Source organism: Phoenix dactylifera, chromosome 15 (assembly GCF_009389715.1).
Source record: "Phoenix dactylifera cultivar Barhee BC4 chromosome 15, palm_55x_up_171113_PBpolish2nd_filt_p, whole genome shotgun sequence".
Lineage (NCBI taxonomy): Eukaryota > Viridiplantae > Streptophyta > Magnoliopsida > Arecales > Arecaceae > Phoenix > Phoenix dactylifera.
In genome coordinates, this window is record NC_052406.1 from 8294554 (window position 1) to 8348156 (window position 53603).

General features: G+C 42.1%; 2 protein-coding genes and 1 non-coding gene across 3 annotated transcripts; 2 read left to right on the forward strand and 1 right to left on the reverse strand.

Moving 5' to 3' along the window:
- Positions 1-22869: 22869 nt before the first annotated feature.
- Positions 22870-35441, reverse strand: LOC120113281 (1-phosphatidylinositol-3-phosphate 5-kinase FAB1B-like). Its single transcript, XM_039134334.1, has 11 exons — positions 34808-35441; positions 32927-33658; positions 32469-32622; positions 32042-32386; positions 29710-30657; positions 29289-29620; positions 29073-29196; positions 28799-28957; positions 27184-28704; positions 24654-24920; positions 22870-23740 (listed from the first exon to the last, which is right to left on the reverse strand). The coding sequence occupies exons 1-11, from the start codon at positions 35410-35412 to the stop codon at positions 23414-23416; spliced, it is 5514 nt and encodes a 1837-aa protein (XP_038990262.1). The 5' UTR covers positions 35413-35441; the 3' UTR covers positions 22870-23413.
- A 4017-nt stretch (positions 35442-39458) lies between these two features.
- LOC120113282 (translation initiation factor eIF-2B subunit alpha-like) lies at positions 39459-48865 on the forward strand. The gene is made up of 5 exons (XM_039134335.1): positions 39459-39959; positions 42363-42515; positions 42600-42741; positions 42826-43067; positions 48460-48865. Exons 1-5 carry the CDS (start codon positions 39459-39461, stop codon positions 48664-48666), a joined length of 1245 nt encoding a protein of 414 aa, XP_038990263.1. The 3' UTR covers positions 48667-48865.
- A 1339-nt stretch (positions 48866-50204) lies between these two features.
- Positions 50205-50276, forward strand: TRNAP-AGG. Its single transcript has one exon. It is a non-coding gene; the product is annotated as a tRNA-Pro (tRNA).
- Positions 50277-53603: the final 3327 nt, after the last annotated feature.

Below are 53603 nucleotides of genomic sequence, written 5' to 3' on the forward strand. Positions count from 1 at the left end.
GCACTCTTTTCCCCGCACTTTGAAATGGTTGCATCTTTGTACACAGTTGACTAGAGGCATTGTCACACTTTAAGATGCTTAAATTGTGCTTCAACTTTAATTAATCCTTCCTTAAAGCTTATGTTAATTGGAGATTGCGGGAAGAAAAAAGAATCATCAAGGCAAATCATGCAAAAACTACTGCAGATTGACCTCTATCACCAGGAATCACATCACAACTTCCTATGTGAATAACTAAACAAAAAAAAGAGAAGAAAACAATTCAATTGATCGCATGTTTTAATCCTCCTTATCATTCCCTATAGTAGAAGCAGAATCTGGTTCGAAAGGATAATAGCGACGGAAAGAAAGGCTCCAACAGGCCTGTTATTCACTAAGGCCCTGTTTGGGGGACTGTTGGCAGTAGAGCTGTTGGAAGTAGAGCTGTTGGAAGTAGAGCTGTTATAAAAAGCTGTTTGCTGTTTGGTAACTACATTCGTAAAGTGCTGTGGTACTTTGTTTTGTGTTTAATAAACAAACTGGAAAAGTACTTTTGTATGACAAAATTACCATAAAGGACATTGCATAGTATTATACAACAGAATATAATAAAACATAACTGTTACGGGGGAACTAAGCCGCCATGCCCCACGTGACCGGCACGCGCGCCCAGGAAGACTACGGCTGCCCTTTGATCCAGCAATCCGACCCCGAGTCGGACATCCTCGGCTCCGCAGCCCGACCCCGAGTCGGCTGCCCTTTGATCCAGCGCTCCGACCCCGAGTCGGACGTCCTCGGCTCCGCAGCCCGACCCCGAGTCGGCTGCCCTTTGATCCAGCAATCCGACCCCGAGTCGGATATCCTCGGCTCCGCAGCCCGACCCCGAGTCGGCTGCCCTTTGATCCAGCAATCCGACCCCGAGTCGGATATCCTCGGCTCCGCAGCCCGACCCCGAGTCGGCTGCCCCTTGATCCAGCGCTCCGACCCCGAGTCGGAGATCTCTTGATAACGACAGGCTATTCCCCAGAGGCACGCCGCGGCCTCCTGCTCCACTACTCCCTGCAACGGCTGTATCCGATGCTGCTCCACGATCTCCTGCATCAGCCGTACAAAGCGGAGCCCCACTATGCCCTGACGTGGCCGTACCCGGTGCTGCTCCACGACGCCCTGTAACGGCCATGTCAGTGGCCACACCATCGTGTCCCACGATAACGAACCCCCCCTGAGAGACCCCCCAGCCAGGTATATATGCGGCTGGGGGGAGAAAGGGGGGGTGAGCAATATCTCCCAGAGCACTCTCTTACTTGCGATTATCACCTCTCCTCCTCCTCCAATCTCCTCTGACTTGACCGTCGGAGGGCCATCACCACCCTGGTGGTGGTGCAAGGCTTGTTTGCAGGTTTCTTGGCGGAAGGTGGAGCGCAACCAACACCAACCAAGACAACTCAGACGGAACCCCGTTCACACCGCAGTGCCAATCGTTCTCGGTTTGGACCACCAGCAACAGTTGGCGCTAGAGGAAGGGCCGAATCTTAGAACGATCGTAATGGCACGGCGAGGTGGTCGTGGAGCTTCCAATGCTTCCGGTCGCGGAGCCTCTCGCGCCTCCGGCCGGGAGGCTGCTGCGTCCCCAACGCACTCTCAGCAGCACTCCACCGCCCCTTCTCCCATTCAGACGGTCGAAGCTGCTCAGTTCGACCAGCTAGCCCAGCAGGTTCGCACCCTCGCGGAGGCAGTGCAGAATCTGCAGGGTGTGATCTCTCGGGTGCCGCAACGGGCTCAGGAGCCGCTGCCCCCCGAGCACTCGCCTCTTCCTCACAACCCGCGCTCCTTCCTCTCCCATGGAGAGGAGCGCCGGCGCGAGGAGGATTCTCGAGTGCGGTCCATTCTGCCAGGACCTTCTCATCGGAGCTGTGCGGGGTACGAGAGGCGGACCCGGGCGCGTTCTCAGACACCCCAGTCCTCGAGGGGCCCGCACTCCAGTCGGTCCCCCTCGCGCCGCTCCTTGTCCCCCACCCACCGGTCGCGCTCCCTGGACCGGCGGGTGGACGATCTCCACAGACAGCTCCAGGTCCTGAAGGGCCACTCCAAAGATCCCTTCGCTGACTTGGAGATCTCCTCCCAGCCGGCGCTTGCCACGAGGATCCTGCGGACCCCGAACCCGCCGGGGTTCAAAATGCCGACGATCGAACCCTACGACGGGGCGGCGGACCCGCGGGACCACGTGGAGAGTTTCAGGACTCTTATGCTCCTCCATGGAGCATCGGATCCGCTCCTCTGCAAGGCCTTCCCGGCGACCCTCCGTGGCCCGGCAAGGGCATGGTTCGCCGGCCTGGAGGCTAACTCCATCCAGTCCTTCGACCAGTTCACCCGCTTCTTCATCAGCCATTTCGCCGTCAGTAGCAGGCGGCGACTGGTCTCCGACTCCCTCTTTGATGTCCGGCAAAACGAGGGAGAAAGCCTGCGGGATTATCTCACCCGCTTCAACAAGGCTACACTGGAGGTCCAGAACCTGAGCCAGGAAGTGGCTCTCTCAGCCCTGAAGCGTGGCTTCCGGAAGGGCAGACTCACCTTCTCCCTGGACAAACGCCTGCCGCGGAGCTTCCCGGAGCTGTTATCTCGGGCAAACCAGTATGCAGACGCCGAGGAGGCAGCCTCCCACCGGAACAAGGAGGCCGCCGAGGCCCCTCTAAAGCCCGGGAAGAAAAGGCGAAAAGAGGCACCCCAGAGGAGGAGCCCGACGCCTCAACGCCGGCGCAGAAGCCCGTCACCAGCAAGGAACCACGGCGCCACACGCCCTCGTTCTCCGCACCGACGCTTCAACCGGTACACCCCACTCCTGGCCCCCCGGGCCCAGATCCTCATGGAGGTCAAGGGGCGGGAGGACCTCCCGGTCCCGAGGCAGATGAAGAAGATCCCTGGGAGGAGGCCTTCTCGGGCATACTGTGAGTACCACCGAGACCACGGCCACGATACCGAAGACTGCTTCCAGCTTCGGGACGAGATCGAGGCCAACCCGGACAAAATCAAGGCCATCCAAGATATGTCCCCTCCGACCAAAGTGAAGGAGGTTCAGGAGCTCGCTGGGAGGGTCGCCGCGCTCGGACGATTTGTGGCAAAATCGGCCGAACGCTGCCAACCGTTCTTCAAGGTGTTGAAGCGCCCGAAAGACTTCCTCTGGACGGCTGAATGTCAAGTGGCGTTCGACCAGCTCAAGGAGTACATGGCGTCTCCTCCCCTGCTGTCCAAGCCGCAAGAGGGGGAGATGCTCTACCTTTACCTGGCGGTCTCCCCAACCGCAGTCAGCGCAGTACTGGTTCGGGAAGAGGTAAAACTTCAGAAGCCCGTGTACTACACCAGCCGAGTCCTCCGGGATGCCGAGACGCGGTACACGAAGGCTGAAAAGATCGCCTTCGCGCTGCTGACTGCGACCAGGAGGCTTCGCCCCTATTTCCAGGCTCATTCTGTCACCCTTTTGACCGATCAACCACTGCGGCAGATCCTCAGCAATCCTGAGAATGCGGGACGGCTGGTGAAGTGGGCAGTAGAACTTGGTGAGTTCGACATCCGCTACCAGCCCCGGCCCGCCATCAAGGCCCAGGTGCTCGCGGACTTTCTCGCTGAGTGCACTGTGCAGGAGGCGGAACCTAGGCCGCCGGAAACACCCAGCCTCGATCTCCCGATCTGGACGCTCCACATTGACGGGTCGTCGAACCCTGAAGGTGGAGGGGCTGGGCTGGTCCTTACCAATCCCGATGGAGTGATAGCCGAGTATGCCTTGAGGTTCGGATTTCCAGTGACCAACAATGAGGCGGAGTACGAGGCCCTAGTCACGGGACTCAAACTCGCCAAGGAGCTCGGCATCCGGCGTCTGAAGGTCTTCACCGACTCCCAGCTGGTGGTCGGGCAGGTTCGAGGGGAGTTCGAGGCACGGAGCCCGACCATGCAGAGCTACGTCCGGAAGGTGCAAGCACTCATTCCCGACCTCGGCAGTATTGACATTCAGCAGGTCCCAAGGAGCGAAAATGCTAGGGCCGACAGGTTGTCCCGCTTGGTGGGCGCTGAGGCACACAACTTGTCAAGGGCGATATACCTGGAGACCCTAGATGCCCCGAGCATCGGCGAGGCTGAAGCGGTAATGGCAATTGATCCGGAACCATCTTGGATGGACCCGCTTGTAGCTTACCTCGCCGAAGGGATCCTCCCCGAAGATGAAGATCAAGCTCGGCGACTTGTTATGAAGTCCGCCCACTACGTACTCTACGAAGGGAGGCTGTATCGGACCTCGTTCACCGCCCCCCTCTTAAGGTGCCTCCGCCCTTCGGAAGCGGCTTACGCCCTCAGCGAAGTCCACGAAGGCATCAGCGGATCGCACCTGGGGGCTAGGTCCCTGGCACATAAGATCATGAGGCAAGGCTACTATTGGCCGACCTTATTGGAAGACTCAAAGGATCACGTACGGAAATGCGACGCCTGCCAGCGCCACGCCAACATCCAGAGAGTCCCCTCTGTTCCCTTGGCGCCAATCACCGCCCCCTGGCCCTTTGCACAGTGGGGAATGGATATCCTCGGACCATTCCCCATCGCTTCGGCCCAGTGGAAATTTTTGATTGTCGCCATCGACTACTTCACCAAGTGGGTGGAGGCAGAGCCACTGGCCACCATCACGGAGGCGCAAGTCCGGAAGTTCGTAAAGAAGAACATCATTGTCCGATTTGGGGTACCTCGGGTCCTCATCTCGGATAACGGTCGACAGTTTGATAACAAGCATTTCCGAGACTTCTGCGAGGAGTTCGGGATCGAACATCGGTTCACGTCCGTGTCGCATCCCCAAACCAACGGCGAGGCCGAGGTCACAAATCGGACAATCCTCCAAGGTATCAAAGCGCGGATCGGACGGACGGGGCAAGCTTGGGTCGAGGAACTCGAGAATGTTCTTTGGGCGTATCGGACCACGCATCGGACTCCTACCGGGGAGACGCCTTTCAGCCTAACCTATGGCACGGAAGCCGTTGTCCCCGTAGAGCTCGGACTTCCCTCACCTCGGGTAGCCGCACACCGACCCGAGGCCAACTCGGAGCAACTCCGAGGGAACCTGGATCTCTTGGAGGAAGCAAGGAAAATGGCGCAGGTTCGGATGGCAATGTATCAGCGGAGGGTGGCCCGATATTACAACTCCAAAGTCCGACCGAAGCTTTTCAGAATTGAAGATCTGGTGCTGAGGCGAGCTAAGGCATCTCAACCTACGGAAGGTGGGAAGCTAGCGCCGAATTGGGAAGGCCCGTATAAAGTTCGTTGGGTAAACCGACCTGGCTCCTACCAGTTGGAAGCCCTAGATGGCCGAGAAATTCCAAGGGGCTGGAATTCCGCTAACCTGCGGATGTATTACCAGTAGAACAACAAGGCCAGAAAGACAATTTGAAAAGGTGCAACACTTTTCATTTCAATAATTTCTGGTTACAATGGCGTGCTCGTGTGATTACAAGGAATTCCCAGAGGGGAATTAGGGAGTAAAGAAAGCAAAGAAGAGGTGGAGAATCCGTGGAGCTGAGGACCGAGGATCCCAAACCCTCAACCCAAAGCAGCTGCAATCCCACCGGAAGTGGGTGCTTCTAACCGGAGGCGCCATCCAGCACCTCACCAAAAAGACGAGGAACCGCCGCAGAAGAAGCTCCCGCTGCCCCCAGGGGAACGCCGCCTCCAAAGGATATTCCCATCCTCCCCAGTGGTAGGAAAGAGAAGGAATTCGAGGGGGAAGAGCATATGGAGGCGCGGTCCCGGACTGAGCGTCTGGTGCAGAGCTCAATCGGGAGGCTGAACTTCAAGGAGGGGAGATGTGATCCCGGATGAAACGCCTAGAGCAGAGTTCCGCCGGGAAGACCCTCCTTGTTGATCCCAGATGAAACGGCTAGTTGGCTGAAGTCGCAAGGGGAGCGCCTCCCCTTTCCTTCAACAGGAGTCTCTCAGTCATATGCCAAGGAGGAGGTCCGCGATCCATGGCAACCTGAACAGCTCCGGCTTGGCAAACTCCATCGTACCTGCACCTGTATTTATAGCCAAACTGCGGCCCCCTGGTCGTTCCGATGCGGGTGGCTCCAATAAATGCAGGCGCATTGAAACCGGAGCCGTTCTGGCTCCCGAGGCGTATCTCCCCGCGATTTTCTAAGCGTCATTCTCCTTAAACCGCATTCTTTGTGCAGGACAATCCGGGTGTCATGTACCCCTAGGTCCGCATATCTCCGCTCGCGCCCAGGCCGTATCCTCCTCGAAGAACCCGCGTATCGCGGCCGCTCAACTAACACTTCTCGCAAGCAGCAGCTGGCGATCCGATTTCCCAGGTAACGCATTAATTAGCGTTTAATGCCCTTCTCGTGTTCCCCCAGGCAACGCTCAGAGAAAAGGAGAAACATGATCGCGGCTGGCCACGGAGAAACCCCGTCGGGCAGCGAGCGACAAGCGCACGACCAGCGAGCGGAATTTCCCGAGGCTCGGCCCTCGGATGCCTGGCTAGCCCGATGATCATCCCGGGAGCAGACTAGCCGGAAGCCCCGACCGGTCGCCTCGGCTTGCGCCAGCCTTGGCCGACCAACGAGTGGAATGTCCCGAGGCTCGGCCCTCGGATGCCAGGCTAACCCGATGATCATCCCGGGAGCAGACTAGCCTGAAGCCCCGACCGGTCGCCTCGGCTTGCGCCAGCCTTGGCCGACCAACGAGCGGAAGGTCCCGAGGCTCGGCCCTCGGATGCCAGGCTAACCCGATGATCATCCCGGGAGCAGACTAGCCTGAAGCCCCGACCGGTCGCCTCGGCTTGCGCCAGCCTTGGCCGACCAACGAGTGGAATGTCCCGAGGCTCGGCCCTCGGATGCCAGGCTAACCCGATGATCTTCCCGGGAGCAGACTAGCCTGAAGCCCCGACCGGTCGCCTCGGCTTGCGCCAGCCTTGGCCGACCAACGAGCGGAATGTCCCGAGGCTCGGCCCTCGGATGCCAGGCTAACCCGACGATCATCCCGGGAGCAGACTAGCCTGAAGCCCCGACCGGTCGCCTCGGCTCGCGCCAGCCTTGGCCGACCAACGAGTGGAATTTCCTGAGGCTTGACAACCCTCGGATGCCAGGCTAACCCGACGATCATCCCGGGAGCAGACTAGCCTGAAGCCCCGACCGGTCGCCTCGGCTTGCGCCAGCCTTGGCCGACCAACGAGCGGAATTTCCTGAGGCTTGACGGCCCTCGGATGCCTGGCTAGCCCGATGATCATCCCGGGAGCAGACTAGCCAGAAGCCCCGACCGGTCGCCTCGGCTTGCGCCAGCCTTGGCCGACCAACGAGTGGAAGGTCCCGAGGCTCGGCCCTCGGATGCCAGGCTAACCCGATGACCATCCCGGGAGCAGACTAGCCTGAAGCCCCGACCAGTTGCCTCGGCATGCGCCAGCCTTGGTCGACCAACGAGTGGAATTTCCTGAGGCCTAACCCTCGGATGCCTGGCTTAGCGCCGGAAGAGTTTCCTGAGGCCTAACCCTCGGATGCCTGGCTTAGCGCCGGAAGAATTTCCTGAGGCCTAACCCTCGGATGCCTGGCTTAGCGCCGGAAGAATTTCCTGAGGCCTAACCCTCGGATGCCTGGCTTAGCGCCGGAAGAATTTCCTGGGGCCTAACCCTCGGATGCCTGGCTTAGCGCCGGAAGAATTTCCTGGGGCCTAACCCTCGGATGCCTGGCTTAGCGCCGGAAGAGTTTCCTGAGGCCTAACCCTCGGATGCCTGGCTTAGCGCCGGAAGAGTTTCCTGAGGCCTAACCCTCGGATGCCTGGCTTAGCGCCGGAAGAATTTCCTGAGGCCTAACCCTCGGATGCCTGGCTTAGCGCCGGAAGAATTTCCCGAGGCCTAACCCTCGGATGCCTGGCTTAGCGCCGGAAGAATTTCCTGAGGCCCAACCCTCGGATGCCTGGCTTAGCGCCGGAAGAGTTTCCTGAGGCCTAACCCTCGGATGCCTGGCCTAGCGCCGGAAGAATTTCGGGAGCCAGGAGTCAGCAAGACGCTACCGAGAGTTAAAAGAAAAAGAAGGACGAAGGCGAGATGAAGAAACATTCAACTTGCATTAATTTTCATTGTTTCAGGGCCGAGGCCCATACAATTTGGCAAAACCCCGGTATACAAAAAAAAAAAGAAGAAGACGGACGGGGAAAGGCCCCCGATTAAATAGGCGGAAAGGCAAGTGACGCCTCGATGACGCCAGAGGACGCCTGGCTGCCGAAGGGTCGCTCGCGCCCCAAAGGCGAATCGACACCATTAAGGAAGGATGTCCGCCGAAATCCTCAGACTGCCAGGTCAGCAATAACCGCCATACGCCATAAAAAGGGCGGGGAGCTCGAAGCGCGCGCGCCTCTCCGAGGAACGGCGGCAATCCCGAAACATCACTCCCTTCACCTGTTCCCCTTTTGGTTCCAGGCTCGGAAGTGGGGGGCTACTGTTACGGGGGAACTAAGCCGCCATGCCCCACGTGACCGGCACGCGCTCCCAGGAAGACTACGGCTGCCCTTTGATCCAGCAATCCGACCCCGAGTCGGACATCCTCGGCTCCGCAGCCCGACCCCGAGTCGGCTGCCCTTTGATCCAGCGCTCCGACCCCGAGTCGGACGTCCTCGGCTCCGCAGCCCGACCCCGAGTCGGCTGCCCTTTGATCCAGCAATCCGACCCCGAGTCGGATATCCTCGGCTCCGCAGCCCGACCCCGAGTCGGCTGCCCTTTGATCCAGCAATCCGACCCCGAGTCGGATATCCTCGGCTCCGCAGCCCGACCCCGAGTCGGCTGCCCCTTGATCCAGCGCTCCGACCCCGAGTCGGAGATCTCTTGATAACGACAGGCTATTCCCCAGAGGCACGCCGCGGCCTCCTGCTCCACTACTCCCTGCAACGGCTGTATCCGATGCTGCTCCACGATCTCCTGCATCAGCCGTACAAAGCGGAGCCCCACTATGCCCTAACGTGGCCGTACCCGGTGCTGCTCCACGACGCCCTGTAACGGCCATGTCAGTGGCCACACCATCGTGCCCCACGATAACGAACCCCCCCTGAGAGACCCCCCAGGCAGGTATATATGCGGCTGGGGGGAGAAAGGGGGGGTGAGCAATATCTCCCAGAGCACTCTCTTACTTGCGATTATCACCTCTCCTCCTCCTCCAATCTCCTCTGACTTGACCGTCGGAGGGCCATCACCACCCTGGTGGTGGTGCAAGGCTTGTTTGCAGGTTTCTTGGCGGAAGGTGGAGCGCAACCAACACCAACCAAGACAACTCAGACGGAACCCCGTTCACACCGCAGTGCCAATCGTTCTCGGTTTGGACCACCAGCAACAATAACATATATTAATACATAAATATACGATATAGTATAATATTTTGTAATATAAAATAATATTATTATAATATATTATAATAGTAATATAATTATTAGAGTAAATTAATATTTGGTAATATAACATAATATTAAATTATTTAACATAACATATTAATGTATTATGATATAATGTAATATATATTATATTTATAGTATAATACAATAATAAAGGTATAAAATATTATAATTATTAGTATAAATTAATTTCTCATAATATAACATAATATTAAATTATTTAAAATAACATATTAATGTATTATAATGTAATGTAATATAATATAATATTTATAGTATAATACAATAATAAAGGTATAAAATATTATAATTATTAGTGTAAATAATTAATAATGTTGAAATATATTTATTTATTATCTTATTTATTTATTCATTCATTCATTTATATAAATATTTATTTATTTATCTTTTCTTTTTTTATTTTTTAATTTTTTTTCTTCTCTTTTTTTCTTTTTTTTTCTTCTTCTTTTTTCTTTTCTTTTTCTTTTCTTTTTTTTCTTCTCTTCTTCTCCTTCCTTCCTCTCCCCCGTTCTCCTTTCTTCTCCTCCCGCGCAGCCGGCATCGTCGGAAGGGGGCCAGGCCGCCGCGGCCGCGGGAGGGGGCCGGGCCGGGGCTGGCGGCGGCCGCGGGAGGGGGCCGGGTCGCGGCCGGCGGCGGCCACGGCTGGCCCCCTGGGAAGTGCTCTCCCGCGAGGCCGACAGCGCCGGGCCGGGCCGTGGCGGACGCGGGAGGGGGGCGGGTCGTGACCGCCGGCGGCCGCAGGAAGGGGGAGAGGGAGGGGGTGCGACGGCGGGGCCTCGCAGATGCTGGAGGGGGGCCGTGGGACCTCCTTCTTCTTCGGCACCGTCCCTTTCCGTGACGAGGACATTGTCGCCGGCGGCGGCCGCGGGAAGGGGAAGACCACCTGTCTTCCTCTTCTTCGGCACCTCCCCACCATGGGGGCGGGGGAGAGGGAGGGGGTGCGACGGCGGGGCAGAGGGAGAGGGAGCGGCGGCGGGGGAGAGGGAATGGGGTTGGGTGGGAGAGGAAGAGACCGTGAGAGAGAGGTTTTTGGGAGGAATTTTTTTTTTTAAATGGGGATATTTTGGTCAAAAATACAGCTTTCCGAAAAAGCTGAAAACAGCATTTTCGGAAAGCTCCAAATTGGAGCTTCCCCCCAAAAGCTGTTTTCAGCTTCCCGCAAAAGCTGAAACAGCTTTTCAGAAAATTTACCAAATACCATTTTTTAGCTAAAAGTACTTTTGGAGAGCCAGAAAGTGCTTTTTGGCCCTCCAAAAGCTCCCCAAACAGGGCCTAACTCACATATTTAGTTAATAATTTATTTATAGTAGAATTCCATGGGGATCTTATGAGTAGTAACATTTAAATTATTATATTAATGGAGAATGTGAGATTTTTTCTTCCTTACTATTCCATTGGTTTTCAAACTCAAACAGAAACAAAACGGTATAGATAGTCTTAAATAACAATTTAATTGCTCCTCTCATTTCTTTTTCGAACAATGCAACCAAATTCTCTTGGACTTATCAATGAAGGATCATTACAATCAAAGTTCATTGGCTGGGAGTTATTAAGATATGGAGCACAGTCGGTCTATTTTCTTTTTACATGTATCAGTCAATTAACTTCAAAAGCAATTGGAAAAGATTGCCGTTGCATTCTTAAGTCTTCTCCACTTATGCCATTGCTGCTGGATTTCTGCATCTATAAACCATATAAGCATATTTTGCAAAATCCACTAAATTTGTACAACTCAACTGAAACATAGGGGAGAACATAAGTTATGCTTTGTTTTTATCCATTTCTTATTGGAAAATAATTTAGCCTACTTGATGTCATTCACATAGGCATCCTCATGCAATTCGACTAGGATGCAGAATAGAATATTATTTAATCATCCGAAATGATCTTAGTTCCAAGACATCTCTTGCTTTCTACATACATAGGCGCATATTGGCAACTATATTTATAACTTCACAACTAAAGGTAAAAGTATTATTTTTAAAACAACAAACAAGAAAAGGTTGCATGTAAAAAAAAATCAAAAGACAAGAAAACAAGCCAAGGGAGAGAGGGAGGAAGATGGAAACAGAAAAAGAAAGAGAAAAGAAAAGGAGAGGCTGCACCATTGTCTGATGCACAAACACACGCACAGAGAGGCACGTATCGAAAGGGTGGGGAGTATGGGAGAATTGTGGCTGACCTTTGTAAAGCAAAAGCCAGCAACATGATACAAAACAAATACAATGCCCTCTTACTGTCTCTGTGTTCTCCTCGTTGGGAGAATCTCTCAGCTCTCTTTCTCTCTCTCGTGGGGGTTGTCGCATCGTAGCTTTCGCTTTAGCACAAGTCAAAATGGTTCATGGGGCAGGACAGGAGAGGGTGATAAAACCCAGGAGGAAGGGAAGAGGAAGGGGAGTGGGGACATGGGGAGAATAGAAAAATGACGATAAAAAATATTGTTGGTGGGGGGAAAAAAAAAAGCCGTTAATTCCGATGTCTTTTTTGTGGGTGTCGTTGAAACGTTGTCTCAAACACAAACCATCCCTTCCCTCGCAGAGATCTCGATGCCACATCCTCTCTGTCAGCTCCTGCCGAGCGCTTTAGTGAATTTTCAACACCTCTATCATGCTGGACTTGGGATAAATCTCCTCCAATCAGCCTCGGAGGGCTACCTGGAGACTGACGCTGGGCCCCATTTTTTTTTTTTGTATAGTTTATAAGATTTGTACATGACAAAGTGTTCTATAGCATCATTATACCATCCATCCAATTACTCGTTTGGAGTGAAAATTGAGTTTGCATTGTCTGCATACCATGCATAACATATTTCAAGATCCAGTGATTCCATCCGTATTTAGTTCCACTGATTTGATTATTTATGTAAAGTTAAAAAATTTAAGTAATACTTTTTAACCGATCATTTTGGAAGAAGTTTTGAATTGTTACAACTGATATCAGGACGAACTCAATCCATAGTTTATGTATACTAAAAAAATACTACAGCACAGATTAATAGAGGCTGATCACGGATTTATTGTAGTGCATGTGATTAGATTTAAATAGATTTGAATCCTTAGCCTGACGAAAATGTCAGGATTTAAACAGAAGAGTATGTGAAAATCCGTGCTGACGTGTGTTTAGTCCCACATCGATTATTCGCTAAGAAGATTTGGATACTTATACTGAAAAACCTAAATAATACTTTTTAGCTAGCTATTTTGGATGAAGCCCTAAATTGTTATAATAATATATTTAGATTGCATGTAATATGAATTATTTAATCCTCATGAATTATACTAATCTTTTAATGAATTGCACCAATCACCTCCTGCCATGTTGGACAGAAAGATGGTAATGCTCAATAACATTTATCCTTTATATGTTATTTTGTTTAGCCGATGAGTCCGACTGGCAATTTTAGGCTACAAAAGTGATTAAAGCTTTTTCCAAGTGCTTGCATAGCTTGTGGGCCGCCACAATAGGGTGGGCGCATGGTGATTGGTTCAATTGTTAGGAATCAAACCGTGGATACATTGAGGACCATGCATTTTTATGGATTGCCTCCATCATATGTGGTCCATCGCCACCATCGATCACAAGGGCCGATCACCGAGAGGTCATCTAGTGGAGACCATAGAAGATTCAAGCTCCTTCCTCGACACTCAAAAACTCTCCAAATCTAACTAAGATGAGATTTTCTCGAGTTTCTAATACAACCACCATGAATCATTTCCACTAAGTTGGCCAGCGCCTTCTTTCGACATCGATTTGCAAGCATGTTTTATTATTTTTTTCCCCTAAACTACATACCTTATCATCCCTCAACAACGCTATCCTCTGCATGTTTGCATGGTAATTCATACGATGAGTCTACGTTTGTTGCTAATGCTTCTTCCTAACTCATCTTATTGCCTGTCTTTTGTAGATACTTATCCTTGAGCAAGGACGAGCAGGATTTCAATGTAGGAAGCACTAGTACACTTAATGCATTACTTTTGAATCTAAATGTAGGTTTCTCCATATCTTCTTATTGGTTGTTCGCTCTGTTTATCTTTATATTATCTAGTTTAAAATCTATATTTGTGATTTCGACTAATTTTTTATCTTCTGTTAAAGGAGGAAAGGGGGTAAGTAATTAAGGACTCCATTACAAAGATTCGGTAAACGAATTAATATAGGGGTTTGTGTTTCCAATAGTTTTATGACTATGTTATATTACTAAGATTATATTTATGAATAATAAAATGCTAACCATGAGACGGTAACATCAAAGTTTGAAATTTCCTTTTAACAAGATAGCCTGAAAACATTAGCAAAACGCATGCAAAGAACACACATAGTCAAAACATCCTAAATTATGACCAAAGTTTCTTCCAAACAATAGTTCATAAAAGTATAAACTATTATTTGTTAATCTTTCCCCATATTGTAATATACCTCCCCTTCATCTTTCAGTATTTTCAACATAGTCCAAACATACTCTTACTTTTTTCAAATTATTAACTCTATTTTGTTGGCTTAGATTCAGTCTTCAATCCATAAAAAAATATAAGCATTTTTAGGAAAAATGAGCTGTAACAAAGAACCATTGCATTCATACCAGAATAAAGAACCATGTAATGTTATAATTCAAGTTATTATTCATTTGGCTTTTCTTTGTGTATGATGCACAATAATGGTCATCAATTATTGAAATAACGAGCTAAAAGTTTGAGGCAGCTGAGAAATTATTTGTGAACAATGACATTATTGAAACCATGACCCTCTGCGAAAAGTCAAGAAACAAGTTGAGTTTAGCAAAGGAGAGAGAGGTCCATACTTGATTTGTTTGCTCTACCTTGCACCCATAACCATACAGTGAGGAAGGCTGCAAACAGAGTCCAACAATGGATGAATTTACCTTAAAAAAGAATGGATTCAGTCCCTAAACAAGTAGAAGCCAAACTAGGATCAATAAGAGCATAATATATCCAATTTCCATTTTATATTTTTTAAAAATATTTAAATAGCTAGGCTATATTAATTCCACTTACAATGATAAAATCTTTATGCAGGATCACTAATGATTTATGCAGGATTAATAAGAGCATAACATGTCTGAATTATATTTATATTTTTCAAAAAAATCTTAAATAGCTAGGATAATTGTTTTCCACACAATTAGAATAATGTGGAATCAACAGCCTTTCTTCTATGATACATGTCCTAAAATTCCAGTAGATAGATGGTCATGGACTCAAGGTCCACAAAGAAAGCAGCACTAGTTTATCATGGATAGCATACAATATAGTTAGCAATATGTTCATGAGATAAGTTGAAATTAATATTGTATTAATAAATATATAAGAAAAATCTCCAAACCTCAACTTTGTGTAATGGGGCTAGAAGCTTGTGGTATCACAATTAACATTAAGTTTTTTTCAGAAAAAGAATTGAATGCAACTAATAATTATTTTTATAGTATACAAATAGGATATACATTTCCAAGGACCATATCTTGCACTTCATTCATCAATCAATCAATCAGGGTGGAGGTATAGCAAGATATCTTTCTTTTTAAATCAAAGGTCAATAGCAACATCATTAAGATCACTCTGATATACCTAAAAAAACAGAAAAAAAAAGAGAAAATCAAATCACTCTGGTAGACTTGAAAAGGGAGGTTGCTTGTAACACAAGCATGTATGACTCGACATAACCGCAGCTTCCTAGTCACTTTCCCAACATGCAAATAAAGACACAGGCGAAAGTGACCAAAGAGAGCCCAAGTTCAGATGCCCTAAAGCCTACTTAGCGAGAGCAGGGTTCAGCTTTATGCTGCAAAACGGGAGCACATGAACCCTTTTCCAATCTAATTCCATAGGGGTTTAGGAAGACCCCACAGTCTCGGTCGAGTATATTTTCTCGGGCCCAACGTAGCTCCTTGCGAGCAAGCAATTAGCTTTTCTTTTCCCTTCTCTGGGTTGGCGAGAGTGTGAAGCTCGCAGGCAATTTTGGGCTATGGAATAGGGTAGCCCTTCCTACATCCTTTACAAAGAATATATATATATATATATATATATATATATAGAGAGAGAGAGAGAGAGAGAGAGAGGTATCTTAATAAGAATATTATTTTCAATCAAATTTTGAGTTTATTGTGATTATTTTTTTTGGCTTGAATTGATGTGTGATGATGAAAAGGGTCATATCGAACTCACAACCACAAAATGATTTCCATGGAGAGCGGTTCTTGCGCTCATAGGGGTGTTATTCGTTCCCACTCTTATGACATGGACCCATTTTGGTAGCAGGTAGATCTCGACAGATGTGGACAGGAGAGTCAAACACCGGGACCAAGCACCCGAGTGTAAACTAACGCTGGTGGAGGCACGAAGGATTGGTGCTCGTTTCAACGGTAGCATCATATTTCTAAACCCGAATATGGCAGTACTCAATCTTAGCGCACATTTGTTTAGTCTCATATTAATTATTTATAAAAATATTTTAGATATTTATATAAAATTAAAAAATTTAAATAATATTTTTTGATTAATTTTTTTGGATGAAATTCTAAATTATTATTGTTGCTGGAAATTGGACCCGGGGGCCGCCGCGAAGCCGGGGAAGGAGGAGCTCCGCTGCTACAGGGGGCGGACGGCGGTGCGCCGGCCGGCGACGTCCTCCTGAGGGGTGGGTGTGCAGGTCCTGCAAGGAAAGCCGGTGGCCGGGCTCCCCGGCGCCGGCCCTCCGATGCCTAAGTCAGAGGGGGCAAGTATGTGGAGAGAGCAGGGAAGAGAGTATATGGAGAAGACAGCAAGAACATTCGGATAAGATAAAGAAGACGAAGAGGATGATGTCCTCAATTGTGTCTGTGCTTTCCCGGCGGGTTCAGTCCCGGGGATCTGTTTCCGTTTTTTGTTCTCCTCTTTCCCTTTTCCCCCCAGGTTTCCTTTTATAGGAGGATTTTGGTTACCTGGGAGGTGACAGGAGGTTTGTCCTGTTTTGTAATAATTGGGCACGATTTAGCCCATTAATGGCGTAATGGAGAACGGGACCGGATCAGACCGGAATCAGGGAGTTGTCACGGTCGATCGGACGTGTTGGAGTGATTGAACCGCCGGCCGTAGCGGGCCTGGGGTCTGTAGATGATAGGTGCATTTATTACCGAATGAACCGGCGGTCAGGGAGAGCCATACGTTCTGATGGTTCAGTGATCCGGAGATCGTCTTGGGCCGTGTTCATTAAATGACTGAGTGCATCGGAGACTTGAGAGAGTCTCGTGCATTAATGGCAGGTCGTGCCGAATACCTGCGAAGATCTTATGCCTTGATGGCTTGGAGATAGTGGCAGGTTATAGTGGAGTTGTCAGGTCCCTTAGAGGGTTAGGTGGAAATTGGATATTTGGCTAAGGCATGGGCTCGGCCTGCTGTGCTCGGCCTTCTGGTCTCGGCCTTCTGGTCTCGGCTCTCTGGTCTCGGCCTTCTGGTCTCGGCCTTCTGGTCTCGGCTCTCTGGTCTCGGCTCTCTGGTCTATGAGCTCGAGAGCGGAAGAGCCCGATCACTTAGGATGAGCTCGAGAGCGGAAGAGCTCGATCACTTAGGATGAGCTCGAGAGCGGAAAAGCTCCATCACTTAGGATGAGCTCGAGCTTGCTGATGGATTTGGGTGCTATAATTACATTTGTGGGGTGGTCCATTTTTCCACCAACACTTATAAATATTATCAGAGCGAATTCGATCCATAACCTATGTGAAATAAGAGACACTGCAACACGGATTTATTAAGGCTGACCATGGGCTGATTGTGGTGCTTGTGATTTGATTTGAATTCTTAACATGATAAGAACATCAGAGCTTAAATGAAAGAGTACGTGAGAATTCGTGCGGGCGTTTGTTTAGTTTCAATCGATTATGCGTTAGAAAAATCTTGAGTATTTATATAGAATTAAAAAATTCAAATAATATATTTTGGCTAGCTACGCAAACAACAAGAGATCATTGGCAAGCTAAATTGCTTCTAGTAATCAGCTTGAGGTTGGAGCCATTTGTGTTAGAAAAGTGGTTTCCTTTTACCCACACGGAATCGGCCTCAGTGAAGGCCAACTAATGAAGTCCCTTGGTTTCTTAGGCAAGTCCTTAGTCTAACTTGGACTTGGACTAAGGGAAGAAAGCAAAACAATGAGTTAACGTGGGTGTGAACTAATGAAGTCCTTTGGTTTCTTAGGCAAGTCCTTGGTCTGACTTGGACTTGGACCAAGGGAAGAAAGCAGAACAATGAATTAACGTGGGCGTCTGGCTGTGAGCACATAAAGAGAGAAAAAAAATAAAAAGAAAGACACTGAAGAAGAGAAATAGAACATAGCAAGGATAAGTAGAAGAGAGAGAGAAGGATTTTTTTTCCCCATGATTTATCACCAGTATAAACATCTCGGTGGTCGCTCGATGGTATACTTTTTTCATGAAATGTTTCTGGACATGGCCTTCACTTGTACTAGTCTTTCTTGTATTAATCTCTGGACTATTATCTCTCCATGAATACTTGTAAGAAGCACTGCACTTTGAATATTATAATAGATCTCTTGCTCACCTGATGAGTGTAGTCAGGTTTGGGTGAAACAATGTTAAATTTTTATATTTTATGCCTGCTTGTTATTTATTATTTTTTGTTATCTTATTTAGTGGGTCTTGGGATTGTACCAACTTGTACTCATAGATCAATGTGATTAGGTTGACCGGCTAATCTAATCTTATAAGGCTATTGGTACCATTTTAGAAAGTGGCCCACCCAAAGGAGGGTTGATCGGGTCACTAGTTCCCAATCAAGTGGTTGGCTAGTAGCTACTATTAATATATGTGACCATTCCTACCAGCTAGTGCAAATTACACTCAACCTTGTCTCAACTAACTAATAGAAAAAGAATTGTTCAACACTGCTTATCATATATATATATATATATATATATATATATATATATATATATTAGAGAGAGAGGTCAAGTCTAGGGCGAGCAGCATAAACTACATTTTTCTCAAGATATTTCACATCCCAACATAATATTTCAAATAATAAGGCTTTGCTAATAGTCCTTGCAAAAAAAAAAAAAAGAAAAAAAAAGAAGAGAAGTGGTAGATGGAAAAAAAAAGTATAAGTAAAGAAGCAATTTTTTTTTGCACTCCATAGGATGGCCAGGTGTCCAATCACTATTTAGTTAGAAAATTACTACTCGCTACTTCTCATTGAACTTTATTTCCTCTTTTTCTATTATCTTTGGAAGTTTTTGTTAAGATCCTATCATTGGATATATTTAACTCCCAATATGTACTAAAGAATTATCCTAAGAATATTAAATATCATGCCCTCGAGAAAACTTTATGCAAATCACAACAAAGAAACAAATATATTTACATTGCACAAACTTAGCAAGTAAATTTGGATGTTCATGGGGTAAAACAACAGGGGGAAAGATAAAACGTCTTAAACACTTAACCTAAGCATATATAAAACGCCCTTGGCTCCAATTAATCATCCAAAGGAAGAAAAAGATAAAGTGCAATGAGGTAACTCGTACACGGTGTATTACACGTGAGAGGAGCAGGAGATGGCTCCTCCTTGGCTTTCACAAAGGTGCACTCTTTTTATCTTGGGGAAGGAGAAAGGTTCTCTTAGCCTAACATGTATCAAGGGACACAATCACGTCCAAAGGCGAGCATTAACAATAATAATGATCATTGCACAGGCTTAATTCCCTACGTGCTGATGAGGGGGGGAAGAGCTAAAGAGGTAACATTCTTCCACTTTTTAGACCTTTTTTTGGCCCCCTAAGGCTTGGGGGTCAGCTTTGCACGCGCACAGCACACCCTCCTTTGGCAATCCAAATCTTTGGACCTCTAATAATTTAGGCTTAGTTACCATAGGATTTTCTCTTTGAGGGATGTTATTTTAATTTGTGGTCCTCCATGTTGGTTTGCTTGTGGTCCTATATATTAGGTGGCACATTGATGATGCCCTGAAATTGTCAAAAATGTCATTATTTAGAACCATGTTCTAAACTTCATGATGAAGGTTAGAAAAACTAGGGGCAAGAAAAATTACGACGCCAAGCTGCAAATTTGGACGTTCGAACAATCTAAATGAGATCGGTGCAACCACCGTGGTTTGGGTGCGTATAATCAAATCTCTATGCCCCATTGCATGTATAAAATTCTAGGTATGGATCTTGATAAGATGTTGTCGAATTTTTGAATTATTGTGCGTATGATCATGGTTGAAGTGTTGGTTATCTGTCACACTAGTTATGTAACGCCTTGAACAAAAGGTATTTGAGGCCTATTTTTTTTTTCTGCTCTCTCTCTCTCTCTAAGTTGCATGTCTGGTCTTGGAACCTCCATTATTTATTTCCACTGTAGCAACATCACCTGAGGCAAACATTTTGTTTTTCAATATCTACAAGAAGATAATTGTGAAGCTCACATTATAGTAGATACTCAAAGGCTAGCACCATTTTTCAACTAAAGCAGTTCCACTACAAGCACTGGCTTTCCACTAAAGTAATTCCTTTTTTTTTAATTAAAAAACATCCGATAATTAAGTCGACATGTCAGTTTTTGGTCCATCCAAAATAGCTTGAAAATTGTGGTACTTTTGTTTTACCTCAATTATAATCAAATTAGGCCCATCCTTGACCATTGGTATCCCTACATTCAGCATAGCTTAACTCTTGAAAGAAGATTGGGTGTAATCATACCGGCACTAATGCACCAGATCCCATCACAACTCTTGAAAAAAGATTGATGATAAAAGCCATGCCCCCCTCTCTTGAATGGCAATGGAAATTTGAACGATGTATAAGCCGTATGACAAATTGAATGAATGGTAAAGATGATCAACTTGCAATGAGTGAATTCAGCAAGGATATGGAAGGAGCAAATGAAGGGCAGGGCACAAGGTCATTCTAGGAATGTTCACTTATCAACACATGAGCATTGCTATCTGTTGATGTAGTTTGTGCTCTTAATAATAAAATTCACGAATACGTACAACAAAATCAAACATCCAAGGCTCCAGACTTGAATTCTAGTTAATAGGAGAAGACAGGGCAATCTTGAATTCTTTATGAAGTATGTGAATTGTAATGGCCCAAAATTGTACTTGGGCTAATGGGCCGGCCCGAGAGGCCAAGGCCCAGATCAAAGCGAGCCATGTTGCACGCAATAGGGAGGAGGAAGAAGACTCCGGTCAGGACTTCCTCTATTTAACTTCCCTTCTCCTCCTTTGATTTCCACCACCAGAATCGTCAAGAATTGCTACCGATTTTGAGTTATCCCAACACCGGCTAGAACTCGAGGACTTCCTTTATTTAACTCCCCTTATCCTCCTTTGATTTCCACAACCAGAATCGCCGAGTTATCCTCCTTTGATTGTGAGTTTTGTTTTTGAGTTTCTCCCTTGATTCCGCGCCGGAAACATCGCCGGACTGAGGTAGGACCGAAGCCATTCCGACTCTCTTCTTCTTCTTCCGGTCTTCTAGCAGTGATTTTCCTTTGATTTGGCCAGGCAAATCGCCGTATTACCTTCCGAAACAGGGGTGCCATATTTTGGCTTCTTCTAGGTTTCGTTGTCGCCGGCAGCCTTGCCGCAGGGCGCCGTCGCACAGCATGGGCCGCGGCCACCATGCCGGCAACCCCACCTCTTCCGCCGGCCTCCCTCTTCATCTTCCCATCTTCTTCTAGTGGACCCACACCTGAGACGAGTTTCTTTCTTTGGCCACCGTCACAGTGGCCGCATCTGCCGGCAATGACCACGACCAAGGACCTCCTGGGATGCTGCCACTAGAGCAGGCCACCTTGGTGGCCGCGCCGCCCCTTGATCCGAGAAGAAAAGGAGAGGGATGGGCTCTCCCCTGTTTTGAGAAAGAAGAAGAGAGTCTTCTCTCTCTTTCCCCTCCTCTCTCTCTCTCTCTCACACACACAGACATTTCTTTCTCTACCTAGATTGTCACTTCCTAGCATTATTGGGCTTGGTAAGGACCATCTCGGTGACTTTTGGTTGGCTTTGACGAAGGGTCATGATTCATAGTCATCTGGCGGCGTGCTTGCCTTCTCCTACCATGGCATTTACAAGGCACATTTGAATTTTATCATCATCATCATCAATTTTTATTGAGCTATCTATACTATGATCTGGCTTTTATTTTTGAGTTGACTTGTTAGACTACCCAGATTTGATCAATCTGAGCATTTGGATGTTACTACCTGATAGGTCAGAGTGGACCGACTCGAATCATCGAACGCTGCTATCTAATCAACCTCATCTGATTTTTGCTTGCAAATAATAGAAAAAAAAGAATACTTTTTCGAGTAAGACAGTGGTATGTCCATGCAAGCACATCTTTATACTCTTCTGCTGGTTCAAGAATTTATCCTTTCAAACCTGCGCCTATCGCAATAATCAGTGGTGCTTCCTCGTTGCCGAGAATAGTCCTGTCCGTCTTCGTGACTTCCTTTTTACAGGCTCATTGCCTGGCTCTTTGGTGCGAGCTTTTAATTGCTCACTATGGATTCGAAAACATTGGTCACTTACTATTAAACTGTTCATTCTCAGACTCAATTTGGAGGCTGGTCCATTCGGTTCTAGGATCTCGTTGGCAATCAAAAATGACCATAGACTGCTTTGGACTGATTGGAGACTAAAGCCTCATCTAAAGAACTGATGCAAGCCTGGGACCGCTTGGTAATTGCTATATTTGGTGCATCTCGACAGAGAAGAAAAGCATGATATTTTTGGCATAGAAGCCATCAATTGATGCTGATGCCCTTAATTGACAATGGGTATTAAACTTTCACTGTTCGTTCACCATATCTTGCCACTTCTATGATACTCCATTTTAATATTAAGTAGCGATATCTCTGATGGGCGCCGATGCCGTCGCCCTCAATTGATGCCAATACTAACACTTCTCCCTGAATATGCCCCTCTATCTCTCCCTCCCTCCTTCTTCCTCTTTCTCCCTTTCATCTTCTCTCTCTCCCTCATGATTCTCCTCCTTTTAGGATTAGGGTTTCTCTCCCCCCCCCCCCCCTAAATCTTCTCTCAATTTTTCATCTCTAGCACATCTTGGCTCAGTATGATACATACCAATACCATGCTGAGCCGATTGTCAGTCATTACAAGCACCGGTACTGATTAGCAAACCTTGCGTATAAGTAATATTTCATCAACATGATTCATGGACTAGAAACCGCCATTTGGCCTTGACCTTGGTGTGGACTGAAACTGGGGGCAGTGTGTGATCCAGGTCCGTCCTGATCTAGCACTGTTCTTGTCACAAAATTTGCTTGTGATACAAGAATCACACAACAAGACAGGTAGGAGATGAGGTAAATTTATTGTTGGAAATCACTTAGTGTAGTGCAAGGAGGACGTAGAGAAGGACAAAATTGCATCTTTTTACGTAAGAGGGTGCAACACTGAATTCCAAGACCCAAACAAGAGCAGATACAAAAATACTTGTAGAAAGTGCTTTTCTAAAGAGCAGGGAAGCCATGAGTAAAAGGGCTTGGTTGTGCTGAAGAAGAGGGTGAGGAAGTTTAAAGAGACCACTACTTGGACAGAGGGCTTATTGCCTTTGATAGGAGAGCAAATGAAGAAGCCATTCCCTGGATGAGAGCAGCCAGAGAAGAAGCCTTCCTAGCATCCAAGTCAGTATTACTAGATAACCTTGTGGCTTTGTTGTGGTAGCTAAATCAGTGAGAGGGGACAGAAAAAAAAAGTAAAGTGCATACAACAGCAACATAAAGCTCATAGATGAAGCGTAAATGAGTTCCTATATGTGTGAGTTATATAATAGTATGCTGCTATTCCCTGGCCTGTAACTAGCACTGTGCTGCATCTTCAAAAAATAATTCACAAACACTCAAAAGAATACAAATGAGGCTACTAACTGTAGGGATATAAAAAGAATAGAAGAGGAAAAAGGAGTAACATATGAAGGAAACCCCAGAAAGATTGGTCATTCCCATACTTACACCATGAAATTTACTGAAAGCATCTTATGTTTTGGCTGAACCATCCTGCCGATTATCTTGACAGGCATCGGTCTCCGGCTTGGTGGGAATGATTGTAGGAGGTGACCACTGATCTGGGACCACAAGAAAATATGCAGACATGGCTTTCCTGAAACGCTTTTTGTATTGCTTAGGTGAAATCACAGTGGGAGACACATTCTTTGGCCCACCCAAAATTCCAGAAGCTTTCACCCACGTCTCTAGGTGTTTATCCCATGTATACTGCCTCATGAAATCTATGATTCCAAGTACCAGTTCATGCTTCTCCTCATCTATCCCGACCAATAATGAGTAATCCATTACATCTACAGACTGCAACATCATTAGTGACTTATTAGACATTGATCACATTGAACTTTAACAAGGAAGAAACCAATAATTTGTAGTTGAGCATAGAGCAATAGGTTTTAGTTCAGCAGAAACGCCAGAGAAGGTCAGAAAATGGATATTTCTTGACATAATAAAATGGAGTAAAAATAAGGTGGAGTAATATTGCAACTATAGCAAATTTTGAAACCATAAAATAAACACATGAAAGAATGGCTTTATTGTTCCGAAGATATAACCAAATTGCCTATGCAGTATGCCCCATGCCAAAATGCACTTCAAACCATATAAGCCAATGAGTCATGTTGTTAATCATGTTCCAGATATGTTAAAACAAACGCATGTTGAAATTCAAGTGCTTTGCATAGTTCCTACTCATAGTTCAAAATAGATCTTGTATTTTGTGAAAAACTGATGTTTAGTGATCACTTGATGCATCAGAAACGAGACTCTAAAACATTTAAAGATTTTGTTTACAAGAATTTTGATTTTCAGAGATCATTTTGCAGGGTGAAACGATAATTCACCAAGAGGGCATAACCAGTTGGTTATGCTCTAGGAACAATGAAGTGATTCCAAACTCAAATAATTAGAGAGAATCCAGAAATTTGAAGAAAAAGACAAAACATAATTCTACTTAGAAGTTCAAATAAGATGTTTAAAATTTGAGGAAAAAAATCTAAGATATGAATCTGGTATGACTAATTTCCAGAGAGAAACAGCAACTTCTTGATCATTACTTGAAGCGAAACTCAGTGTCAAGAGGAAGCAGTCTAGCAATATTGCACTGAACTCAGAAGTATAAATGAAGATCTAGTTAACGAGAAAAGATTTTTTTAATAAAAGCCACATCCACCTTGATAATTTAACAAACATCAGGGGCAATTTCTGAACTCACCGCAAGGAATGAGGTATCGTTCCAAACAGCTCTCTCCAACAGCCGCTTAGCCTTGTTCCCCACAAAAATCGGAGAAGTTGGCATTGACTCGATTAAGTTCTGATCAAGAAGTACTTTATTATTACCACTTGAATCTGGATTGTATCGTGACCTTGAAGACCCCTTTAGGTCATACAACCTTGTCAAATTTCGCCCAAACAAAAGATTCTCCATAACCAGCACATCCATCCTCAGTTCTTTTCCACCCTTCAGGTTCCTGGATGTAACCTGTCATAAAAGGTTTGAGTAAAGCAAGCAATTACATCTCATAGAGAAATGGAGATGAAAATGTAGGTTATAAAAACAGTAAAACTAACTTATAAGAAAAGGAATTCCACCGGGATTTCAAAACCAATGATGAAAACACCTGTACATACTTTCCCAAAAACATAACCTTATTAATACCATTTTTTATTAGATTATGCAAGATTCATAGACCTCCAAGCTTTGTTAAATATTACTAAACATTGCCATGCATAGTGAAACTTTATATTATCAACATCTTTTTTATGGGTAATGCCCTTTGTTTTTATTGCTAATGAATTTATTTGTTTCTAACATAAGATATATGTACCTCCTTCAAACAATTTCTTGTTTCTTAACCATCATTCCCACTCTATCAGCTTCCTTCAACTTGATTAGTTCTTGTAACTTCATCAAACACCCTGTTCTTATTTGGGCTGATCAAGGATTTAAGTATCGCAGGCCAGTCGCATGCTGGCCAGGCAACACCATGGTACATATCATGCTATGCTGAGCAGGCAAATGCTTGGAACACCCTGGCACGGGTGCATGCCAAGTATTGGCATGCACCTAATATTGCATCAGTGCAATGTGCTGGTAAGGCACTGAGAATAGTACGTATCGTGCATGCCATGCAGACCGGCTTTAGATCCATGGTGTTTATATCTCCATTCATCTCCCTATCGCATTTCGTCAAAACATTTCAATTTAATTTCCCTGAGTTGTTCATCAATCCAATTCACCCATGAACTGTAAACCCACAATCATCCACGACAAAGGAACAAAATCTCCACAGAACTTTCTACATAACCATCTCTTCTCAAACTAAACACAGAGTTGTGCCTTCCCAACCTTCAGGAGCTTTAAATGGATGAGTATGAGAAAGCATAGAATCTCTAGAATGATCACAAATTTAGAAATTTCTGCAGTAAATACAACTAATTCGCTCACATTAATAAAATTTGTAATGACTCTTATGCAATATCAAAATTGCTTCTTTAGATCCTCAAGCAACGATACTTAAGTCACTTTATGAGCACCTTGTACTGTCCTACTCCTATCTCCTATCCTATCAAAGATCTATAAGTTTAGTTCAATTGAGTGCCTAGGTATATATCCCCAATCCCCATACTCCATGTAAAAAAAAAGGAGATCAGTCAGGTTCTCTCTTTGTAATTGCAAGATGAATTACTGCAAAAATAACTAACATATTCTATAACATCTAACCACGAATAAGTTATTTAACTCCATATCCACCATATAATTTCTATTGTAGGCTAGACAATGAGTAGACAATTATTCATTTCACGAATTTTTAGATCATTTTGTTGTAGTGGTTCTAAAGCTCATCTATGATTTTGGTTTTGGAAATTTCAGCAGTTTTATTGGTTGCAACTTAAATTTCAGAAGTTTCAATTTAAAAGAAATTTTATAGAGTGTACAATATCATTTTATTGTAACAATATAGAGTTATAGACCATATGACAGTCTAAAAGTTTATAAGAATATAGTTTTCGCACGGCTAAGCTTGTCTTGGAAACTTTGCCTTGTTCTAATTATGTTGGGAATATAATGTTGCAGTACTTTCAGCTTGTCTCAAAAGAGATAAATCCAAGTTTAATCTAGATAAAACTTTTTTATCAGGAAAGCAATAAAAAAAATGACAAAAGATTGACATATATAGGCCAAATTTACAATGAACTTGGTCCTGTAAATTATTTAAGCCAACCCTGAAATCAACCTTAACTTTCAACTGGTTTGGCTGAAAACTACAATACTTTGATTTTGGAGTTTCACGTGGAAGTTAAAGCCATATTCTCTACATTTGAGTCTTCCTAAGGTGTTCCTCACCATATCTCAAATCCTTAAGAATTTATACAAAAAGAAGATGAATATGTGTTTCCACAAGCAGAATGGATTTCTGAACATATAGAAGGAATTGTATAATATGACATACTTGATCTCTAGTATGCAACCAAGATTATCAATCAAACTTATAGGGCTATAACAGGATCCAAGTCAAAAAAAAAAGTCTATATATTTGCTTCATCCCAAACTACTTTGGCTCCAAGCTCGAGGTAATCTAAAATTTGTGACAGGCCGACAGCGTAACAGATTATTCTTAAGCATGAAAAGAAATTAACAAATCAGATATTTACCAAATGAGATAACTAATAAAAAAATAAATTAAAAGGAAAAATTTTAAAAAATAAACCATGAAAGTGAACAAGCTCAAAAGAGCAGACACCTGATAAATACCCAGAATCTTCGCCAAGCATGTGGGACTTCTAGTGCCTGTCGACTCTGAGAGGTACTTAAAATACGCTGGAGCAAACTTGATAAATGATTCTAGTTCTGTTTTTGTAACTTGTTTTATAATGAACCTGTCATCCAATGATTTTGCAAAAAAGACATTGCTCTTACCACCCTGCGCTCCCCATTTTTTACAACGACTGAGAGACCTTATGAAATCAAACTCAGATGGGCAGCAAGTTCTCCTTAAAGCATCAAAGCATTTCGCATAATAACATGTCACAGTATATTTCACTTTTCCAAGTGGGCCCTCATCTGCAAAAGAAACTTTGACATGCATTTCTTTTGTATAGGTAAGTGGATCCAAAACTACAGAGCCCCTGCTCCCAGACAAAGATAAAATGCTATCATCAATTGATCCAAAACTTTTGTAAGGTTCAGAAGTAGTTTCATCAAATGATCTAGATAAATGAAAATCTCCTGACTCATGGGTTGCCAACAAAAGTGAAGTTTCTACACCATCTCTTGTTCTCTCGCGCTCATCTGAAATCTGAATATGATATTCAGGGGAGACAAGTGCATAAGAAATTATAGTGGTTGGTTCATCATCATAAATTGGGATGACCGTGTCGTTAACTCCAACAGGAAGAAGAAATCTTGCCCCACCTTGACACTCTAACTCGCGGAACAAAGGAACATAGACAGGTTTGTACTCATTGAGAGAATTAAATCTGGGGGTGCTTCCCAAATTCCTGTAAAAAGGACGATAAAAGTTCAGGAAAGGCATTCTAATCCAGATTGAGAAGTCCTCAGCACTGTCTCCCAACTTGGTAAGCAATGCAGAGGCAAAGGATTGAGTTACTTCAGCTCCACTTCGTTCTTCTGAATCCTTGGAAACTGATGCTGCAGCTGCAGCTTCAAATGAATTTGATGAATCTAACAAGCTTGCATGAAAAAGGAAAGGACCATTTTCACCAGTCCACTTTGCATCAAACGTGTCTGATAGATTTACCAGAACAGGAAACTGCCCATCGGAGAGGGTTCGACGGCCAATAAGACCAGTTTCTAAAAGAACTGATTGTTTGCTTGCACTTGTGCTGGTAGAACGATGCGTTTTGATTTGTTTCCCTTGAAAAGAATCCAATTCTATACATCTTCTTTGATGACCAGAATAATGAACATGATGATCATTGATATCCTCCTGATGGTTAATTGCATATGTGCTCCCATTAAGGAATTCATTGTCTCTGAAATCTCCAGGAAATGTGTCCAACCTATTAAAGCCTTTTTGTGGCTTCAGTCCTAGATTCGTATCTGTCAGCCTCTCCTTATCTCTTGTCACAAAACTCTGAAGAACTTCATCAGGACAACTATCTGATCCAGCAGCAAATATCAACCGCTGATCCCATAAATATGAATAAAAGATCAACTGCCTCTTTAGCTTATTAACCTCAAGAATATCAATGACTGGTTGCCCCTTCCTTGCCTCCTTTTTCAGTACTCTATGCAGATAGCCCTAAAACAAATCAACAATCTCAATCAATATGAGAACAGAAATCCAATCCATCGAAAATTGAGGGGGTTGGGGCGGTTGGGGAACAGCACATCACCTCAAATTCAGCTTTCTCCTTCTGCAGAATTCCTTCAAGTTCAACAATCTGAGGTCTTATTTCTGGTGCTTTCATGCTACCGTTAATACTCTTTCTCTCTGCAATTTGGTGCAGAGCATTTAGAATTTCATTGAACAGAAGTTCTGCCCCATCAGACACCTGTTATATTGGAGTTATATATTATCTACTCCAAAATAAAATATAATGTGAAATTGTGAACAATAGCAACTACCAAAAAGAGGTGCAAAGTCTCTGCTTGTCATATGCAACAGACCTCATTTGCTTCCTTCTGTATCCACTCCTGAAGCTCATAATTGAAATCAAGCTTCTGAGGAGGAAGATAAACAGAGTGAACATCAATTGATGCATACCGGAAGCATGCAACCATTTTTCCAAACCTGTCCATGTAAGAATAGAGAAGTGAGAATAGAAGGTCATAGTTGATAATTTGACTTATAAAGAAAATAGTGAAGAGTGAAGCATGATGTACCCATAAAATCGGAGGCAGTCTCTGTGAAGAGAATGGCCACAGCTAGCTACCCTACTTGCAGCAGCATGATTTGAAAAGCTAAGCTCCAAAAATTTACCAAAAGATAAACCCCAAGCAGCATCAGACATTACAACTCTACGAGTTGCTGGAGGGAATGCATTATTGCGAGGACACCGTAAGCATCTATGCCACATCCAAATCTTGCCATCCCGTTCTCCTGGCAAAGGAATTTCTGGAAGCTTTCTAACAGATATAGTCAAACTGCCCTGGTGATGCGTGTAACAATGAACATGAGCTTCTGAAGGCATATCACAAGAACGGCACCTACAACTCTGACATCCACAGAAGCCACTGTCAGTAATAGAGACATAAATTATAAGTCAAAAGAAAGATATCATAAAATCGCAAAAGGGAAGATAACCTGGTCAAAAAGATGGTCACGTAAATATCTGCCCAAAGGTTTGTCAAAGTTGCCATAGTACTTGATACGAAAGAGATGTGAACGCTCACAAATGGTTCCTTTCCACACACAGCGGGTTGATAGAGAAACCAAAATACTCTGATGATCAGAAGAAGGTGGGAGTTCTTCCTTTATCGATGTGTTTTCAGGCCTCCAGTCAATATCTTGACGTGAAGTTGCAAAACTAGATGAGCCAGGTTGCTTCTCTACCATATGGCTGCTCTTGATTTGGGCCTCATTAGCCATTATACCACACCTTTCTGAGGTCTCCAAAGTATCAAGACAGCTGCCGGGGACAACAGAATCATGCTCAATTGCAGGGTCATCAGGTCTAAATGTTTCAGCCTCAAGACATTCTCCAAAGCAAACCTTATTTTTCTCCTTCATGGCATGATGTCCAGGTGAAAAATTTGAGACTACGTCTGATATGGATAAAGAAGATATGGATGCCCTACTTGTTGGTTCCACAACTTGCTCAGCCTGGTTGCTCTTCTCCACAGAAAACCTTTTAGTATCAGATAATATGCCAAATGCAGAGGCAGAAACTGCCATTTGAGAGTTGTTTCTTTCAGTGGAATATAGCGATGCTGCCTTCATGATTTTTCCAGAATTCAGTAATGCTAGAGATGGGTCCGATGTATTGGGTCTTTGAGCATCACTACCATGATGCACCTTGCCAGCAGCAGGGGATGTGAAACCAGGTATTGTGGAAATGGATCTGTCAATGCTGGAAGGTGTATCAGGCAGTGCAACAGTTATTGGAGACTTCAAGGGAAGTTCTGGTAGAGAGGCACCTTCATCCGCAAGAAAAGATGTTTCCAAAGCCAAGTGATAGGCTGCAAAAACTCCATATTGGACTACATGTTTCACTTTCTTGAGGTCATCAATATTGGCACCTTTAAGCAAAACCTATGGAGGTCAAACACACCAGCTGCATAAGATTTCTAATATGGTTTAAGCATTGCAGTTAACTATTCATGTACGTAATTTGAATCATAGTATAACTGGTTGTGACATTGCACACAAGATAATGAAATTCTACTCAATTACTCAATGCAGAGATCCTGGAAAACTACACACATAAGTACACGTCTGAGTAATACCAATCATATACATATACACAAATATATGTACTTACATAGATATGTATAGTTCCAACTATAAATTGAATTGAATACATACAAAATATGTAAATCTTTCATCCATGTTGGCCTTCGCATGCTATCAAAAAGATGGTAAACCTGCACATCTCATGCCAGATTTAGGACAAGTATTCACATAATATGATATATTTTATATTATACACGTGATTAAGAAAACAAGAAGCCTGGTCCAAAAGTCAAACCAACATATCCGGGATGTCTCATAAAAACTTTAAAAAGCTTCCCAAGGTTTGCCGTACCAACTTGTACCGTACCATATTGGTAAGGTACCAATACGTTACCAAGGTTTCGTTTGGTATATGAGTCAAACCGTTTCATAGTAGTCCAAATCGAGCAGAACAGCACCGTATTGCCCAGTACCCATCTGAAACTGGGGTGTGTACCATACCAAACTGACCTATACTATTGGGCAATATCATGGTAAAATATGAGAAGAAAGGGGCTAGAAGCTATCTCAATATAATGCCTCCCTGCTCGGAGAAAGATGTCATCCATCCCTTGGTCGTTAAGGTGGGGTGAAAACTGCAACTAATGCTCTTTCTCCGTCGTTGAATACGGGAGAGTGCATATTGTATTGTACCGACCGTACTGTATCAAACCAGTTGAATACCGATAGAGTACCTAGTACCAAGATTGCGGACCCTGAAGCTGCTTCTTTGCTAAAGCATTTCAGTAAAACATTAATGATCGGATTAAAATTTAAACAGTCTTGCTGAATGAAATGGCAGAATATTCCATTTATACCTCATGATGATTATAGCTTTATAAATGTTCTAAAACCATGACCACCTAGAAAGCATCTAAACCAGGAAATACCCAAAACTAAATTGCAGGTCCTGATAATGTTGCCATACAGATTGCAAGTAGATTAAGCGGTGATTTTATTCCCCGAGAAGAATAACTATTTCAACTTTTCTTAATTTATCCACTGATGTTTAGAAAGAGATTTTGTAACAAGTTGATAGGGCAGACAGGCAGGTTTTGTTAAAAAGCACCAGTAGCTAAGCATAACAGACATTGTTTATCTTTAGGTGCTAAAGTCTGCATCATAACCAATCCAAATTTGTCACCTTCCACTGGACCCAAAATAGGTCTGAAGCAAAAATACCTGGAATGTATAAATGACTTACAGTGCAGCCCAAGGGCTTCGGGCACCCTTCGAAAAACATCAAAGTTTTCATCATTCTCTTCCCTCCTTGCCCTGCACCACCAAGTTCTTCGACAAACTTTTCCACATGAAATAAATCGCAATGCCCCAGTTTCTGAGATGACAGATGGTCAATAGAAGGCACTATCTGAGCACCAGTGCAGCGGGCTATACGCTCCAAGAGAGGTCTCTTTATATTCAAAACAAGTGAAATGTTCCTTGCTAGAAGATAATCTTGCGCAAACCGAGATACTGATTTCTCCACCAAAAGGACATTGGGGTGGTGAGCATCTATCTTTGCAACTGCCATTTTCAAGTGATCCATTTCCTGAACAATGTGCATAGCATGAGAATAAGCAGAAAAATATGAGAAAACTCAAATGAAAAGAAATTCACAACAATCAACACACCTGCTTCAGCAAAGTATCAAAACTTGACAGCAGATTGGTCACTCGCTGGTACTCAAGAGCTCCCCCAAGAACTTGGAAATGAGGTTTTTCTATTTTGGACGCCATACGCCGATGTGCCACATTCTTCTTACAGACAACTCCTTTTATGACCATGCTACAAAAATGAGTAAAGAAGTTCAGCAAACTCATACTGCTTGACAAGATCGGATCGCCAATATCAGCAACTGAATTTTAATATATTCACGATTAAAACACCAGTCCATATCACTTAGATGTATAACACGGGCATGTCCTAACAGAAAAGGCAGAAGCCAATTAGTAGTTCACCAATCCAGATTATCCAGAAATGAAGAAGTGCCTTAACAAAAGCCAGTAAAGTTGCTATAGTGCAAAATAAGCAGCAACAGAACATATGAGGTCATATTCCATTAAGGAATTCAATATTATCAGGAACTCACCTTTCACTGCGATGTCCACAAGCTAAGCACTTAACCTTCACATACCCACCAGGATCCATTCCTCCTCCCTTGCTAGTGTCTGGCTTAAGGAGTGTAGCTGCTTCCCATGACAAAGAGGTAATTATTTCCAACCAACTTCCTTTATCATTGTCCTCATTTACGGGAAGATTTTCAACCTGCAGTAGTTGAGCTATCAAAGCCCTGAAATGTCCATCAACCACACTTTTCATTGCCTTCTTATGCTCTTCACTCGACTGATCTCTACTCTGGTACTCATCACTTCCAAAGCAATTTGATGAGCGAAGATATCCCCCCTCTCCAGAAGCATCTTCATCGTCATCATTATATAGAATAGCCTCTCTGTGATCTTCTTCATCTTCTGGGTCAGGAGGAACCCAGAGCAGTCCATTATTCTCAAAATCCACAGGTTCTGCATTTGTATGTTTAATTCCATATATGGAAGCAGCATCACACTCATAGCTATTATCAGGTTCACATTCTTCCTCCATCTTATCAACATCTAAAGAAGCATGAAATTCTGTGTTGTCATGAAATGGAGAGCAGACATCCTTGGCATCAATATTTTCTTCAGCAGGAGGCATTTCATTTGAATGGAAATCCTGGCCAACTTCATCAAACTCGACTTGGCCATAGTAGTCATCAGAATGCTGAAAACTTTGTGCTTCCAAATTAGAGGGGCATAAACCATACACATCATAATCGTCATCACTCCTGTAATGAAAAACAAATGATGCATGAATTATAAGAAAACCTTAAAAACTAAAGGAACTGGCTAAATTCAACCTTAGCAGTCAGTATATGGACAGTTTTGAGATGGTATACTACAGTTTTATGCAAAAGTTAAGGATCATCTATAGCTACTGAGAGATAAAGCATCATTAGCTATCAGCTGGAGAAACTTAAGATGCATAAAGATCAAAAATAGAATAGATATCTTTATTTAATATTAAAATGGAGTTTCATAGAAGTGTTAAGATAAGGTGAACAACCAGTGAAGGACATAAAAGAAACACCACCAAAGTTTAATAGTCAAGAAAAGTACGAGATCAAGCATTTAAGAAAAATATGGCAGGACGAATTCATAGATTCAGCCAAGTTTAAAGAAAGTTGGTGTCAAAGAATGAAGCAGGTATTCCCTTCCTATCAAATCAGCTAACAACATTGAAGAGACACGGAATATTAACAGAAAATGTCTCCTCCACTGAGACACCAGATAAAACTATTTACAATGTGGGCTAAAGCAGCTTCGTAAATCAGATAGCTTGGACTAACAAAAGCAAATTTATGCATTATACATACTTCTAAAATTTTGAAACAATCTTTGTAACCACTTGTGCATAGAGAAGATACTTGAGCAAGACAAGAATGTTTGTATCAATCATAAAAAATTTTAAAAAAAATTGCTATGCTTGACATGTGGGCATATCATATACATAACGTGTGTATAATATCTTAATAAACAGCAAATTACATGAAAGTATCTGTTCAAATGTATCGAGTGAGGATGTCATGAAAACCATGTGTGATCTCAAAATACCAAAGAACCATTTACACAAGCCTATGAAATTGGCTAGCTTATCAACATGCTTGCCATATGGATATCTAGCATGACATGAGTTCTTATTTTAAACCATTCGAGGAAACAAGACATAAAAATGGTGACCTAATGCACAAGGCTCCTGCCTTTACGAGGTCTAGGGAGGACCAAATGTACGCAGCCTTATCCCGCATGCAGAGAGGCTGTTTCCATGGTGTGAACTCATGACACGAGGCTACAAAAGAGCAACCTTACTGTTGCATAAGGCCTTAACCTCTGAAGGAAACAGATATGCAAGCACCAAATTACCAGCCAAATTATACCTGTTGATACGATAACTTAATTGAGTGGGTGGAGAAGGATCTCTGATGTCCATGCCCCTTCCAGATATTAGAGCATCCTGCTTATCTGCAAAGGTTTCAGGTCTCGCAGATTGGCTGGGACTAGGGCCAGAACCATCTCGAACATGCTGATAAGGACCAGTTGAGTAGGAACAGATTGTTGTGGCAATGCTGTTAACTGTCCCACTGGACTGGGTACTGACCAAACTGGTTGTTGAAAGCGAAGGGCTAACAACTGGAGCATGCGCTCTAACCCCATGATTAGCTGTTGCTACTTCCTGCTCCCACTGTTTAAAACAAAAGTTACAAACTCGGATCCGCTCCCCCTCTTCTCCGCCACTCTTTGGGCCATCAGATAAAACAGGGACAGAATTTGCAGTGCATTTTCCACAAAAAATACGCCCACAAAGACGGCAATGGTGTCTGCGGTTGAAGAATGTGAACTGTGAATCACACTCATAACAAACTCTACAGCTGTGATCGGGCATCCAAAAGTCCCTTGATACATTTGTAGGCTCAGACCGTCGAGCCATCAAGGATTTCAGGATGTCAGCCACCTCAGAGAATGCCTTGTCGGAGGTTTCCATTGACGATGGAGCCTTCCAAGGCCAGTCATTCTGAAATATTCATCTGATGCTACAGAACCGAATGGCAAAACCCCCTTTTTCACCCATCCACACACCCGTCGATTACAAACAAAAAACAACAATGACGTCAACGACGATGACAACGATACAACTCAGCTTCCTCTTTGGAAAAGACCAACCAGAAGCAGTATTCTGCCTTCTTAGAACCTTTCACAAAGTATGTAGCCAATTGGATGATCAAATGCTAGCACCGATTAATCTTGCTTCTCGTATGGAATCCTGAGGAATCCAATATTGAAATTCCATGAACCAACTAATATACTGATTCTTATAAATATACAACCGGCAATGCAATCGAAATATTCAAACATAATAACCCTGAAATCTTCCTGCCAAAAGTTATCACACATCAACAAAAACTCAATTCCTACCAATTAAGAGAAGATGACAGCCTTCCTGTACAATACCAGCAAACATAATACCTCGATTCTCCCAAAGATCCTTGATACTTTTACACATTCAATCCCTAGCTCCATATGAATAGAGAACCCTGATTCCAGGAAATTCAACTGCCCTCAAGGCGGCAAATGCTGGGCCCCAGAAAAATTGCCTCTCATTCAACCACCACTACGAAATTACCCCCCAAAAGAAGAAAAACAGAATCAAAACTGGTCACTTACCAATCTCGAGCTCCAGTAACAGACAAATCAAACAAACGCTGACGCATCCAAAGAAACTAATTTTTTCCTCGGACATCATCAAAAGAAACAACGAGGCGATCAGAATCAAATTCCTACTCAAATTACAACCATTCCTCTTCCAAAAACCACCCGAAAACCGAATATAACGGCCAACTCTCCACCGGAACCCGCGAAGGACCCCATGGGCCTCGCAAATGTGGCAGATAAGCCCATGAATGGACTAGTCTTTGAGGCCTAGAATCTATCCTAGGATCCACGGAGGTCCAAAAAGAGCGATTTTTTTGATCAAGAGGAGGAAGAGATCAACCAGCACCTGTAAGCCCCCGCATTTTCCCCCTTCCTCAACGCGTCAAAGCGAATCGGAGCGAAGATTTGAGCCACATTCACGGAAATTCAGAACAATAATCATAGCAGAAATTCATAAAAAACGAACCTTTCATCCGTTTTTCCCTCGCTTTCTCTGTCTCTCTCTCTCTCTCCTTGCTTGTTCTTCCTTTTATTTCTCTCGCTCTCTCTTTCTTACAGAAACGGACAGCCCCAATAAAGAATGCTTATAGCTGGAATTGCAGGTTAGAATGTTCGAATTCCACTTGTAGGTGAGCATGAGAACCGAATTTATTAAACGCGTGCTCCGACCCTTTTGGAAGTGATCAAAGTTCTTCCAAAGACCCGTTTTTTAAAGGTTTTGAAAAAAAAAAGAACTTGACAAATAATTTAATTAATATACCGAATCTCCTGTCTAGATTCGATTGTCAAATTAATGCCAAGGCATTAGACATCATATATTTTGTGCAACAAAGTATAGTTACTACTTACTAGCTTAGCACGCCCGAACTTGTATTTTGTAGTATCCATTTTTTTTCTTAAAACTAATAGCTTTACGGTTTTTTTTCCCCTTAAAACTAATAGCTTTATTTTAATATACTATTTTGTATCGGAGAATTCTAAATAAATCATGCAATTTTATTTTTTTTTTGCTGAAACAGACGTATCATACAACGCGGATACGGATATACTCAGTAGAATCGGCAAACAAAAGATCCCAGAATATACCAGGCATCACATTTTCTCCAATCCATAGGGCGCCTCCTGAGTGGCGCGCTACAAATGCCGCCATCCAGTCCGCTGCCCCATTAGCCTCACGATATACATGCACAGCTTGAAATATGACAGTCGTGGCATGTCTTACAACTTTGATTTATAAAAGTCAAGCATCCCTCTTTGCCCATCGCCATGATTATTCCAACATAATAGCTATTCTTATTTTTAATTTATATGGTTTGATCCAGTCCTCCATCTAAGTGACATATTGAAGAAAGCTTACCTCTCTAAACCCGATATGTATTTTATCATGTCAATTTTAAATTTTTTATTTAATTGGAGTCATCAATTGTTTCTCTTGTGTATATCATACATGGTCAATTGGTCATCTCAAGCACATCAAAATCTTGACCATGCATGATGACAATAAACTGGTGTAAAAGAAAACCTTTTAAATTTACAATGATATATTTAATATCCAAAATTATAATTAACTTTAGTTATATGCCAATCTTGTTGATGAGAGTGTAAAAGACAACCTTTTAAATTTATTTTGATATATTTAATATCCAAAATTATAATTATTTAGTTATATGTTCAATGAAAATGAACATATCATTAATTAATAGCAAGTATATCATGTAAAAGTTTATTGGCCAAATCCCTTCGATCCAGCTACTTATCTCACCAGCAGATCTGAAAGAGCTCTTGAGTTACAAATTTACATATATTCCACTAAATTTTTTAAATATTGCTAATTTAAACAAGATTTATTGATGTTTTGGAGATGTTTAGATTTATTAAAGAATTTCTTATGGTTAGGAAGAAAATAATTATGGATGCAACTAACATTTTCTATTAAAAGATTATGCAACGATACTTTAGTAATTGCTACCCATAAATAAGTTGGTGTGCACCTATGGATATAGAGGACGGGTCAACCGCCTGTGCCCAAAGATAGTCAAAATAAAGTGTTTCTCCAACTTTCCCTTCTAGAGTAAGAAAGACCGAAAAATCCACCTCCATATTTGGCCCTTGTCTAAAACAATTGAGCTACATTGAGTTTTTTTTGCAAATGTAACTTCTTAGGGCTCGTTTGGATATTTCCATAAAAATCACATAGGGTAGCCCATCCATATCCATATCGTATTTTCCAACAGCCTATCCAAATCCTAACCTAAATCTAAAACTTTAGACTACAAGAAGAAGAAGAAAATTTTTTTATAAAAATCTTTTTTTTCCCATTGAATTTGGACTAGAAAGTGTTTGGTTAATAGAGCTATGTTTAAATGGGCAACTCAATCCATAAATCATGCAAAATTTTCAACCCAATCCGAAAAAAAAATCCAAAGAGGCTATTGGTTGAATCCTGGCAGCTTATAGCGGCAGAAGGGTTCTTATGGCCATATATTTTTTCTTTCCTTTGTCTATACGATGCTTCACTGGAACTGGAGTCTCCTTCCATGCTCAGTGCCTGTTTCACCATTGTTCCTCCCTCGTTCACTGCACTCTAGAATCTTGCTGGAGGAACCAAGAAGGGCATGGTACTAGCAAAGTTGATGTACAAAAGGGATGGGATGGGTTCCAAGCTCAAGTTCAAAGGTCGTAGTGCATATTTTAGCTTCCTATGTTGATAGGCGCTGCTGCTTGTTCGGACCGGTGTATTATTTCTCGCTGTGATTGAGTTAGAGCTTCTTTCTTCCACAGACAACGGGGTTTGATGGTATCGAAGAAATAGGCATCACGCTTCATTTGCTGCCTATCATTCTTATAAAAGCTTTTAGGCCCAACATATCTATATTCCTTCTTTTTTATATAGCTTTTTTATTAATAATGTAGCTGGTTGTACGTATGCGAGATCAATGTAAGCAGCCGAAGTACTAAAAAATAAAAAATAAATGGATATCTCAAGAATTGTGAAGGCATCAACGAGGACATTGTCGTTCTCCATCTTATTAATTTATAAAAACTAAAGATTGACGTGGAATTATGGACGCCAAATTGGTCACCGAATTTTTCCTTTTTTTTTTCCTTGCACGTGAAGGGATATTTTCGGTATTGTCTTGCAGGAATATTTTCAGATTTGGGAAATCATATTTTCAATTGTTGATATTATTATTATTATTATTATTTAAACAAGCATTAGACTGGAGAGCAAGGTTATTTAAAGGTCCTATTACATCTGCTGAGCCGGACTCCTTTCGCTCTTTCTAGCTTTTGGCTTTAAACTCTTTTCCATCGATATTCCTCTCTCCAAAAGTAAAGAGGATTCTTGATCTTTAGCATTAGAAGAGAAGCGAGAGGATGTGGCTGAGATCCGCTTCTTTTGTTCTCGACAAACGGCTGCAGCAGCAAGAGCCGTCCTCCTTCTTCCACGATCCGCGCGACTCGGCCCAGCCCCCGCCACCGTCCCCCTCCGTCGATCCCATGGACCAAAACCCTGACCCAAACCCTAACCACGGCATCTCCGCCTACTACCAGACGCGCGCCGAGCACCACGCTGTCGTCAGCAGCGACTGGCTCGCCCAGGCTCAGGCCGCCATCGGCCGGGGCGCCGCGCCGCCCTCGGGGTGTTGGCCCTCCGCCGCCGCCTCATCCGCCGTCGCCGCCAGGACGGGTTCCGTCGGCGGCGGCGGCGGCAAGCCCTTCAGCGTCATCGACGAGTTCAACTACTGGCGGAAGAAGCCCGATCTCGCCGAGGCCGTTGCCGCCATCATGGCCCTCGCCGCTGTCATCCGCTCCAGCGAGGCCACCACCATGATGGAACTCGAAATCGAGCTCAAGAAGGCTTCCGACACTCTCAAGGTCAAGTTTCTTTTCAGTTCTAGTCATCTTCTTGGGCTAGCTAATCGATACAAAAATCAATTTTGGGGGATAATATAACCTAATCTATGCAGAAGTAATTTTTTTTGGAGAATAATATATTTCCTTGTTAATATAAGCAGCAAACCAATCTATATTTTTCCATTCCCAGTCCTCTTCTTTGATTACCCAATGAATAAATAATCAATTGCAGATCTCTTTGTGGTTCATCTAAAAAATCCAATTGCAATTTCAATTTTGGGGGGAGATACTTGTCTTCAGGGTCTTTCTAGGCATATATGATATCTCAAAAGTGCAGAATTTTGTTTATACATGGGCTGAAACCTGTCTATCTCCATCAAATCTCTTGACAATTGGTTTCTTCATCTTGGATTAAGCACCAAATTAAGGTTGTTTTATGACATGGATGTTAAAATGTTGAATAAGTTCTTCTTCGCGAGCCAGAAATATTTATAATGGGCACACAATTTGGAGAGGAGCTTGTTTATTGAACTTTATTATGTTTACTCGATGATTGCTAGCAAATACATACATACGTACGTACATACATATATATATATATGTGTGTGTGTGTGTGTGTGTACAAATCATATTAATCAAAGCAAGATTTGCTGTACCGGTATGCCGTACTGGTACCGAACTGGTATATAGTACGGCATACCCACACTACAATAGGATGGTACCGGTACGAAGTCTGGTGGTGAACCTTGAATCAAGATATTCTTTTCACATGTTTCAATTTGAAGTTTTGAGATTTTTTGATTTGATCCTGTTTATTTTTTTTTCAATATCAGCATATAAAGATTGATAATTATTTGTTAGACTGTTGTAAGCTTGTTAAATAAATAACACTTGGGGGCTGTTTGGCTGTTAGACATATCTAAAATATGCTGGCACTAAACCTGAAATGAAGTATGTCTTATTAAAACACTTGTTCCGTTGTTTTTCATAAAACCTGTTATAGTAACACTAGCATGGCACAAAATCTGAAAATTGGTTTCTAAGAAAATTAGGCTTTTGTGTGGTTTTATGAGAGCCTGCTCTACACAACAGCATGTTTTGTAATTATCTGGTTTAGTAAAATTTAGTAACAGCCAAGTAGCTTTTTGAATCTAGTTTCAATGCTAAAGGCTGCTTAATCAATCGTACCAATATACTCTAATAGTTCATAAGTGGAAATTCTTCATGTGTTGTGAAATTGTCAGTTAAGGTATGATGATTGCCCGTACTAGTTAAACAAGTATTGAAACCATTGCTTACAGCCATAACTATAACCATGGAGCCCCATTTCAGATATTTTCTACTTGATTTGGATTCTTCTTCTTTTTTTTTCCATATTACATAGTAAGAGATTCTTTGACTTCAACCTTATCAAAGTGAATTCAGAAGTTCCATTCATAGAATCTCAGGTTGAGCATTTTTTCCTCAACTGATGTAGCCCATCATGCCTTTTTCTAGTGTTAGCATCTCGTTCTCATAACTTATATTCATTGGCATTTTCATTCTATTTGTATGATTATCATGCATTGTCATCTTCATTCTATTTGTATTATTATCATTTATTAGACACCTATAATCATATGTGTTATAAGTTGTTCTTGCTTGCATCCAATTTAACTACCATCCTCATTTGGAATTAGGATGTCTTTTGTAGTGCTTTCCTTTTAGATTTAGCAACATTTTTTTTATATTATTCTGATAGTATGTAGCCAAGCTTCTAATTTAATAAAATTTGTCAGTTCTTAAATTATAAAAATACAACTACTTATAATTGCATGTATCTCTTTTTTTTCATTACGTGGTTGATTTTTCTTTAAGCAGTATTGCGATCATATTAGCTGCCACTTTGATATGCTTAGTTGCTGGAATCGTGTACATAGGGTACTCACCTTCTTCTGAATCTTGTTTCCACTTTCATGTTTGCTTCCTAGCACTTGCCTTATGTTAAAATTATCCTCTATTACTGTCCTATATTTTAGAGATAAATGCAGTTGTTATTTATTGTTTATTGTTTTTTTACTACATATGATACATTTTTAATTATTTTCTAGGTGATTATTTGTTCATGTTTTTTTTGGAAAGCTGTTCTTCCCTGCTGTTACACCCAAACTGCTTCTGATTTGGCTAACTAGGGCCTAGCTTCCTTATCAATGGAAATGGCTAGTCGGATCCTTTTGTTTAATTAATTTATCATTTTGCATTTGATTAATTGTGCTTAGTTTCATTTTTTTTCACGATGAAAAGGAAGAAGGATAAAAATATAAAGCATCATTTCATTATTCCATGTAGTGTCTGTTCCAGAAATAAGGGATGTCTCATAACTTATTTTGATAGCATATTTGAGCTAGTGATCCATTGACAGTTGATTTCATATTGACATTTCAGTCATGGGACACAACCTCTATATCTTTGTCAGCTGGCTGTGATTTGTTTATGCGATATGTAACCAGAACTTCAGCTTTGGAATACGAAGACTTTGATGCTGCAAAACTCCGTTTGATAGAGCGTGGGGAAAAATTTGGAGAAATCTCTTTGAAGGTAAATAACATACCATGGATCAACTCTTTATTCTTTTATGTTGCTTGCTGAAATTTATTTTGACACGTCAAATCCATATGTCAGGCACGCCGGACCATTGCAATGCTTGGTCAAGACTTTATATTTGATAGTTGTACAATCCTAGTCCATGGTTTTTCAAGAGTTGTGTTCGAAGTTTTGAAGCTAGCAGCATCCAATAGGAAACTCTTTCGGGTTCTTTGCACAGGTCCTCTGTCAATGCACTTTTCATATATAGTTTGCTTTGTAAGCATCAATTTCGTGAATGCCGACATGTTCTTTTTATGTGTAGAGGGAAGACCAGACAGGACAGGTTTACGATTCTCAAATGAGCTTGCTGCACTAGGTGTTCCAGTTAAACTTCTGATTGATTCTGCAGTGGCCTATAGCATGGATGAGGTTGACATGGTCTTTGTTGGGGCTGATGGGGTTGTTGAAAGTGGAGGCATCATCAACATGATGGGAACATATCAAATTGCATTAGTGGCCCATAGCATGAATAAACCTGTCTATGTGGCTGCTGAAAGTTACAAGGTACCACTTTTCACAATCACGTCTATTTGCTTTCAACTCATTTGCAAACCTCAAAAATGAATTCTGCATTGAATCTTGCATGTAGCTGTCAGAATACAGATGTTAGTAATTCTTGTCCCTTTGTTATAGAATTTTCAGTAGAGCTGCATATGGAGTTTTATTTTCATATTAATTAATAAGCAGTGTTCTGTTGGTTATCACGATAACAATAAGATAATTTTGAAATTGTCAGTCAAGAATTGCACAATATATGATAAGATACTTTGTCAAGTAGTTTTTTTGTCTCCTGGATTATTGAGGGATCATGCAATTGGGTTCCTGGTGATTATTGGCTATTCTATGTATCAAACTTTGTCCTATGCCACGTGTTAGCCTTTCTTGAAATTTCATATTGTCAATTGTTTAACATCTAAAGTATCTTATGTTGGATCATTTTCGGTTCTTCGATTCCAAATTCAAGTGTTTGGACTCTCCTGTGGATTCTGATCAGTAATTCCTCATACATTTTACCAATGTTTCTCATCATCTAGTACACTCCCCTTAAATAAAGGCAGTTCTCAGTTCTCATCAGCTCAGTTATATTATTATTATCATTGTGATTTTCACAACTGTAACATTCAAGTAGGCTTTGCTTCATATAGGGTTGGGTTATGCACAAATGTTTACTCTCCATACTAACATGATTTAGGGAAACAGATTACTTTGAACATTGTAAATGTTAATGTAAACAAAAGGAAACTATTGGAAGAAAAGAATATTTGGATAGTTAATCTGCAATTATATTTGGATTGCATTTTGTTTCAGTTCTTTGATAATTTCTGATTCATTATTTTTTTAAGTAAATCTTAGCGTACAAGTTAAATGCAAAATAAAATGCATAGAAGCCACATAGAAAGATAGAAGGAAATTTTATTCGATTTTGGGTTGGATATTTCTACTTAATAGCAAATGAATGATACATAAATATTGCTCTTCAATTTTCACCTTATATGATCTTATATTTTATTTAGAGCTAGAAAGTTCTTTTGACATATCTTGACAGTCTAACATCCATACTCTTCTCTTAAGATAAAACCTCTCTAATCAAGGTTCGCCGTCTCGGTATTGGACCCCGTATCAGTGCCACACTAGCACCGTGTCGGTACGATACGGTACGAAATTTTTTTTGGCGTACCAAGTGTCAGTACGCCATCCGTACCGAGTGTCGGTACCGAACTGGTATAGTATATATGCCTCTGTACCGCCCAGTTCGGGCCGGTACGGCATACCATATCTCTAGTTTTAGTCGGTTACTCAAGTAATGGTCCAACAAATTATATTACTTTGGTGGGGAAGTACTAGGGCTGGAAATGGGCCCTAGGCTAGCTTAAGGCCTCTTAGGCAAGATTCCACAGGGGAAAACTGCATTTGCTTATAGGCTGCCCATTGAATCGAAGCCCCAAAATGAATTCAAGTAGGCTTGGGTTGCCTCAGCGTGAAGCCCATGTGATTACAAATAAAACTCCAGTACCTGCTAACTAGTTGCTTTGCTTTACATTAAGTATAAATGCTTCTTGTTGTAGCTCTATGTTAGACTTAGTGATAATGTATAAAATGGGCATGAGACAGCCACGATGAAGGTGTCACATATTGGTCGGGCTGGATTGGGCTAGGCTGAGTTGGGATCCCTGCTGCCTAGGCCCCGTTTTTGGGTTTCTGTTTGGGCCTAGGCCCAAAAAATGTTTTTAGGCCTTGTCTTGAACCTGACCCAAGCCCAAACTTGAGCTTGGCCTGAAGCCTAGATGAGCTGACTCGACCAAGTGCAATTGAGTTGGAAGACTTGACCCAACTTGAATTAGCCTGGTTGGCTTGATAGGGGATTCTTTGAATCCAAATGTTTCCAAGCCTACTTTGCACATAATCTAATTTTTTAACCCCCATTTCTTATTACAGACAAACACCACCAAAGCCTTCTCTCTCCACTCATTGCCCTCATCCCATCTGTTCATCTCTTCATCAGCATCTTATCCATTACCATCCGATAGTGATAATGAAACCATGACGTCCGCAACGGTCTCCATCCTAAGAGAGTCATGATCCAAGAATCAATGGCACTTCCTCGAATCTGTGTACCACCTTGCTGGATTCTCTACCACCCAGGCCATCTAGATCCTCTGCCACCTCTGCAATCACCCTCACCTTGCCCTCCGCTTCTTCCTTTGGACCTAGCATCACTCACTTTGCTGCCACGACCTAGCTTCCTTCATCGCTATTGCCCACATCCTCCCCTGCGACCACCTTCACTCCGCCGCCCTCTCCCTCCTATCGGTCTTCTGCTCCCATGAGGCGTGTTGTGGGCTTGTATTTGGGCAAAACTCATGTTGGGTTGGTGAAGTGAAATCTATTTCCCCTATTCGAGTCATCTATCCATGATGATTGTGAGTCATTGGATTGGGGTCGATCCATGGGATCCTACAGATTTCCTCTACTTAAGAGGGCTAAAATAGCGTAGGAAGAGTAGAGAGAAACAGAAGGAGAGGGGAAGATTTGGAGATAGAGGGAAGCTTAACTCCTAAGGTTCTCTGGGAGCATTTGTTAGCTTGTTGGTGTCATCCTTGATGGCAAAGAGAGATAGAAAGAGCTTGTACTCAAACTCATTTTCATGTTTGAGGAGATATCGCCCCTTGTATCTTGTAATCTCCTTGAATAGTAAGAATACCACCATGTCATTGTTCTCCCTTGGATGTAGGCCTTGAGATTGGCCAAACCATGGAAATCTTGGGGGTCCCTGTCTTGTAAGTTGTTGTTTTCTTGTGATTTCTCTTATTGCGTATGTGATCTTTCCCATCCATGACAACCTAGATTCTAAGTTTGTGTTGGATGTGATAATTGTCCACCAAGTGCTTGTAGAAAGTCCATAGAGATGCGTGTTGTCATGCTTGCTCTCTTGCTTGTGGAGGTGGGAATACTAAGCTATTTCTCTTTGCATCTAAAAGAGGATCCTCACCACAAGAAAGATCTGGGGCTCTAAAAAAGACACAAATGGAGAGTCTTAGGCTATTAAGGCATGGTTTGGGTGGGTGGGGTGGGTTATTGGGTCTAGGTTGTAAGGAATTAAAGAGCACCTGGGCATAGGTATGGTCGGGTTTAAAGGTCCAGGTCAAGGAATTAAAGGGCTCTTGGGCATAGGCATGGTTGGGTTTAAAGGTCCAGGTAGGCTGGGCTTATAAATTTGGGGTCTAATGCGGGTTTGATTGCAGGCTTGGCCTTCAGATTTGGAGTCAGGCTCGAGCTCAGGTCGACCCAAACATTGACCTGAATCTGGCCCAAAATTCAATCAGACTGTGGTTTCCAAGCCCAAGTCCGACTTGAAAATTCTTATGCCATTCCCAAAGCCTGAGCTGGAGCTGGCCTGGCCCGGGCCAATTTCTAGCCATATGCGTTGATTTCAGTATCATAATAGAGTAAAAATATTAAAGAAAACTTGGATGGAAGCGGTGAGAAATAATTTACATGCTGATTTCTTATTTTGTGCGACTAGCTTTTGATGGAACCAATTGCATGCTAAGTTTCATAAAGATGTTTAGATTATATTGATTTGAGAAAGTGCATTTTTCAGCCGCTTGCATAATCTTGCTTGTCTTTTATACTCGATCCTTTCTTACGATAATAACGTCAGAGATTGCGCTCCTACTGTGCTTGTAAGTGACCTAGATGATTGTAGTTGAGAAGCATCCATTGGCTTGAGATGAAACCTGGACAGGCATGACATCATAACATGAGTGATTGATTGAAGACTTTCAATATCATGCAAACGAAGGAATCGATAGCTCTATTTGATCTCGAGTCATTTAGATGTATGATAGCATTGCTTGCATCTTTGTATATGCACATGTGCAGCTAAGAGAATACATATCTCCTGCTACGTTACCTGGACAATTGCGTTCGGCTCCTGAAATTGATGTCAGATATGTATTTTAATCGTATTCATGTTAGAAACTTGGGTACTTATCAAATTTTTTCAGTTGCAGCTTTTAGAAGTTGGTAGATTTAAGACACCCCAACAATGGGTTTGACCCACTAAAATAATGTTAAAACTGAGCTTTTGTTTTCTTCGGAGATTGGTCCAAATTTAGGTATTAAAATAGCTTTGCTAAATGTCATTTTCTAAAATTCTAAAGCTAATTGGAAAGGTTGGGTGGGAAATATTTGGCCATAGCAAATAATCTTTCAATGTTTTGTCTATAAGATATTTGAGCATATATAATTAGCTAAATTTATTTGTTTTCTATATACCCCCTATTTTTTATTCTATCTCTTGCCGAGTGAGGCACTCGGAGATAAATCTAATTCTCTTGTCTGCGTCGAGGTAATAGTGGTCTCCAGAAGGAGCAAAGAAATATATAGAGTAGAAAATGTCAATAGTGAGGGTGAGCCTTGGCGAAACGGCAAGGTTGCTCCTTTGTGAACTAGAGGTTACGAGTTCGAAACATGGAAACAATCTCTCTGCACGCGGGGGTAAGGTTGTGTACATTTGACCCTCCCGAGACCCGCAATGGTAGGAGCCTCGTACATTGGGCTGCCTTTTTTTAGAAAAATGTTGATTTTTATCCATGTGCTGATTATCGCTGATGGTTTATCAGCCAGCAAGCTTGATGAGAATACCCGAGAACGCAGGACAACCACCAGTTCAGCATGGAAGGAACTTTACCATGAGGGAAACGTTTTCTCCTTAGAATTTAATTGATAGATTTCTGATGACTTTTCTGGTGCCATCTAGCTGCTGGTCATTGATGGAGATGTTTGTCCCTGCAATGAGATTGAAGCTTTGATCCTCAACAAAGGGGGTGTCTTGTTCCCAGTATTATGCAGCTATAGAAACACCAATGAAATTGCATACATCATGTGACCATCTAAGTCTAAGCTGCAGTTGGTTTAGATCAGAATTCTACATATTCTAATTCTTGTGAAGTTTCCCAAAAGATGCATAATGATAGAGCCCACTGTTCAACTTCAAAAATCAATTCTGATATTTTTTTACTAACAAAGTTATATTTTCTAGAAAGCAACTAATTTTTTGATTTTCCTTGATTAGGAAGCTTAATCCCCTACTTTGGTGCCAATTGTCAAAACTACTATGAATGGCAGGATCTATGTTAAAAATTGAGATATTTATGAAATTTGTGCTATTTAAGATGATTCTCAAGGTGAATATTTAAATTATTGAAATGAGAATATTAATCAACTTTTTATGTGGATCGTTTTCTTTTTTTTTTATGGGAATTGCTTTCAGTTACTTGAAGAAATTCTCCTTTTTTTTAAAATTTTTTATTTGGGGGGTTCATTCAGCTCTGATATTTCACTTGAAACATCTTCTATTGGATTCTTAGCATGACTCTCGTGAACTTTGCAGTTTGCACGTCTGTACCCATTGGACCAGAAGGACCTAGCTCCTGCACTTCGCCCCATAGACTTTGGTGTTCCTATTCCCTCAGGTGTTGAGGTCGAAACATCTGCAAGGGACTATACTCCTCCTCAGTATCTCACGCTCCTTTTCACAGATCTTGGTGTTCTTACACCTTCTGTTGTAAGTGATGAGCTCATTCAGCTATACCTATAGCCATTACCTTCTGAACGATTTTCTGCTCTGCCAAATTTGAGCTTAACCATCACACATCAAACAGTGGAGACAGTGGAGCCAGTTAATCTGCGAGCTTTTCTTTGTTATGAGCCATCAATTCGAACTTCAGTGTCAAATTTAATTCTGTAGAATGCTGATCTTTGTGATAATAGAATATTTATCTGATTTTATGCCTCAATCTTATGGGAACGCTCTACTTCCTTTTATGATTCATGGAAACCATCTTGTTGGTTCATCCTTTTTGACATGCATTATTTTGAATTTGGTAATGGAGAATCAAGGCAGAGTATTTTTCAGGGGTGGCAATTTACTTCACCCCATCTAGTATCCGACCCAACCCACAGTGGATCCAAGACATGTGCAAATAATGGTAAGATTTGTGCAAATAATGTATATAACTCTTTACAAATTATAAAATTCATCAGATGGTGACTACACTAATTGTACTCCTAAGATACAAAAATTCAAACTCAAATTCTATATCTAAGTCATGTACCAAATACCCCAAATCAAAGTCTCAAAATTTATCCTGTTCAATGAAGAGTGGCACACATTTAAAGATTTGATATGCTTCCCAATTGAACTAAATCTGGAAAATTTTAAGATTTAAAGAGAACAATTAAAACCACATATTTACCAAAAATAACATTAAAATACTAAGCCCAAGTAAGATTTCAATCAATTTTAAATTCCTTATTTTGTTTTATTATTGTATATTTGATCGCTTCGATAAGTTATTTGATGAGTCAAACGTTTGACGAATCAAACAGTACTTGACATTTTCAAATTAGAACAGCTGATCAATCAGCTCACATGAACCTCTAAAGCCAAAATCTATCTGCATCACTATTATGATTGCGAGAACTCAAAGCCCTTTCTTCCCCTACAATTGTTCGCTATCCAAGGCTTAAAAATTTCAAGAGCTAGATCCTCCATTAAATCCCCTAAAAGTGATTGTGAAGCCCAAAATATAGATTGATTTAAGGGAGAAGGCTTGCTTTGAAGTTTGAAGATGGTTTATTAATTACTTAGATCACTATCTCCTCTCCCTCTTCCTCCTCCTCCTTGTCCAAAAACATAACACTTACATGAGGAAGGGGTAGAGATTAGGAGTGTGATGGAGACAGATAGGGAAGGGAGAGAGATAAAGGAGATTTCTTAAAAAAAGAAGAGAACAAAGATGAAAGAATGAATGAAGAAAAATAGAAGATGCTCCATTCGCTATGCTATAGATAAGGCCGGTGAGGGTATTGGTATTGGGAGAGGGCAGATGCTCCATTGACCTCTAAGATGGGGGGTTAAGGTTTGAGAAAATGTTGCTGGGGATATCTCCACATGCTTTTCATTAAAAAGAACAAATAAATCGGTGCTATTAACATCAGTAAGAACATTGATAAGAAAGTATTTTTGGGGAAACATCATAAAAAAGTAGCCGTTATGTATTATAACATAAAATTACATGGAACGCTTTGAGAATAATACTCTCTCTATGAAACGTTTAACTTTGCAGCATAAATGGGCATTTGGTCTGGTGGTATGATTCTCGCTTAGGGTGCGAGAGGTCCCGAGTTCAATTCTCGGAATGCCCCACCATTTATTTTAATTTTTTTTCTTTTTAGTTTTCGTGGCTTTCTTTTTGAAGTTTTCGTGCTCCCTCACTTGATCTGAGTTGGTATAGCATTAGTTGTTTTCTTTTTGAATTTAATCATCATGATCTGTTTGATGTAATGAGTTGCAGAGCTGACGGGCAGTCGCCTTCCATGGTCGAAAGCCCAGGACCAACTATCAAGGAGCCATACCGTATCATTGTTCAAGACTGGTTCTTGAAATGGGGTAGGCATGATAATTACACTGACGAAGATGATGAACAACGTGCTGTTTTCAATTTGTTGGATACCATCCTTGTCGACAATGTGCTATGATTGAAGAAAAGGTTGTTTTTATATGTCTAGCTGATTGAAAATAGTAACTCCACTTGCTTCATGGAATGGAAGCATGCTTTTTACCTTCAAAGCATATGTTTGGTATTTGCAATTAGGGGCGTAAATGAGTCGAGCAACTCACGAGTTGCTTGAGCTCGATTCGGGTCTACGCTCGACTTGACTCGACTATTATGGAGCTTGAGTTGCTCGAGTAGTTTTTTAAGTCAAGCTCGAATAGCAAAATACTCGATTTGAAGGCTCACAAGCCTAAACAAATATATATATTTTTAATAAATATTATATTTTATTGATAATATATATTATTGATCTAATATTTTAAAATATAATATTGTGCTTTATTTTATTGTAATTATATTTTTAATTATAACTAAGGCACGAATTCGAGCTTGAACTCGAGCTCGAATATAGCTTGGTTGATATTCGAATTGAGAAGAACCGATTTCAAGTATTGCTTCTTTTTTTTTTTTATTGAGTCGAGTTCGAACTTGGATATTAAAGCTAGATCAATTTCAAATCAAGTTTTAAGCTCAAGCATCTTGAAATGAGTCGAGCTTGAGCCTCTAGCTACTCGACTCAGCTCGGATCGATTACACTCCCAGCGCCCACGCTGCAGAATGATGGTTCAATTTCAAACTTTGTGAAATTTGAAATATCCTATGGCTCTTTTGCACCTAAGTACCTTCAAATGTCATGCAAAATGTCTAAACACTAACCTAAGAGGGGGACTTGAAATTTAAGGTATATGCAGCAAAACTTGTATGACCAAGGTAAATGCTATAAGAAACATTAGTTCGTGTCTAAGGGATTAGAGCATAATACGAAGATCTTGACATATTAGGGTTTCAGTTCTATTCATTTCCAACCTTTATTTCATGCCCTCTAGTAAAGAGGCTTATTCTTATCACTTAATTATCATTGTTGCTTACAAATCTGGAGTTGTTAGTAGTTGATTATTGGCGAATCTTCAAGTATGTGAATTTCTTAAGTAATTTGCATTAGGAAAATCTTTCCCCTATTTGTTGAAAAACAAAAGAAAATAATAATAAAGTTCAAAATAAAGCGACTCCACCTAGCAATTCATTTAAAACATCAGGCATACATGGGGTCCCCATGGTAGCACTATGCTTGTCATAATCAATGCCATCATCTCAGCAAATTAAGAATTATCTGTTCTTTTTTTTTATATATTAAAAAAAAAATGCTCCTGTCCCCCAGAGAATTTCAAGTTTATGTTAATCAGTTGACTAATTTTTTGTGATAAGAAGAGGATGGAGGAGCATGAAAATTGATGATGAAGATGCTGATGAGGATCTAATTGGTAATTTAATTGGTAGGCTAGCCTAGTGTTCTTTCATATCATAGAGAAGCTCCTAAGATAACTAAAGACAAACGGCAGAATTCATGCTTCTCCGTATTAATAACCGGACGACTCCCAACAACCAAATGGGTAAGAGCATGGTGTTAACCTTTCAATAGCCTCTAACCCAATGTAAGTACAGCACTGTAGAACTTGATAAATCATTTTAAGGTTTTTTCTGTTTTCTTTTTATATTTTTATAAGAGATGGAAGGAGATCCAATTGCAATATAATTACCAAGATCCACATTTTAGGATGAAACTATTCAAGAACCGGACCCAGAACCTCAAACTGTGTAGTAGTGGTCCGAGTTCACCACCTTTAAAGCAATTTAGAGAGTATTTTCTTAACAAAACTTTTGGAAACTAAATTTGAATACAATAATATAAAACAGGAACATGGAGCTGCACGTTGATAACGTAGAGCTTGCCATTTCATAATTCAAAATATCAAACTTTTGAGAAAGTGATTTGTTTAAAAGTTTACGACGATGTGTGTAATGCAAGGAGATAGCCTCGTACAGGGCTTTGAAACTACAACACAAATAGCTTGACGGACATACCCTCCGAAGTCTTAAGTTATATGGTAGAGGAAATGGTTGAGATTCAAATTTAACTCATTTAACTTGTTTCGACCAGATGTGAATCAGAATAGATTATCTGTTAATAAGATAGTCATATTTAAATTTAGATTTTTGACCCTTTTAACTAATAATAGGTTGATTTTGGATTAACAAATTTTTGATCTATTCCTTATCCGACTCGATCCGACTTGCTTGCCATCCCTAATTAGAAATTAAGAAGGCTATATGAAAAATTTTATTTCGAACCATTGACTTTGATCATTCATAGGCAGGCTCACACTATTCATCGATGCATTTAAGATTCTATCTAGTCCACATACAAGGGAGCTGATAGCTCGAGAATGTTCTTTTTTTCTCTCCATGACTAAGAATAACTCAAGAATGTTGAATACTAGTCAATGTTGCTTATTATCACATGCATCTAATGTGCATGTGCCTTTATTTTTCTTCTTTTTATTGAACAATATGAATGGGTCCTTTAACCTGATGTAGACCCACGAGATACAAGGCCAATGGAGAAGCATCACATCCAATAGCAACCTTTTCTTGCTTCGGTGTCGCAGTAATCAAACCAAACATGTAAAATTAGTAACAAGTACCCTCAGCAAAATAATATATAAAATTATATATATATATAATTAAAATATCTTAATATGCACCCTCAACAAAATAATATACAAAATTGAAAATCACTCAACTAAAATAAAAAACGATGGTAGAAGGGTGTCACCCCTTACTTCGCGACATCCGAACTATGATTAGTGGCGGCGTAGCGTGTCAGGCCAAGCATGTATTTAGAGAAACTAACGTGGCTGCAAATTAGATAGCCTCATATTTGGCTAATCACTCTAAAGATACCTTATGAATTGAAAAAAAAAATTACTTAAGGATGTTCGTGATTTGCTGTCTTTTGATTATTTTTTTTATTTTTATATATCTGCACTAGCACTGTATGGTGCATTCAGCAAAATAAATAAATAAAAAAGGGATGCACGCTTAACATTTTTTTTCCAAAAAGCAAAAAAAAAAAAAA

Excerpts from the sequence above, each read along its gene's own strand:
- LOC120113281 (XM_039134334.1), bottom strand. The coding sequence starts at position 35,412 with ATGGAAACCTCCGACAAGGCATTCTCTGAGGTGGCTGACATCCTGAAA. Across the intron at positions 30,658-32,041 it reads CGAAGCCCTTGGGCTGCACT|GTTTTGCTTAAAGGTGCCAA; the intron begins GTAAGTCATTTA and ends TGACCTCCATAG. Across the intron at positions 28,958-29,072 it reads TACAGAAGGAAGCAAATGAG|GTGTCTGATGGGGCAGAACT; the intron begins GTCTGTTGCATA and ends CCAATATAACAG.
- LOC120113282 (XM_039134335.1), top strand. The coding sequence starts at position 39,459 with ATGTGGCTGAGATCCGCTTCTTTTGTTCTCGACAAACGGCTGCAGCAG. Across the intron at positions 42,742-42,825 it reads CTTTCGGGTTCTTTGCACAG|AGGGAAGACCAGACAGGACA; the intron begins GTCCTCTGTCAA and ends TTTTATGTGTAG. Across the intron at positions 43,068-48,459 it reads TGGCTGCTGAAAGTTACAAG|TTTGCACGTCTGTACCCATT; the intron begins GTACCACTTTTC and ends TGAACTTTGCAG.